Below are 72,089 nucleotides of genomic sequence, written 5' to 3' on the forward strand. Positions count from 1 at the left end.
TAGTCATGTTCTCTTTCATTTTTAATGCAAGATAACTTTGTCGTGTTTTGTGCTATAAAATTAATGCTTTAGTAAAAGGGAAATGCTATATCTAGAGCTGATTTTTAGTTTTCAGAGCAAACAAAGTATGAAAAGACGAAACTGACCTTGTGCATACACAATAACAGCAAAAAAACGAGGGGTAATTTCATCTTTCCAGCCTTTTCAGCTTTGGAAATTAAAAAATAGCTCTGGAATAACATTACTAAACATACAAGATATTAAGTGAAATTGGATTAACATTAAATAAGAAAACCACACAAAGTAAAATAATTCCGATTAAGAAAATTTATGTCGATTATATAATTAATTATTTTACATTCCAATTAATAAATTAAAAGAAATTATATCTTTTTTAACACCGACAGAAGAATAACATAATCATATAAAATTAAATACACGTAACTTAAATTTTTTACTAATTCTTGTTTTATATAATATGATATTATATTAATAATTATAATTTATATTACCAACTATATTATATGTTCATTTATTATAAGTTAATAATTCTAGGCACAAATAATATTTTATACTCTTTATGATAATGAAATAATTATGTTATATAAATAAAAAAAATTTATTTTAAGTTACTTAATAATTATTATTTATATTTAAGGTATGTTGCTAGGGTTTTTTTTTACATAGCGTTAGAGTTTGATTGTTGTCATCCCAACATGGGCCGATTTTTGATTTTTTGTACATGTGTTTGTACTCGGTTGAATTATTTTATCAAGTAATGGTTGTCGTCCCTCTGAAGGCTAAGAGTACATGAAATTTTACACAATGGTCTTCGCCCCTCACAAGGGCTAACATTATGGGAGTTAGATTTATTTTTGGATCCTCCGGTCTTCGTCTGCATTTAGGGGTGGCAAAATCCGACACGACCCGAAGCACGACACGAAACCAACTCGAAAAAATACGAATTACGGTTGGAATTTTTGACTTTGGGGTCTGGTAAAAATGTACCCGAAAAAATCGGGTCATTTTCGGGTTGACCCAAAATACCCAAACCCGACCTTCTTATTTTATTATCATATACATATACACACACATATATATATATATCATATATATATATATATCATTATATACATATATATATATATATCATATTGTTGTGCCATAAAATCTCCCTGGGCCTATTTTACAGCCCATCGTATTATTTGGGCTTCACCTAGGCTTATTGGAATCATTTGGTTATGAATAATGGGCTTCACCATGGCTGGGTGGATCATTGAAGGTGTACAAGAAGGTGTATGGACTTACACTGGAAACATAGTGAAGGCTGCCATCAGAATGGGGTTGCACCTGAAGGCGCTTTAGGGGTTACCGCTGCTAGGGGTTACCGCTGAGTGCATCTTGGCTTGCAGTTATGGGGCTGCAGCTAGGGGATGCCGCTGGCAGGGCTTCCGCCGCTTGGGCAGAATGGCAGGCAGACTCCAAGCAGGACTCTTCTTCCTTGTTTCTAGGAGGGCGAATTGGAGACATATTGGGAGTGTATCAGCTATTATTTATCTACGAATTAAGGGATAAATACGTGCATTATGGAGATAATTATAATTGGGGAAGATAATTCACATATATTCGGATAATTATGCAAGATGAAGGCTTCAAGTGACCTACTTGGAGTGGGATACCTCTGGATAACTACTGAAAGAAGGCTGTTTTATCCTAAACTAGAGGGGATAAGAGCTTATCTCTTCAGAGTCCTAAATCAAGAACTACATGGGCTTGATCCCTATAAATATAGGGTATGTAGGCACCTTGCAAAGGGACGAGAATCATATTCACGAGTTCTACACTCTAAAGAGAGGCACGTGTAACTTTTGTGATAGATATTTCCGGGCGATTGCAGGACGGAATTCCATAATTCCGGCCTCGTTGTTTGGTTCTTTGCAAGCTCAGCCCTTAAACACACTTGTTTCTCATTTGTTTTGTTAGTTTACGTTAACGGTAGCCCCTAAGAGCTAGCCGAGATTTTCGTAGTTGTAACAGATATCCCTATAATTGTGCTATACGGTTCTGGGGGTGTTGTATCAATTCCTCTCACAACACTTTTTGGCGCTAGAAGGAGGGGATTACTGATCTTAGAGAGGAGAGATGTCAGAAATTCCCGAAAATACTGAAAACCCCAAGACGCCGGAAGGCGCTACGCAAGATGAAAGTGATCTTCCAAGCGGAGAACTGACCCGCGAGGAGATGAAGGCAAAGATGAAGAGAATGAGTAGGAGGATTGCCTCCTTGAAAAGGAAGTCAGCAAGGTCAAAAAGGGCTAGCAAGGTGACTCCCACCAAGCTAGATTTCGGTGCAGAAGACGGCAGGAAAGAAGGTGGCAACCCTGAGAAGGAAGCAAATCCCGAAATGGATGATAGAGAGCACTCACAGGCTGCTAGTGTGTTCGACCGCCTTGGGAGGAAACTGACCGAGCAAGACTTGCGGCACAGGCTTGGCAACAAGGCCCCTAACGGGGATGGACCTGAAGGCTCGCAACATAGGGCTCCTCCCAGTCAACGACCGGAGAAGCCCGTGTCTGAAGCTCGGTCAAAGGACAAAAACCAAAGGCCATCAAAGGTTATCTCCATTCATGACGATGAGGAAAGCTCAGGGTCGCACAATGATAATGAAGTAAGCAAAAAGAAAGATCAGCCCCTGGATGATGACTATGAGGTTGCGCTTGATGGTGGGGATGATAAATGCAAGATGGAAGAACTGCTGGAAGCCCTAAAGAAGGTAAAAGCCGATAAGAAGTCGAAAGCCGAGCTTACCGTAAAGTCACCCTTTACTAAGAAGGTTAGGGAGTCACCCCTACCTCGTATCTACCGGGGGGTTGGCGACCTGCGATTTAACGGAACCACGGACCCCGTGGAGTATCTTAGCCGGTTCGACACTGAGATGGAGGTCTACCAGATTCCAGACCTCACAAAATGTCGCTTGTTGGCTGCAACCCTCAGAGATGACGCTCATCACTGGTTCAAGAGGCTTCCCGCTGATTCCATCAGCTCTTGGAGAAAAATGTGCGAACAGTTTGTGGGACAATTCAGGGCTTCTGTCACTTACGCCCCGCCTGCAAACACTCTGGCCAATATTAAGCAAAAGGAGCATGAGACATTGAGAGAGTATTTCAAGCGCTTCAACGCAGAAGTACCCCGGGTTAGACCCACTTCAAAGGAAACCCTGAAGAACTTCTTGATAGCGGGGGTAAGGCCCGGAACAGATTTTTGGAAGGAGTTGCAAGGGCGAGAGCCTGAAACCCTAGCGGACTTCTTTGCTAGAGCTGAACCCCATAAGGTGATCGAGGAATCCTTAGCTAAGTTGAAAAAGGAGTCAAAATCTGAAAGCCGGAGCAGCTGGAAAAACAAGAGGGATAGATCTTACAGCCCCGATAGGAGGAACACCTACAAGAGGAATCCCTACGTAAGGCCTGCTGGTGAAAAATCCTCGAGCCGAGATGGCAAGACCTCGCCCATTACCGTGAACACAACCAGCTTGCAGGGCTTCGACAAGTCAAGGTTGACAATGAGAAAGGCAAGAGAAGCGAGGTACCACGAATACACGCCACTAACGGCTTCTATAGATCACATTTTTGAGGTCGGAGACAAGGCGAGACTCTTCCGGAAGCCCTTTCGAAGTGGACCCCCTGGAAAGAAAGATCAGGGAAAATATTGTGCTTTCCACGATTTGAACGGACATGACACGGCGGAATGTGTTCATCTTAAAGACCACATAGAGGATCTTATCAGAACAGGATACCTGACGGAGTTTGTAGCCCAAGAGGCTAAGAAATATAAGGAAAAGAGAGCTGAAAGGACAAATAACCAAGAAGCCAACCGTAACACCCGGGCTGGCAGTGTACGAATGATCATCGGAGGACCCTTCGTGGGAGGCCAGGGACGCAGTGCTATGAAGAGATATGTACGGGAAGCCCGAGGGCCGCCCTTAACCAATGTGTGCCATCTGTCTGAAAGGCCTCCCAAAATGTTTAAAGGGGAGACTATGGACATTACCTTCACTGAGGGGGATGCACGCGCGGTACACCATCCTCATAGCGATGCCCTGGTGGTAACAGCCGTGATCGGAAATGTCAATGTACACAGGCTTCTCGTCGATAACGGAAGCTCTGTCAATATCTTGGCCTACAGTGCGTACCAAAGAATGAAAATGGCGGATAAAGATATGATGGCTTGCTATAATGAGTTGTATGGTTTCACAGGGAATGCTGTCCAGATCGTTGGAAGGGTAAGACTCCCGATCACCCTTGGAGTGGAACCCCGGGCTGTCACTCAGGTTGCAGAGTTCATGGTAGTGAACGAAGACATCTCCTATAACGGGATCCTGGGCAGGCCAATCTTAAGGGACATGCGGATTGTAACCTCAATATACCACCTATCCATGAAGTTCCCAACCCCCAATGGGGTAGGATGTGTACGAGGATGTCAAGCTGACTCCCGGGAATGTTATAGCAGGGCTCTGAGTAAAAGTCGCGCAGTAAAGCCTGCAAAGAAGCCCAACAAATGGACGAAGATATCCCGGAGAGCTGTTACAAGCAGGTGGATATTGAAGGAAACCTGAAACCAAGGCTCAGGGAAGAGTTTTAATAAAGTTTGTGAAAGCACCTGCAACATGGTGATCATCGTACAACATCCGGGGAAGATCCTTATCTAGAAGCCTCGCATGCCGTGCATGAAGGGCTTGCACCCACGGATGAACTCCCAGCAAAGAAAATTGATACAGCTGAAACCCTGGTTGAAGGGATTGTGGAAGATGTACTGACAGTGACTTCGAAGGAGATGGTCAAAAACAGCCCCAGAATAAAAGCAAGAAAATGAGTGCGAGGCACTTTGTGACTTCAATAGTGCTATGGTAACCTATCAACTCGGAAACCGAACACGGCTTCCCGTTCATGAAATCCTGGGTACGCAACCCCAAGAGGGTGGCAACAAGAGGTTACCGTTGAGATCGACCTCGACCCAAGATGCCGGAAACCCAGGTGAAGACGGGAGCAGCTGGGGATACCCTGTCCATCTTGGTGGATGAGTCCGACCCCACTAAAGAACTAAAAATTGGGGAACAATTGGGGCCGGACCTAAGGGAAACCCTGACCGCATTCTTAAAGAATAATCTGGACGTCTTCGCTTGGAACCATTGGATATGATCGGGATTCACCCAGAAGTCAGTGCCACCACCTCAATATTGACCCAGACAGGAAGGGAGTCAGACAGAAGAGAAGACCAATTAGCGGGGAAAGGGCTGCGCTCTTCAAGAAGAGGTAGACCGACTATTGAAGGCAGGCCTAGTGAAAGACTTTTACCCCACATGGGGCTAAAACCCAGTTTGGTGAAAAAACCTAACGGAAAATGGAGGACTTGCATAGACTTTACCGATCTGAACAAGGCTTGCCCTAAGGACAGCTTCCCGCTCCCTCGTATTGACCAGTTGGTGGATTCCACTGCGGGGCATGCACTGTTAAGCTTCATGGACGCCTACTCGGGCTACAATCAGATCCCCATGTTCGAGCCAGATCAGGAACACACCTCCTTCATCACTGACAGGGGGCTTTACTGCTATATAGGCATGCCTTTGGGTTACTAAATGCCGGGGCTACATATCGAGGCTGGTCAATAAGATGTTAAAGATCAAATTGGAGAACTAGGAAGTGTATTGAAAAGGAAGCGGACGCTTGTGAGGAGCAACATTGGACCAAAAAGTCAAAATGTCTCTTTTCCTCCACTTAGAAAATTTTCTATTGTACCTTTTCACAATGGGACGAGTAATCGTCCCCAACCTCTTGCGGAGCCAACTTTTGACCACGTCAAAGTTCGTCCCCCAAGGAGATGAGAGAGGCGGGGAGACACAAGGGGTGCATCTTCCACTTATTGGATCTTGAATTGAACTAGACTATTTTCTAAGTCCTTCTACAATACAAACACACATGGGAGGCATCTTCACTTGGAGCGCAAAACTTGACTTACTTTGACCAGTTCAAAGTTTCGCCTCCAAGCCATTTCCTTCGTGGTCACATTGCCAAACCTGCAAAATACTCTTAAGATCCTCCCACTGGGATTCCCTGAAGCGCAACTCATGGAGCCGCCCAGGGTTTGGGACCCTCATACGCGGCAATGTTTGACTCCTTGATGACACAAAACCATCTCTTCTAAAAAGCATGGCGCAAAACTTTGACCCAAAGTCAAGTGGCGTCTACTCACGGTGAAGATGGTAAGCGCTAACTTTAGACTCCTGAAAAAAATTGTCTAACTCACATAAGAAGAAAGGAAAAGGTGTGGCTCCAAGTTTGACTGGGCGCAGGGTTTTGACTTATTGAGGCGCACACATTGCTACTTGGAGTTAGTTTTATTTTTGGATATTTTAATCGTCCAGGACGACTAAAATCCGTTCCAGGACAACTCGTTAACCATGGTTAGTTTTATGAAAAGCCTATAATATGTTGCTTGTGGTTTCTACAATTACACATCATCCTCGGGGATGGATGGCCACGTTGCTATGCACAAACAACTCTATCAAAATATATCCACCACACTCTAGCCTAGTTTTTGTACCATAAATACATTTGTAGTGGAATAGGGCTTGTAATATTTAGATGAGGTGGTCCTTGTAGCCCCCTTTTCGCCGTTGGTTTGATTTTTTGTAAGCACCTTCGAGGTGGTCATTATCAATATACAGACTACCTTGGAAAATATGGTGTGTTGGTTTAATATTTCATATCCTCAGAGGAAAACGACCCCAAATCTATATCCGGAAAAACGAACACCCCATACAGGACTGCAAATTTATTTATCAGCAAAGATTCGACAGAATTTTAAAACACATTGTAGTGAGTATCGTATTCAACCCCCCTTCTACGGGGGTGACCTAAAACACCAATAACAACATTTTCTTATTTGGCTCCGTTACTTGCAAAGCTCTAAATGACAAAAAACCAGAACCTTATCGAGGGAAAGTTGCCCGGGATGAAAGACTTGGAGTTATAAAAAAACAAAAAGCGTTTCAGTTGTTGCGACACTCGGCCTTGCGACACAATATGAATGTTGTGAAGATTGCTATTGTTGCCGTACCGAGACCAAGCCCAAGGGTCAACCTGTGGTGGGAATACTAAGGCTTGCAGAACCCGCCCTGACGTTATGTTATGGAGTTGGTTGCCGCTATGTGAATATCCCTACAGAAAAACTGCAGACATTTAAGATTATCCTACTTCGTTATGTCTATAAATATGTTCATATCCGTTACATCTTAATGGACAACATATTGATTAAGAGACGCATAAGTTCATTTTGATCATAGGAAAACATGTACTTGCCCCACAAGTTGATTGTGGTTCGTACCAAGGGAGAAGAAAAATGGTGGGTGCGATGCTGCCGTTAGTACCTTTAAATTCCAAATTTACGGGGGGCTACTCGCCAGAAAGGTCAATACGCAACATATCGCGTGAGTGGGAGTGGCCGTGTGCGGGGTTTTTAATATGCAGTGGAACGTTGTTCCATTGTTCGGCTGCCAATTAACAATTCAAGGAGGAAAAAGGGAAATTGCTGAGATTGTGAATTGCATCATCCCAAATCTATACGGATGACGCTAAGATGTTTTCGCGGGACGGTGGACATGCTCGAAAGGAACACCCCAAATACCTTCAAATGTTTTACCGTCCAGGATTATTCATTCAGGACAGGCGTCATGTCAGATTGCCGAAATAGGGTGGTTTTTTTCATAATCGTTTTGCTTTTTGTTATTGTTTGTATTTTAGACCAATGTTGGCTTCTGCTTTTTTTTTTTGTCGCAATAGACTTTCTCGTTCTAAAGAGTTGTTATCTATACACTAAACGCCTGCCAGGAGTTCCTTCGTTTCACAGAAAAATTTTTACCATCTACACCCCCGGGCCTACACGAGGATGACAGGGAAAACTTATTAATAAAGATTAAAATGTTTCGATATGAAACCCACCCATAAGAGGTCTTGTTTGCTTCGTCCTTTATTCTTGTTTCGGATACCCTTGAAAAAAATATAATATAACTACAAGACATAAGAGCAAGTTTATATACACAAGAAACGTACACAAAAAACATCAATTTAAAAAAAACAACAGAAGAGAAAACAGAAGAGAAAAGCCAAAACAAAATTAGAATAAAAATAGAAAATTAATAATATAAAAAGAGGATAAAGAGTGTAAGAATAAACGAGCGTACCTCCCAAAACAACAACCTTTAAGGGAAAGTATGTAGCAAAAAAAACCTAGAAGTAAGGCAAAACATTTTAAAAAATCTAACCATAGAGATATATCTTACCAATACCAAAATATTTAATAAAGTTAATCTTCACTTCAACAATTAATTGCTGTTAATGGGACTATAATCATAATAAAAAATATAAGTAACGAAAATACATTTTTGAACTTGAATGAAAACATAGCTAAAAGTAAAAGGACCAAAATTCTTGTGAAAAATAAAATTATGTCATACTTTTAGCCAATTTCCTTTATGCGCACAAAAAAATTGGTATACACCAAGGCAACAAAAATAGTATACTAAAAACAAACCTTCATTGAAGGCACAATAATCCAACCTTAACATATCCCCATGGAATAAGAAAAATTTCAGGTACATTATCAGCACAAAGTAATGAACCAACACACAAATTTAAATTAAAAAACAGGGCAATGCAAAAGATAAACAAAACCCTCATCCATATGTTCACACTAATATTCAAAAAAAACTGAAACTGAAATCTTACCCTTACTCTTAATCAAAAATCAAACAACACTAAATTACAAGGTTGTCACCATCCAAAAATTACAAAACTCCGTCAAAAAAAATAAAATAAAAATACAAAAACTCAAAACTAAAACCATTCACTTAATTAGCCAAACTCAGAACATTTAAAAACTTTAATACCGTGGTCCACCTCTATCCCTTCACCGGCGCTTATCATGTTTCACTAACGGATTTTTAAACAACTAACAGAGAAGAAAATGGGATAACAGGGCACACCCATATGCCCACTCATCATTTAATTAAAAGTTTGATTCTACATATCCCACTTTTTCATGCTCGGATTACTAAAACCACGAAACAAACTGGCAACAAAATATGATACAACAAGAACCCAAACAAAATAGATTTTAAGCATATTTTAAATTAAACTAATCAAAAATTGAAAATATTAACCAACAACCCCATATTCCCCCACTTATTCTAAACAGTACCTTAACAAAATCATCCCACAAACCATGTAATTTTTGTCTTTTGGTAACCAATATATCTTTTTTTACATATCTTTGCAGATCTTATCTTTCTCAAAAAATTCCTAATCCCAAATAATCAACGTTGTCGTGAGATGATGTGCGGATGATTATCGCTGCTGATGCAATCTCTTTTTTTTGTGGGTTAAATTTATCTGTGGATGGTGGAGATCAATCGAGCACCATTGTTTACACAGCAGGACTCCACCATGATTAACGAAGTTCTGAGGACAAACACAAAACCTCTTTTTCTTGAAAACGAGTGTGATTACAGGATTACCAGAACTTGTGGGTATATCGGTTGAGGCAAGAGAGTGCTAGGATTACATCTTGTTGCAAGTCTAGATTTCAAGCAACAATGTTTGCAGAGGAAAAGATCAGGAGGAAAGGGAGGGGGAGAGGTCCGAGCGTGAAGAGAAGAAGGGGGATAGAGACCTTGTAGAAGAAAATTCAATGCGAAGTGAAACTTTTTGACAAACCCTTGACCTGCGTTTCTTCTGCTTTTCTTAGTCCCTGTTCTCTTTCATTTTTAATGCAAGGTAACTTGTCGTGTTTTGTGCTATAAAATTTTAATGCTTTAGTTCGTTTAAAAAGGGGACATGCTATATCTAAGCTGCTTTTAGTTTCAGAGCAACCACGTATGAAAAGACGAAAAAACTGACCCTTGTGCATTACACAACAATAACCGCAAAAAAAACGAAACGGTGTAATTTCATCTTTCCCGCCTTTTTCAGGCTTTGGAAATAAAATAGCTATGGAATAACATTACTAAACACATACACGATATAAGTGGGAAATTGGGATAATTAAACATTCAATAAGAAAAACCACACAAAGTAAAACATAATTTACGATTAAGCAAAAATTTATGTCGATTATATAATTAAATTATTTACATTTCCAATTAATAAATTAAAAAGAAATTATATCTTTTTTTAAACACCGACGGAGAAAAGAATACCATTCCTCTATAACATTAAATACAGTAAACTTAAATTTTTTTTAATAATTCTTGTTTTATATTTACTATGATCTTATATTAATAATTATAATTTATATTACAAACATATTCTATGGTCATTTATTATAAGTTAATACTTCTAGGCAAACAAATACTAACTATTTTATACTCTTTTCTGATAATGAAAAATAATTATTTATATAAATAAAAAAAATTTATTTCTATTTAAGTAATAAATAATCTTCTTTAAATTTAGGTATTTTGGCTAGGTTTTTTTTTTTTACATTTTAGCGTTAGAGTTGATTGTTGTCATCCCAACTGGGCCGATTTTTCGATTTTTTTGTAAATGTGTTTTGTTACTGGTTGGATTGATTATTTTATTTCAAAAGTACTGGTTGTCGTCCTTGAAGGCTAAAGTACATGAAATTTCACCAATGGTTTCGCCTCCTCACAAGGGCTAACCTTTTGGGAGTTGATTTATTTTTGGATCCTCCGCAGTCTTCGTCTGCATTAGGGGTGGAAACATTCTCGACACGACCCGAAGCACGCACGAAACCACACTCGAAAACTAGAATTACGGTGGAATTTTGACTTTGGGGTATTGGTAAAATGGTAACCGAAAAAATCGCGGTCAGTTTGGGTTGTGACCCAAAAATTACCCAAACCCGACCTTTTTATTTTATTCAACTCACACAATATCTATATACACACTTTACCTATATATATACTATCATATATATATATATAAATTATATAATATATTTATATATCCTATTGTTGTGCCATAAAATCTCCCTGGGCTATTTTACAGCCCATCGTATTATTTGGGCTTCACCTAGGCTTATTGGAATCATTTGGTTATGAATAATGGGCTTCACCATGGCTGGGTGGATCATTGAAGGTGTACAAGAAGGTGTATGGACTTACACTGGAAACATAGTGAAGGCTGCCATCAGAATGGGGTTGCACCTGAAGGCGCTTTAGGGGTTACCGCTGCTAGGGTTACCGCTGAGTGCATCTTGGCTTGCAGTTATGGGGCTGCAGCTAGGGGATGCCGCTGCAGGGCTTCCGCCGCTTGGGCAGAATGGCAGGCAGACTCCAAGCAGGACTCTTCTTCCTGTTTCTAGGAGGGCGAATTGGAGACATATTGGGAGTGTATCAGCTATTATTTATCTACGAATTAAGGATAAATACGTGCATTATGGAGATAATTATAATTGGGAAGATAATTCACATATATTCGGATAATTATGCAAGATGAAGGCTTCAAGTGACCTACTTGGAGTGGGATACCTCTGGATAACTACTGAAAGAAGGCTGTTTATCCTAAACTAGAGGGGATAAGAGCTTATCTCTTCAGAGTCCTAAATCAAGAACTACATGGGCTTGATCCCTATAAATATAGGGTATGTAGGCACCTTGCAAAGGGACGAGAATCATATTCACGAGTTCTACACTCTAAAGAGAGGCACGTGTAACTTTTGTGATAGATATTTCCGGGCGATTGCAGGACGGAATTCCATAATTCCGGCCTCGTTGTTTGGTTCTTTGCAAGCTCAGCCCTTAAACACACTTGTTTCTCATTTGTTTTGTTAGTTTACGTAACGGTAGCCCCTAAGAGCTAGCCGAGATTTTCGTAGTGTAACAGATATCCCTATAATTGTGCTATACGGTTCTGGGGGTGTTGTATCAATTCCTCTCACAACACTTTTTGGCGCTAGAAGGAGGGGATTACTGATCTTAGAGAGGAGAGATGTCAGAAATTCCCGAAAATACTGAAAACCCCAAGACGCCGGAAGGCGCTACGCAAGATGAAAGTGATCTTCCAAGCGGAGAACTGACCCGCGAGGAGATGAAGGCAAAGATGAAGAGAATGAGTAGGAGGATTGCCTCCTTGAAAAGGAAGTCAGCAAGGTCAAAAAGGGCTAGCAAGGTGACTCCCACCAAGCTAGATTTCGGTGCAGAAGACGGCAGGAAAGAAGGTGGCAACCCTGAGAAGGAAGCAAATCCCGAAATGGATGATAGAGAGCACTCACAGGCTGCTAGTGTGTTCGACCGCCTTGGGAGGAAACTGACCGAGCAAGACTTGCGGCACAGGCTTGGCAACAAGGCCCCTAACGGGGATGGACCTGAAGGCTCGCAACATAGGGCTCCTCCCAGTCAACGACCGGAGAAGCCCGTGTCTGAAGCTCGGTCAAAGGACAAAAACCAAAGGCCATCAAAGGTTATCTCCATTCATGACGATGAGGAAAGCTCAGGGTCGCACAATGATAATGAAGTAAGCAAAAAGAAAGATCAGCCCCTGGATGATGACTATGAGGTTGCGCTTGATGGTGGGGATGATAAATGCAAGATGGAAGAACTGCTGGAAGCCCTAAAGAAGGTAAAAGCCGATAAGAAGTCGAAAGCCGAGCTTACCGTAAAGTCACCCTTTACTAAGAAGGTTAGGGAGTCACCCCTACCTCGTATCTACCGGGGGGTTGGCGACCTGCGATTTAACGGAACCACGGACCCCGTGGAGTATCTTAGCCGGTTCGACACTGAGATGGAGGTCTACCAGATTCCAGACCTCACAAAATGTCGCTTGTTGGCTGCAACCCTCAGAGATGACGCTCATCACTGGTTCAAGAGGCTTCCCGCTGATTCCATCAGCTCTTGGAGAAAAATGTGCGAACAGTTTGTGGGACAATTCAGGGCTTCTGTCACTTACGCCCCGCCTGCAAACACTCTGGCCAATATTAAGCAAAAGGAGCATGAGACATTGAGAGAGTATTTCAAGCGCTTCAACGCAGAAGTACCCCGGGTTAGACCCACTTCAAAGGAAACCCTGAAGAACTTCTTGATAGCGGGGGTAAGGCCCGGAACAGATTTTTGGAAGGAGTTGCAAGGGCGAGAGCCTGAAACCCTAGCGGACTTCTTTGCTAGAGCTGAACCCCATAAGGTGATCGAGGAATCCTTAGCTAAGTTGAAAAAGGAGTCAAAATCTGAAAGCCGGAGCAGCTGGAAAAACAAGAGGGATAGATCTTACAGCCCCGATAGGAGGAACACCTACAAGAGGAATCCCTACGTAAGGCCTGCTGGTGAAAAATCCTCGAGCCGAGATGGCAAGACCTCGCCCATTACCGTGAACACAACCAGCTTGCAGGGCTTCGACAAGTCAAGGTTGACAATGAGAAAGGCAAGAGAAGCGAGGTACCACGAATACACGCCACTAACGGCTTCTATAGATCACATTTTTGAGGTCGGAGACAAGGCGAGACTCTTCCGGAAGCCCTTTCGAAGTGGACCCCCTGGAAAGAAAGATCAGGGAAAATATTGTGCTTTCCACGATTTGAACGGACATGACACGGCGGAATGTGTTCATCTTAAAGACCACATAGAGGATCTTATCAGAACAGGATACCTGACGGAGTTTGTAGCCCAAGAGGCTAAGAAATATAAGGAAAAGAGAGCTGAAAGGACAAATAACCAAGAAGCCAACCGTAACACCCGGGCTGGCAGTGTACGAATGATCATCGGAGGACCCTTCGTGGGAGGCCAGGGACGCAGTGCTATGAAGAGATATGTACGGGAAGCCCGAGGGCCGCCCTTAACCAATGTGTGCCATCTGTCTGAAAGGCCTCCCAAAATGTTTAAAGGGGAGACTATGGACATTACCTTCACTGAGGGGGATGCACGCGCGGTACACCATCCTCATAGCGATGCCCTGGTGGTAACAGCCGTGATCGGAAATGTCAATGTACACAGGCTTCTCGTCGATAACGGAAGCTCTGTCAATATCTTGGCCTACAGTGCGTACCAAAGAATGAAAATGGCGGATAAAGATATGATGGCTTGCTATAATGAGTTGTATGGTTTCACAGGGAATGCTGTCCAGATCGTTGGAAGGGTAAGACTCCCGATCACCCTTGGAGTGGAACCCCGGGCTGTCACTCAGGTTGCAGAGTTCATGGTAGTGAACGAAGACATCTCCTATAACGGGATCCTGGGCAGGCCAATCTTAAGGGACATGCGGATTGTAACCTCAATATACCACCTATCCATGAAGTTCCCAACCCCCAATGGGGTAGGATGTGTACGAGGATGTCAAGCTGACTCCCGGGAATGTTATAGCAGGGCTCTGAGGTCCGCAGTAAAAGCCTGCAAAGAAGCCCAACAAATGGACGAAGATATCCCGGAGAGCTGTTACAAGCAGGTGGATATTGAAGAGAAACCTGAAACCAAGGCTCAGGGAAGAGTTTTAATAAAGTTTGTGAAAGCAACCTGCAACATGGTGATCATCGTACAACATCCGGGGGAAGATCCTTATCTAGAAGCCTCGCATGCCGTGCATGAAGGGCTTGCACCCACGGATGAACTCCCAGCAAAGAAAATTGATACAGCTGAAACCCTGGTTGAAGGGATTGTGGAAGATGTTACTGACAGTGACTTCGAAGGAGATGGTCAAAAACAGCCCCAGAATAAAAAGCAAGAAAATGAGTGCGAGGCACTTTGTGACTTCAATAGTGCTATGGTAACCTATCAACTCGGAAACCGAACACGGCTTCCCGTTCATGAAATCCTGGGTACGCAACCCCAAGAGGGTGGCAACAAAGAGGTTACCGTTGAGATCGACCTCGACCCAAGGATGCCGGAAACCCAGGTGAAGACTGGAGCAGCTGGGGATACCCTGTCCATCTTGGTGGATGAGTCCGACCCCACTAAAGAACTAAAAATTGGGGAACAATTGGGGCCGGACCTAAGGGAAACCCTGACCGCATTCTTAAAGAATAATCTGGACGTCTTCGCTTGGAACCATTCGGATATGATCGGGATTCACCCAGAAGTCATGTGCCACCACCTCAATATTGACCCAGACAGGAAGGGAGTCAGACAGAAGAGAAGACCAATTAGCGGGGAAAGGGCTGCCGCTCTTCAAGAAGAGGTAGACCGACTATTGAAGGCAGGCCTAGTGAAAGAAGCTTTTTACCCCACATGGCTAGCAAACCCAGTGTTGGTGAAAAAACCTAACGGAAAATGGAGGACTTGCATAGACTTTACCGATCTGAACAAGGCTTGCCCTAAGGACAGCTTCCCGCTCCCTCGTATTGACCAGTTGGTGGATTCCACTGCGGGGCATGCACTGTTAAGCTTCATGGACGCCTACTCGGGCTACAATCAGATCCCCATGTTCGAGCCAGATCAGGAACACACCTCCTTCATCACTGACAGGGGGCTTTACTGCTATATAGGCATGCCGTTTGGGTTACTAAATGCCGGGGCTACATATCAGAGGCTGGTCAATAAGATGTTTAAAGATCAAATTGGGAGAACTATGGAAGTGTATGTAGATGACATGTTGGTAAAATCAAAGGAAGCTTACGATCATGTTACACACTTGTCAGAGATGTTCGACATACTGAGGGATTACAGGATGAAGTTGAATCCCCAAAAATGTGTATTTGGGGTTGAATCCGGCAAGTTCTTGGGCTTCATTGTCAATCACAGGGGAATCGAAGCTAACCCTGCGAAGATCAAGGCCTTAATTGAAATGAGGTCGCCTAGGAACGTAAAGGAGGTGCAATGCCTTACAGGCCGGGTCGCCGCCCTAAACCGGTTCATCTCAAAATCCTCGGACAAATGTAGAAAATTTTTTGCAGCCATAAAAAAGGGGCAAAAATTTGAATGGACGACAGAGTGTGAGGCTGCTTTCCTAAAGCTGAAGGAGCAACTTGGAAGCCCGCCACTGTTGGCCAAGCCAACGGAGGGTGAAGCCTTGATCCTTTACCTAGGGGTTTCCGAGTTTTCAATTAGCGCTGTCCTGATCAAGGAGGAAGAGCAAGCCCAACAGCCAGTATACTATGTGAGCAAGAGATTACTTGATGCTGAAACCCGCTATTCAAACATGGAGAAGTTAGCCTATGCACTAATTTTGGCTTCCCGCAAATTAAGGCCTTACTTTCAGGCTCACAAGATTGAAGTACGAACATCCTTCCCTCTCAGACAGGTCTTGCACAAGCCGGAAGCCTCGGGAAGAATCATGAAATGGGCAGTCGAGTTGGGCCAATTTGACATAGAGTACAAGCCTAGAACCGCAATAAAGGGGCAAGCGCTAGCTGACTTCATCTTAGAGTTTCCACCTACTTTTGAGGTCGAAGGGACGGAATGCATACCTGAACCCCAGTCTTCAGTAGCCATACCTGAGAATTGTTCCCCTTGGTGGAACCTGTACGTCGACGGGGCTGTAAATGGAAATGGGGCCGGGGCTGGCATTGTCTTAGTCAGTCCGGAAGGCCATAAGCTGCAAAGCTCCATTCATTTCGACTTCAATGCCACTAACAACGACGCGGAGTATGAAGCCCTAATAGCTGGCCTGAAGCTGGCCTTGGAAATGAGAGTGGAAAACATGAATGTTTACAGTGATTCTATGCTGGTAGTCTGGCACATCCGAGGAGGCTTCCAGGCTAGGGGTCCCCGCACTGATCTCTATATGCGGTATGCCCAGGAACTAATTGGGAAATTCAGAGAAATCAAGCTAGAGCAAATACCAAGGTCTGAAAATGCAGATGCCGATGCCTTAGCCAAATTAGGCTCTCAGAGGGATGCACACATGCTCGGGGTGATCCCCCTCGAAATCCAGTATCAGCCTAGCATCCCCAAAATTGAAGTCATGGATGTTGAAGCTGATGAGACTAACCTCTGGACAACCCCAATCCACGAATACATAGCCAACGGAACCCTGCCTACAGATAAGGATGAGGCCAGGAAATTGAGGTACAAGGCTGCCCAGTATGTAATTTATGATGGAATCCTTTACAAAAGGGATTCAACCGGCCCCTCCTCAGGTGCGTCGCTGGGATAAGATGTGAATACATTATGCGCGAGGTGCATGAAGGAATCTGTGGGAATCACTCGGGGGGTACCTCCCTCGCCCACAAAATCCTCCGTCAAGGCTACTACTGGCCTACCCTCCACAAGGATGCTCATGCCTTCGCCAGGGCCTGTGACAGTTGCCAAAGGTTCTCTAATACAAACAAGAGCCCCGCGGTACCCCTGAAGACCCTGACAAGCCCCTGGCCGTTTGCCGTTTGGGGGATAGATCTGATTGGTGAATTACCAAAAGGGAAAGGAGGGGTGAAATATGCAGTCGTGGCCGTAGATTACTTTACTAAATGGGCTGAAGCTGAACCCCTAGCTTCCATCACTGCAAGGAAGTTGGTAGACTTCGTTTGTCGCGCGATCGTTTGTCGATACGGGGTTCCCTACAAGCTCATATCAGACAATGGGAAACAGTTTGACAGCAATGAAATGATGAATTTCTGTGAAAACCTTGGCATAAAGAAAGGCTTCTCCGCGGTGTGCCACCCTCAGAGCAACGGTCAAACGGAGGCCGTAAACAAAATTATTAAGCACACCTTGAAAGCCAAACTAGAAGAGAAAAAGGGATGCTGGCCGGAGGAACTTCCCATGGTGTTGTGGTCTTACAACACCACTCCAAGGTCTACCACCGGCGAAACCCCGTTCACCCTAACATACGGGTGTGAAGCCATGGTTCCCGTAGAAGTTGGAGCAGGATCTTTTCGAAGGGATAACTACGACCCTGAGAATAATGAAGTCAACCACAGGCTCTACTTAGATCTGATTGAAGAAGTACGAGATACGGCTCAGTTGAAACTTGCTGCATATCAACAGAGGACCCGTAAATATTTTGATAAGAAAGTAAGGGCTAGACCCCTCAAAACGGGAGACCTAGTTCTCAGAAAAATGATGCCTAACATGAGGGTTCCCGCTCATGGGGCCTTCGGTGCAAAGTGGGAAGGCCCATATATCATCAAAACAGTGCTTTGGGAAGGTACCTATCACCTCACAGACATGGATGGAAGACTCATACCACGGGCATGGAATGCCCAACACTTAAAGAGGTATTACCAGTAGCTTCACCCGGGTAGTATTTCTGTAGGCTTCGGCTTAAGGGTCAGGAAATAAAGGCGATTTATTAGTTGTAATCGCTATGCTTTTAGGGAAATTATCAGGCTACTATTTGCTTTATTTGCTAGGATGCTCGGGGGGTAGTGTCGTTACACCCCCCAATATTATGCTATGTCAATTTTTACCATGTGATTCAATAAAATTTCGCAGCTTTCCGTTATGAAAATGTTGTGTATGCTTGCTTACCATGATTGTTAATTGAATACTTCATGTATGCTTTAAAAATTATTTAGGGCTTCAATTGCATCTAGTTCTCCACCATAATTAAAATTATGCTAAAGAACTCGGGGGGTAGTAGGCGTATCATTAACATTATTCATTCGGCTTGAAGTTATAGTAAATTTGGAAATCGAAAATGCTAAATACACTAAAACTCGTAAACACAACTTGATAACTTGGCTACACCGGTGGGAAGGAAAGCTTTCAAGGTTTCAAGCCTATCAAGGCTTTCAAGGCTAAAGCTTTTCAAGCTTTCAAGGTTTCAAGCCTATCAAGGCTTTCAAGGCTAAAGCTTTTCAAGCTTTCAAGGTTTCAAGCCTATCAAGGCTTTCAAGGCTAAAGCTTTTCAAGCTTTCAAGGTTTCAAGCCTATCAAGGCTTTCAAGGCTAAAGCTTTTCAAGCTTTCAAGGTTTCAAGCCTATCAAGGCTTTCAAGGCTAAAGCTTTTCAAGCTTTCAAGGTTTCAAGCCTATCAAGGCTTTCAAGGCTAAAGCTTTTCAAGCTTTCAAGGTTTCAAGCCTATCAAGGCTTTCAAGGCTAAAGCTTTTCAAGCTTTCAAGGTTTCAAGCCTATCAAGGCTTTCAAGGCTAAAGCTTTTCAAGCTTTCAAGGTTTCAAGCCTATCAAGGCTTTCAAGGCTAAAGCTTTTCAAGCTTTCAAGGTTTCAAGCCTATCAAGGCTTTCAAGGCTAAAGCTTTTCAAGCTTTCAAGGTTTCAAGCCTATCAAGGCTTTCAAGGCTAAAGCTTTTCAAGCTTTCAAGGTTTCAAGCCTATCAAGGCTTTCAAGGCAAAAGCTTTTCAAGCTTTCAAGGTTTCAAGCCTATCAAGGCTTTCAACGCTAAAGCTTTTCAGGCTTTCAAGTTTAAAGCCTATCCAGGCTCATAAGGCTCGCTTGGTGACGTTATTACAAGGCTAACTTGGTGGAATTACTTCAGAACTTATTTGGAGGAATTATTACAAGGCCTACGTTATAAGACTACCTCGAAACCTACACTTGGAGACTACTTTAAAGGCTTACACCTAGGGGTCATTTTGGAGCTTAAGCCCAAGGGTGTTCCTGGATTCTCACACATGTGAGATCGGATTCAACTATGCTTGAACGGAGTATTACAAGGAAAAATCAAGTGCTTTTGTGTACGCTATTGGTGAATCAATACATACATTAACATACATTCGCAAAGAAGGAAACAACCTTGAAGAACAAGGCCCCAAGGGTCGCAACCCCCAGAAGGTGGACAATGTGTACACTCTCAGTACAAGGGTATCCCCTACATTCATTCTTTCTACCTGCATGGGAAAGTTAGGCGACCAACACAGTAATATTAAAGGATATACAGCAATAGTGGAAGAAGTACAAGCAATGCGCGCAAGTGAAGAAGCAAAAGCAGTTACATGGAAAATTAATACGTACTGCAAAGGAAATTCCTCCCCACACCAACAGGGGGAGGCCCTTGCAGTATTAAAAAATATCTTGCGAGACTTTCGGAGGAGTCCGCACCCTCATCAAAATAACAATTCATGACGACAAGCGCCAAGCAAAAATATTCGTAGTTAAAAAAAAAAGGGTTGATTAAAACAGGGGGAGAGGAGGTCAAAGAGCAGCAGGGGAGGAGGAGTCCTTCTCATCAATGGCCGGGGGGTCCTGAGAGGTTACCGCCGGGGTTACGGCTGGAACCCCTTCCGGGGGCGTCACCACAAGACCCGCAGAAACCAGCTCCGCGGGCTTTGGCTGATCTTCGGCCATAACCCCTTTGTCGCCACCGTCGCTGGAGAGACCCTGAGAGGCAGCCAAGGCCTTATCTATGCCGGCCTCGGCTTCAGCCTTTGCTTCCTCCAGGGCCACCGCAGCGTCAGGCCCCAACTTTGCCCAGTCATTCTCAGGAAAGAACCTGTAGGCCGACTTAACACAGTCCTTGATGCCTGCGGCAACCCCCGCCTCGAATATCGTGGCCTCCCTCTCCTTCCTCCCAGCCTTCATGGTGGCAGCCGCATCCTGAAGGCCTTTCACCTGCAGCTCCAGCTCCTTGACTTGCCTCCGCAGGCCGTCGACCTCCTCCTCAAGGCCCTTCCTCACCATGTCCTCCTTCTCCTTCAGCCGCCGAGCTTCGCCCTCCGCCTCCTTGAACTTGAGATTGGCCTTCCGGAAGGTGTCCCTCTCCTTGACAGCGGAAGCCAGATCGGCCCTGGCTTGCTTCAGGTCCGCCCTCATAGTCTCATTCACCCGGGCGGTATCGGCGACGTGCTCCCCCATCTTTAGGTCGAGGAACAGGCTCTTGGCGTTGGCCACCATCTTGTCTCGGGTGGCCTCGGCAATGGAAAGCCTATCCCACTCCCGGATAGTGGCCTCAGACACCTGGTCGGAGAGCATCCTCTGGAAGAGCTGAGTCTTCTGAGTGGAGGAAGGAGCAGGGGAATTGCGTGCCAGGGCCAGCTTGGGCTTCTTGCTGGAGCGGCCTTCAGCTGAAGACCCCGCCTCGACAGCTTTAGAGGGGTCCCGCTTGCGACCCCCGGAGGAGGCCTTCTTTTGCTCCAGAGAGGGGGAAGGGAGCTGAGAGAGTGGCTTTACAGGGAGAGGGGCCTGAGAATCGGAGGCCTCCCCGAACAAATCCTCGTACTTGGTGGAGCGCTTGATGAATTTGGGAATGTTGGAAGCCATATCTGCAGAAAGAAACAAAGAGAAATAATTATATAATATTCAAACATATACGGAAATATGGGGAGATGCAAGCATAGCAGATGGCATAAAAATCATAAAGCATGCAGGAAGGGAATTTATGAAGCAAATATCATGTGAGGTGCAAGCTAAGAGGAAACCTGGGCTTCCCGTTGCCTCCACATCTGCACCCCCCTCGTCAACGGGGGATGCATCTACCACCGTAGTGGAAAAACCGAGCCTCTCCAGATTTTCTGGAGTAAGCAGGCTGGAACCATCACCTAGCCCGGTGGATAGCCCCAGCACATGCTTGGCCCTCTCAAGGGACTCTCCCGCCAGAGGAGTCTGCACTGGCATGTCTACAACAAATACAAGCGTAAGGAAACTAAACGGGAACCCTAATGGGCAAAACTGGACAATGGATTAAGGAAAAGCCGGCTTACTGGGGGAGAGATTGAAGTCCTTCCTGTAGACTGGGCAGTCATAACAGTAAAGGAAGAGCTTCTGCCAGTCCGACATCGACTGGCGGTTGCCCTTGATGCCCTTCTTATGATGGGTGTTCCAGGCAGTGAGGTAGAAGAAACCGGGGGTCCTGCCGGTAAGTTTCAGCTGGAAGAACCAGCCCAACTCCAGGGCAGACATCCTCACCCCATGGTGGATGTCATAGAGGATGTAGAGGCAGACCGCCATGCGGTAGGAGTTGGGGGTGAGCTGCATAGGGGAGACCTCATAGAAGTCCAAGACCTCCAGGATGAAAGGATGGAGGGGAAGAGACAAACCCAGCCTGAAGAACTGGGCGGAAAGCACGGCTTTGGGGTAGCCAGTACCTGGCTTGAGGGTGTCGAAGCGGTGACACCTCTCTCCTGGCTTCGGGATCCCCAAGGTGCAGCCAGGGTTGCAGGACTCCAATAGGGACTGCAGCCGAACAGGAGTCATGATGGAGTCCATATGCTCGCAGGCCAGGACTACAGCTGGAGGCTCGATCACCTCCACGGAAGCCTCAGCCTCCCGCTCAGCCTCCTCGGGGCTCCCCTCGAGGGCTCCAGCAGCAGGGTCCAGCGGGAGGCCCGAGGTCCCATCCGCCTTACTGGACTCAGAGGTGGTCCAGTTGAGCTCCTTCACCACCAAATTGCGCCTGGAGCGGGTCCTGGAGCTAACCCCTAAACTGGGTCGGGCAGGTTGAAGGTCCTGGCTAAAAGAGGATCCCGTGTCAACTGCAACAACGGGAGCCTTGCTGGTGGCAGACTGAGAAGAGTGTGAGGACATGGATCCTTGAGACATCTACAATAGGAAAGGATGGGTTAACGAAAGGACACAGCAAGATGAGGAGCGGTCGAAAGAAAGAAAAACAGAAGGGAAGAAGGAGAAAGGGTTTGCGGAAGACTGGGCTGCAAGGGGGGAGCCCTACGAGTGTAAAGGAGGAATGAAGAGGCTTCAGTTGGAGCCCTGAAGTGTAAGAGGACTACATCCCTCACAGGAAGTAGCACAGCCCACAGAGGACGGTTCGTCTTCTCCGGGAAGCCTGACAAGGGACCCAGAGCGGGAAGCCTGATCTTAACCCTAACCCCAACCGCAACAGTCAACATCCAATAATTACCCTAGGCTACAATCTAAGCAAGTACAACGCAGCAAATCACACAATAAAGCATCCAAGGCAGATAAAGACACACAGAGGGGTTTCGATCGCAAAAGAGGGGTTTCTTCTGGAGGCTGATTGGGAACCTAGGGTTTATGGCCTAAAATCGTAATTGGGGCTACGAATCGACAAGGTGTCACAGCAACGCCGAGAGTGGCAGTCAGGTCACGGGATACACATACCATAATCAGGGCCAAATCAAAGCGTGTGGTGTGTGTGCATTCAGAAAACGAGTGTACATGTTTAACTATAACTGGCATGCAGGGCAAATTAGCAGTTCAATCGGGCATAATAACATCAAGCAAGGCAAATGTGGGTGTGTGCACGCATACCAAGGTGAGCAATTGAAAAGCAGAGAAGAGATAAATAGGCATGGATCACACAAGCATTTAGCCACAAACATGGATGAATGTAATGAAAAGGAAAGCCGGAGGTCAAGGAACATACCTTTGGTCGGAAGTAGAAGAAAAGCCGAAGAGAACGCCGGAAAAACGAAGTAGCTCTGCGCCTGGGATGCTTCGAGTGGGAGAAGTGGGAGAGTGAAGACGTGAGAGTTAAAAGTAAAAAGTGAAACAAGGCTTCGGAGGCATGAATTTATAGTAGTGGTAAGTGGGAGACACACGCGCCAGGTGGCACGATTGGATTGGAAAGGCGTGAAGATAGCCTTGATGATGCACGGCTTCCCGAGGAGAGGCTAGGCAGGTGAAGAGGGAGAGTTTAGCTGGAACTCTACAACTAGCCGCATTATTAGGAGTTCAGTTGGGTTTTAAATTAATTTGAATTCAAATTAAACCCCTAAATAATTGGGATCAGCCTTATCATAAACTGACATGGCATACGCGGGAAGCTAGAAAGGTGGAATAAAAATTATGGAAGCTCGGATATATTTGTGGAAAATAGTTTTCATTATCTTGGAAATAAATATTCAAGGCTTGTGGCGGTTGTACTGAATTAATATAATTGGTTTTATAATTGTGTGTGGGAATTACGTCTGAATTATTTCTTGTTTCTTGCACCGGGCTACGCCCACGTAAGCTTAGGAATAATTTACGATTAATTTCTGACATAATTTAAGGGCTTGCAGCTGGATGATTGAGGGTTACCGTTCTTAGGTTCCTCTCGTATTTAATACTTCAAGGAACCGGGGGGTAGTTGTTGTGCCATAAAATCTCCCTGGGCCTATTTTACAGCCCATCGTATTATTTGGGCTTCACCTAGGCTTATTGGAATCATTTGGTTATGAATAATGGGCTTCACCATGGCTGGGTGGATCATTGAAGGTGTACAAGAAGGTGTATGGACTTACACTGGAAACATAGTGAAGGCTGCCATCAGAATGGGGTTGCACCTGAAGGCGCTTTAGGGGTTACCGCTGCTAGGGGTTACCGCTGAGTGCATCTTGGCTTGCAGTTATGGGGCTGCAGCTAGGGGATGCCGCTGGCAGGGCTTCCGCCGCTTGGGCAGAATGGCAGGCAGACTCCAAGCAGGACTCTTCTTCCTTGTTTCTAGGAGGGCGAATTGGAGACATATTGGGAGTGTATCAGCTATTATTTATCTACGAATTAAGGGATAAATACGTGCATTATGGAGATAATTATAATTGGGGAAGATAATTCACATATATTCGGATAATTATGCAAGATGAAGGCTTCAAGTGACCTACTTGGAGTGGGATACCTCTGGATAACTACTGAAAGAAGGCTGTTTTATCCTAAACTAGAGGGGATAAGAGCTTATCTCTTCAGAGTCCTAAATCAAGAACTACATGGGCTTGATCCCTATAAATATAGGGTATGTAGGCACCTTGCAAAGGGACGAGAATCATATTCACGAGTTCTACACTCTAAAGAGAGGCACGTGTAACTTTTGTGATAGATATTTCCGGGCGATTGCAGGACGGAATTCCATAATTCCGGCCTCGTTGTTTGGTTCTTTGCAAGCTCAGCCCTTAAACACACTTGTTTCTCATTTGTTTTGTTAGTTTACGTTAACGGTAGCCCCTAAGAGCTAGCCGAGATTTTCGTAGTTGTAACAGATATCCCTATAATTGTGCTATACGGTTCTGGGGGTGTTGTATCAATTCCTCTCACAACACATATATATATATATATATATGTATATAATGTATATTATAAATTATAGGTTATGTATATGTCATATGACCTACGCCAGGCTGCCCGCGGCCAACAGTTACGGCCCATAAGGCCCAGTCCACAGATTCAAACAATCAAACCCTAATAAACAGAAAAAACACCTCCACCTCTTTCATTCTCATTTTCCACTCTCATTTTCCATTCGAGTGTACTCTGTAGTCTTCATTATTTCGCATCCACGAATCGAATCCAGTATCAAATTTGTAAGCCAAACGCATCACATCTTCAAATCGAATCAAATCCAAGCCAAGCATGTCAAATCTTGAAAGGTATAATATACAGATCTCTCTTCAAAACTTCATTTTTATTTATCATTGTTTTAACTTTTTGCATTATTTTTTTTAGCAACTCTTGATTTAAAAGATGAAGAATTATGTGAAGATATCTTGAATTTGGACCTTAATAAGGATGAGAGTGGAATTGGAAGCTAGCAAATGGAGCACACGAGCAATCAGCAGTCACCTGGGGAGTTGGCACCATTTTGTATTTTATTTTATATCTGAAATATTGTAATCGAAGACTATTAATTTTCTAATTGTCTACTGTCTTAGCAAGACTAGCATAACATTTTATATTTGACTATTTGTAATGTTGCAAATTAAAGACTTTTAGTTTTATTTTTGTTGCTTTTTTTAAAATTTCGGGTCAGGTAAAAAATGACCTGCTTGAATACGGGTTAAACATGTCAGTTTCGGTTAATTCAAGTTCGTGTCACACTTTCTCAACCCGTTTTAGGATCGGGTTGGGATAAAAAAAACTAGGTACCTCTAGCCCGACACGAACCCGAAAATGCCACCGCCATCCGTATTAGACCATTTTATACACTTTCATTCTTGGAATCCTATCGCTGGGGCGATAAACATACAATCTTTTCAAAAATCACAAAGCTGTGTTCGTCCATATTATTTTTAGAGTATCCTGAACTGTCCAAAAAAATTCCGGGTCTCTATTTTGATAAAAAAAAAAAAGTTCAGAGTGTGCAGAAACATGAAGGAGCCGAATTCGGCCCCCCGCAAACATGACTTGAGCCCAGCCCAGCGAATTCCATCTTACCACTCTAATTGCCTTGCCTTTGAGCCAGTCCCTTCTGTATAAAAGTAAAACCCTCACCAACACACACAGAAACCCTCCAATTTCGCCGGTATCATTTTGGCGCGAAAGCAAAACCAGAGAATGTCAGCAGGAGGAGAAGACGAGAGAGAAGAGTACCAAGTAGAAGAAGAGTTCAGCGTGTGGAAGAAGAACACCCCATTTCTCTACGATTTGATTCTCTCTCACTCTCTGGAATGGCCTTCTCTCACTGTCCACTGGCTCCCTTCCACCCCTTCCACTTACGCCGACGACACCTACGCCATCCACAAGATGATTCTCGGCACCCACACTTCCGAAGATTTCCCCAATTTCCTCCTCGTTGCTGATGCCCATTTGCCGCTCCATCCTGCTTCCGTCCCCAACACGAATATCGAAGACCCCATTCTTCCCAAGGTCCACCCTTTTCCGCTACTAATTTAGTTACAGCTTTACAACTATACTGCTTTCCTTTGATTAATTGATTGCGTATATGGGTTTTACGGGTTGTGCTATTGTTTTGAAGAAACTTTGCAAGATGATTTCAAGTGTATTCCATTTGCATATTAGATGATAAGAGGAAAGATAGGTGTTTACTCAAAATTGTGGAGCTTTACGACATTACTGCTAACCTTGATTAATTGATTGTGTATATCGGTTTTATGGATTTTGCTATTGTTTGGAGATATTTGACAAAATGTTTTCAAGTGTATTACATTTGCATATTAGATAATAAGAGGAAAGATAGGTGTTTACTCAAAATAGTGGAGGCACGGAGCCTTAGGTAGGCTACATGGATATGTTCATTTGCAAGTGTGTTAGTAGAGGATCTTAATACATCTATTGTCTTTGTTATTTGTTCTTTACCTAAACCACCCCCTTTTTCGGATTGAAAAGCTGACCTGGGCTTCTTCCCTTATAGCTATTGCTTTAGGATTAGGCATAAATATAAGTCAGTTTTTTGGGTTTAGTATCTACTGATTTATCTCATTTACCCTTCTCCTCTCCTTCACCTCTATGTTTCAGTAATTAGTGAAAGATTTTTAAAGGTAGAAGTCATCCTATTACTTCTTTATTATCCTCTCTGGTATGAAAATCTTCATATTTATTATTTTTACTATTTTTCTGTCGTTAAAAATTTCATTTCTATTCACTTGCCTTTAGTAGCAATTTCTAAAGAGCAGACAATTGGATCTTTTGAAGTTATTTTACAAATTGGTGATTCTCTTCTAATGTATTTCTATTTGGGTTCTCACTGTACTGTATGATAATGGCATCAGTATGGTTGTACTATATAGCAGATTAAAAATGGAAACCATAAGGATGTTTATATGTAGACACCAATATGGTGATTCTTTAGGCAAACATATAAATTAGTCGGAATAGGATGTACTTAACTGTTGCAAGCAGTGTCAACTAACAAAAGGGAAAGAAATATATACAAAAGAGCTTTAAATTTAAAGAAAAATCTTCAAAGCAGATCTGTGCCATGGACAAGGAGCAAGACTTAATGCTAATTGCAAGTTTTTCTTAAATATTAATTTCTTAAATTGTAAAGAATCTAATCTCATATTTCGTTTGCATAATATTATTTTAAAATATATAATTAAATCATACTTTATTTAATTAGGAAACTCTATTTGATCATAAAAAAAATTAATATTTTTTAACTATAAAATAGGATTATTATATATGTGTTGTTCGTTAATATTAAAAGTTATATTATGCAAGTACAAAAATGCCTCTCGGACTTAAGATTAGCGGCTCTTTTTAACGGAATCGAGATCGCAAATATAGACTGCAATAAACTTACCAACCGCCACGTTTCAAAGTATGGATAGTCCTATGAGTCAAAATTGAGGATCAGAAACATTTAATTCTTCCGACTAATATAAACGCGTGAACCAAACGGACACCTAAATACATAGAATTCGGCCCCTCGCAAACATGAGTTGAGCCCAGCCCAGCGAATTCCATCTAACCACTATGATGCCTTGCCTTTGAGCTAGTCCCTTTTATATAAAATTAAAACCCTGGCCAACACACACACAGAGAGAAACCCTCCATCTTCGCCGGTATCATTTTTGCGCGAAAAGCTTGAGAATGTCAGGAGGAGAAGAGGATAGAGAAGAGTACCAATCAGAAGAAGAGTTCAGCGTGTGGAAGAAGAACGCCCCATTTCTCTACGATTTGATTCTCTCCCACTCTCTGGAATCACCTTCTCTCACTGTCCATTGGCTCCCTTGTGCCCCTTGCACTTACGCAGACGACACCTACGCCATCCACAAGATGATTCTCGGCACCCACACTTCTGAAGATTTCCCCAATTTTCTCCTCGTTGCTGATGCCCATTTGCCTCTTCATCCTGCTTCCGTCCCCAACACCAATCTCGAAGACCCCATTCTTCCCAAGGTCCACCCTTTTTCGCTACTAATTGAATCACACCTTTACAACTATACTGCTTTCCTTTGATTAATTGATTGTGTGTATCTGTTTTATGGGTTTTGCTATTGTTTGGAACATATTTTACAAAATGTTTTCAACTGTATTAAATTTGCATATTAGGTCATAAGAGGAAAGATAGGTGTTTACTCAAAATACCGGAGCCTTAGGCTACATGGATATGTTAATTTGTAAATGTGTTAGTAGAGGAGCTTAATTCATCTATTGTCTTTGTTATTTGTTCTTTACCTTAACCACCCCCTTTTTTGGATTGAAGAGTGGAGCACTAGGAGTCTTTCTTTTGAGGGAGATGTTTAGCTTTCCTTTACAATGTAAATGCTTTTGGTATATTAGGGCCCCGGGCCCCTAGTGCTCTCACCACCGCTTGCTCGTGGTCTTTTTAATGATGGACTAGATTTTTGTTGAATCTATTAACTTGTATATTTTTAGGTGGAGATAAAGCAGAAAATACATGTTGATGGAGAGGTGAACAGAGCACGTTGCATGCTGCAAAAACCATTCGTTGTTGCGGCAAAGACTAGTAATGCTGATGTGTACGTATTTGACTGCACTAAACAACCGATGGATCATCAAGGAGGGTCTTGTGATCCAGATTTGAGGTTGAGGGGTCATGATAAAGAAGGGTATGGATTGTCATGGAGCCCATTTAAAGAGGGGTACCTCTTGAGTGGTTCAAATGACTGCAAAGTTTGTATGTGGGATATTTCAGCAATGCCGCAAGAGAAAGTGCTAGATGCATGCAATGTTTATAAGGTACGTGTGGTACTTGTTGTCTCTCTTGGACTTTTGATGATGTGAAGTCTTTTTTCAATGTAAAATTTAACCCTCACCTAGTTATTTACATCAAATTATCACTTAGGAGCATGGAAGTTTGGTTAATGATGTTTCATGGCACTCGGAGAATGAAAATTTGTTTGGCTCTGTTGGAGATGACTGTCGGCTAATGATTTGGGATCTACGAGCTACCAAGCCCCAACAGTCTGTAGCTGTTCATGAAAAGGAGGTTTGACACATTTCAATAGTTTTTCATCTGTGTAACAGTCTCGCTGTTTAGAATTCATGTTGAGCAAGAACTGAATTTGCGCTCAGCAACACACCTGTTGTGCTTGACTGAAGTCAGGATATGAACTTAACTGGAAAACCTGGCAGCTCTGTAAGAATATAATCTATCATATCCACAATCTGCTGGTGAATATTTACTTGGATATAATTGGTGTTTAATTTGTAATATAGTTATTACAAACTTACTGTAACTGGTCATGTATATAGACAATGATTTCTTTCAAATTTAAGTGCTAGTAGTCACGTTCTTATACATTTTCCGAAGTTATGAAAATAATGTTTGAGTTGCAGTTTTTGTCATTAATAGTGTGTCATTCTTCTTTTTTTTTTTAGCCAGTGCCATGACAGATGACCTTTGTTATTATGATTGGATATTGTTAGTGATCTATAAAACTTTCCATTACCATCTACAAGAAGCATGTCTATATTTTTAATGGTATTTCTTTTCGGTTTCAGGTTAACTATTTATCATTCAATCCTCACAATGATTATGTATTGGCTACAGCGTCTTCAGATGCAACTGTTGGTTTGTTTGACTTGCGAAAATTGTCAATACCTTTGCATATTCTCAGTAGTCATGCGTATGTTCTCTTTCTCTCTTCATATATATATATATATATATATATATATATATATATATATATATATATATATATATATATATATATATATATATATATATATATATAAAAGCAAATGCTCAGGTAAAAACCAGGCTTAGCCCTGAAACATATAAATGTATGAATGTATGTATGTATGTATGTGTAATTTTACACACATTACTTGAGCTTGATACTTGATATTATTGCCTTGCATTTTGATTTTATAAGTTGATGGACTTGTGCCATTTTTTAGCTTGACATAATCAACTAGAATTGGTTTTCCTAATCTACTTTGAGGTTTTTAGATGTGTTAAATGTATCTCCGGCCGCCATCCTCTTTCAATTGAATAATAAATAGTACTGGCCCTCAAATTTTAAAGAGGATATAGGCCTGTAGGGATGATGTGAAACATATGTGCAATTTTTTTACCGTTCTCTTGACTGAGCTGAGGGAACATAGAGGCCTCGAATAATGGATAATGTATCCATGTAATTTTGTAGCAAAACTTGTTAGAAATCATGTAAAAAAGAAATGACACCGTTCTTATAGTAGCCAAACTAATTCTCTGATAATTTAATATTTTATAATGTAGTAGTCATGATATAAGAAATTTTCGAATTTGATTTTCTATACTTCCCAGAAGTAGGAAGATATGCATAGTACATGAGCGACAATCATCTTTATGTTCCTAAAGCATATTAGTAATTTTAATCAAAAAGAAAGGAGAGGTAAATTTTGACCTCTCTTTGTCAGCACCAATGAATGCGCCCTCACTCCCGCATCATAATCTTTTAATGTGAGATATATATTGCTGTTGATTGTTTGTTAATATTGAAGTTGCATTGATGTAGGATGATATGCCTTCTTTTTTACAGGGAGCAAGTATTCCAGGTAGAATGGGATCCGAATCACGAAACTGTGTTGGCATCTTCTTCAGCTGATAGGAGGTTGATGGTCTGGGATCTAAGCAGGTACTCTAAACTTGAGAAATAGATGTTTGTTTATCTTTCATCATCATCTATAGTCTATGCTATGCCCCTGAACTGATTCTATTACATTTTAGCTCCTTTTCTAGTCATTAATCTTTTCTACAATTACCAATGAGGAATGAGGCCAGTCCTCTTGATTGCTTTCTGAGCTGTAGCAATTGTACATCTCCAGTAATTTCGAATGATAATTAACAGATTTAGAGAGCTAGTTTCGGATGCCAAGAACGCATTTTAGCTTACAAGACTTTGAACGCCTCGATGTGGCTTTTGTTTATGCACAATATAGAAAAGCTGTGAATAACAGAAGCGCTTCTGTTTCCTTGTTTCCATTTGTTTGTTGTGAATAAAAAAAATGACCATAACAAAAAGAATTTATTTTCACTTATTGTCTTTTAAGTTCTAACAGTGTCCGTTCAACTGACTGGTGCTTGGACACGTTCTTATCATTTATATGGCATTTGCTGAGGTTTTGTTTATTCTCAACATGAAATGTCTTATCAGCAATAGGACAATCTTTTCCATCCTAGAAAGGCATTTGTATCTAAAATGCAATTAAAGATTCATGATTACGACTACAGTTTCCCTCCCTAATCAATCTGACCATTATGGAATTATTTATTTGTACGTGTATGACTACTGTTTTTTTCCCTTTAATCTACCCTACCTTTTCGGAATTGTGTCCTTGTACATCCTTGGAGACCCAACTTAGAACATGAATACATTTTTCTGTATTCTTGCAGGATAGGAGATGAACAGCTGGAGGGAGAAGCGGAAGATGGTCCTCCTGAGCTTCTCTTCTCTCATGGTGGCCACAAAGCAAATTTATCAGATTTCTCGTGGAACAAGAACGAACCATGGGTTATATCAAGTGTAGCCGAGGACAATACTCTTCAAATCTGGCAGATGGCTGAGAGCATCTATCGTGAGGATGATGACATTTGAAGTGTTCATCACTCATTAATGTAAAAAGACCTTTGTCTTGAAACAACCTATCCCTATTAGAGCAATCATGTATGTACTGCACAGATAGAGTATAGAAGTACTTTGTCTGACTTGATGGTTCTCTTGTTTGGGCTTCCTAACTAAAACTCATAATAAAGGTCATTGCATCTGTTTTCAACTTAAAAAGTCTTGCATTCTTCTGTATCGTGCTGTAAGTGCTTCCTAGTATCAGTTTTTAAAGTAGATGAATCTAGTGCTTTCATCACCTTGAATTGAGAGCTATTACTGGCTGCGGATTAGTGGAGGGGGCAATAGCGTGTGCCTGATACTGGAAACGCATGTAGTCACTACCAGATGGTAGATTAAGATGGAATGAAATAATGCAGTTTAAATATTATGACAAGTTACATTTGTGAGCAGTTTTTGTTACATGAAAAATGTGTTTTGATTTCTGTAAACATATAATTTGAGTACAAAGTATTTGTGTTGCTCAACACAGTCTTCAGGTTGTAGAGTACATGTATGCAGATTGTTTGCTTATGCTCAAGAATCATATTCACTCCAACCCCCAGACAGTATAATTTGGGTATAATTATTTTTATTTGGGTATAATTATTTTTTATTTCAAAAGAAAGGAAAAAAGGAGATATAGTTTAGCAAGAGTGCATATACAACTACATAAATTTTGGACAGATATCTATTCTAAGTTTAGTATATAAACTTGTACCGGAGGAATTGTATACTTGTTTGCTTGAGAAATTATAGTTGAGCTTGTTATTGTATGAATTTGAAAGCTGGTGCAACAGCCGATCTTCGTAAATATTTCAATTCTCGCTCTGTTCAGCTATGTCGTGCGGGTAAAAAATAATTGACATCAAAAAATTATATTGAAATTAAAATTAGATTAAAATCTCAAATTGGTTGAAGATACTTTTGAAATAACTAATTTTATTTTCATAATTTTGTATAATAACTAATTTATTTTTATTATTACATATTACCAACCTATCCTTACTAGCAACAATATCATCACTAGAATTATCCCGGTTTAAATTTCTACCCAAAAGGGCCAAAGCTTCTTGACGAAAAACTCAAATTGTACTCTATCCTCTGCTCCCTTTTCTTTATAAATAGATGGTCACATAAAAATAAAGTCGTAGAAAATAAAAAAAATTATGAATATTTGATATTTAATGTATAAATGAGTATAATGGAAGAAAGTAATGGATGCAGATAACTTTGAAATAGAAATAAGTTAAAAATATATATTTAAAAAAAGTGTAAAAAAATAGTTAACACTAAATAACCACGTTATTATTTAGGACAGTTACATTTAGAGATAAGCCGGTAAATGAAATGCTAAGCTATCTCTCGAGCTTATTCTGTCATAAATGAATTTTATTTTAAATTTTACTTCATATCTTTATTTTTGTCCTGATCATTCTTTCAAATTTTACATCAAACCCATTTTATTTCAATACATCAGAAGAAAATCTATAAAAATAGAGATAAAAATAGAGATATTGATATAAATTATAAATTGTGAGAGTTATTATAAATGCAATTTCTTTAAATTAATAGTGTTGTTTCAAATTTGGGGCTCAAAAGCGATTTCCTTTAGAGTAAATTATAAAATCGTGGTTGAATTTTACCCACTTTTATATTTTAGTGGTCAAAATTTCAAATTTTCAATAGAGTGGCCAAACATTACTTTTATATTTCAAAAGGTGGCTGAACTTTACCCACTAACTTTTTTTCTTCAAAAAATGGCTCTTAGCCACCTTTTCAAAGAGCTAAACCAATATTTTGCCATCATATTATATATTTAAAATTTCGGCCATCAAAATGCAAAAGGGTGTAAAGTTCAACCATCACTTTGCAATTTACTCTTTCCTTTATATATAAAAATAAAGTAATAAAAAATAAAGTAATAAATGGCCAGAGCAAGATAACTGCATTTTTGATGTAAAAGATAAATGAATTGGACATAGATAGAAGATGCCCTAAACTGAGTACAATAAACATAGGGGGTGTTTGGGGAGGGCTTAAAAGTCCGGCTTCTGAATTATAAGTTAGAAACATTTATTTGTACCGTTTGTGTAAGAAGTCAAGAAGTACTTATAAAAAGTTAGAAATGCTAGCTTTTGTTTCAGGACTTCTGCTTATTTGCCAAACACTTTAACCACTTAAAAGTCTTAATTTACTTCTAATTTCTTCACTACTTCTTTACTTTAAGCAAAAAACACTTATTTTAACCTTACCCAAACGCCCACATGATACCAATACCAAATTGTTACACAGTTTAAAATACGAACCAAAGATGTCTAGTACCAATTATAATAGCTTATGATCTAGATTGACAAATAAATGTGTTGCATGGAATTTGTTTTACACAACATTCAAAAACAATACTAGGCAACAATAAATTCACAAACCTCCAATTAGCATTCAGAGTACTAGAGAATTTAGCTACATTAAACTTTGACACAAGAAAATACAAGGCGCTAAAGCCCAAAAGAAAATAAGAAATGAAAAAACAGATGAGCTAGGGGCATTATATAACATCTATAGGGACTAGGGAGGATAATGAAGGCGAAGTTCAGTGAAAGACTTGTATTCATTCACAATATCAAGATAACAGATCGTCAAAAGCTCTTCAAATAGCCCTTGCTGCACGAGCACCACCTAATAGAATACAGAAAATGGAGATAAGAATCATCCAGAGTTGATTTCCCAAGCCACAATTAATGTAAAACAGCATTGCTTGGTGAAAAGAGGATAACATGTCATTAAAAGATTTTCAAACCAATTGCAGGTGTACAGTTTTCTCCCCCCCTTTTCTCTTGGGTACTATAAAATTTTGATAATTTTACACCATTCGAACAGAGCCACGTACATAATTTGGTTGCAAAGTTTTCATATAAGCAACACATACCCTAGATATATCTCAGGTAACTCAGGCAGTGATTAAAATGACAGTCTTCTGATATACATTATAATATGAAATCATTTTATTCAGAATATGAGGATAGTTACTTGAGATTTATCTCACACGTTCCTTATACTCTTAGGTATATGACAGGTTCAAATAGTCCCCGTGGCCTATGTTCATTTGTTATAAATACTCTAAATCCAATATATAAAATCATTGCTGAATGGCATTTGACTAGTCGCGACTAATCAACTACGCGACCAGTCGAGGAAAGAAGTTTTGACTGAAGAGCTCGACTTCGGCTTGCTGATTGTCGACTAATCCGACTAACTGGCTTGGACTTGGGTGACTAGTCACTCGACTTGCCGACTAGTCGGGTCGACTTATCGACTAGTCAGTAGACTAGTGCAAACCCAGTGGAAAACCAAGCCAAATTAAATAAAATGAAAAAAATAGCTTATTCTCTTTAAGCCTAATCAGTTGCAACAACACCCACTTTGTTAAATTGAAATTGATATATATATTTTAATATGTATGTGTGAGTAGGCTTGATTAAATATGATATAAATATGCATATATATGTGCATAGTGAGTATATAATGTGTATGTATGGATACATGTAGATATGAAGGCAATCGATTATTTTAATTAATATATCTATTTTCTGATTAATATATTAGGGAATGTTGAACTTCTGTTGAGAGAAACCAGATATATGAGTTATATCTAATTTTTTAATATATGATTTGCCCAGCCGGACCTTCATTGACTCGACTTAACACAATGAAAACCATGTAATATTATACAATCTGAAAAACCTGACGAACCAGAAATTACACATGACAATAATGACATATACGACACATGAAAAAATTCTAGAATAAATAATCATCACACTTAAAAGTTTCTGAGATAGAGATATTAAAGATCAGGACAAGGAAGAAAGTAGTACATTAAACTTTCAATAACCGTTCTATTCCAAAAACTTTAAATTCATAAGAGGACTTGCCACATAATATCCATTAAAACGGCTAATGATTCAGATACCTTTATTCATTAGTCATGCAATTATAGTGACAACAAGAGACTGAATAACACGTGATCATAAACATAGCACTTCATCAATATGGAAAATTTTATAAAACAAATTTTAAGTTGATTACTCATATAAGTCTGCTTCCAGCATATGGTAACTTACAGCTAAACAAAATATTCTATAAATACACGTAAGATAGTAAAAAAGTCTGAAATGTTCTAAATTTCATGAATATTTAACACAAACATAAACATATAATGCTTTCTTAGATCTGAAATTTAAAGTTCCATGATGGGAGAAACTAGAGTCCACAGCTGTGATGTGAAACTATTAAATTAAATTTCTTACACAGTTTGCTGCAGATAAAGATGCACAACAGATGAATTCGTTCTAACAGTATTAATAGTGGTGAATCATGAACACTTCTATAGAGTACACTTTGTGCTAAATAGTGAAAGATTTTTCCGGTGCATTTACTTTAAATAAACCTACAAGTAATAACTTGAGTTTTGGTTTATAAGGTGTCATATAGTCTAAGACATCATAAAAAAGAATGCGTGCTCTTGTATAAGTGGTGTTCCAATTTTAACATATGAAACACCTTATATGAATGGGTTAGTAAGGAAAACCAAAGGAATCACCTTTTCTTTTATTTGTAGCGGACATGTTGATAGGAGGCGCACTGCTCCCAAGTTCACAGCCAGGAAGCCCGTTTGATGCAAAGTTTTGAGTTCCCAAACATTGCATGTTTTCAAAATCACAACCAGTAAGGCCTTGACCATTAAGTACTGCATTTTCAGCATTTCTACCTTCATCCCCTGGATGGAGGCAATAGACCTGATCATCACACTGTAAGTTACACGGATTCATCACATATGCACTGGGCACATTAGGAGTTATAGGGGTCTGATAGATGTCCCCAGTCTTAGCAGACTTTTGGTAAGGAAAGGACCCAATCTCCCCTTCAATTCTTCCTCTAATATCAACAAGCAAACATTTAAGCCTGGCAACTTCTGCCTCCAACACAGCCTGACCCTGCAACCTCTTTGCCAGCTGTTGGTTTATGGCCCTCAGTCTAACCACTTCATCCTCCAAAGAAGCAGCTCTTGCCTTCTTCTTCTCGCGATACTTGCGAACTGCTTCACGATTTCCCAATGGCCGTTTCTTCGACTTCTTATCCGCAGACTCAGCAGTATCGTCACTAGGAGCCACATCTTCACTCGAGGCAGGCAGAATTTTAGTATGCACATGGTAACAAGTGTGTGTATGAGTCGAATCAGGTCCAGGCGGGTTACAGGTGTGAGCATGAGTGCAAGCATGTGTATCCTTCAGAAAGTCATCTAAGAAACTATCCATCGAGCAATCATTAGGCAAATCACCAACATTACCCAGATTTGAACCACCAGGCAATTCATGGTTGGTAAAATCAAGGTCTCCAGCCTCCATAACCATACTTATTCAAGAACTTTCAACAAAATAACCAATCGAAGCAAAACATCGAGAAGCTTGGAACTTTTCCAAAACCCACATCAACAACCTCAATTATACACCATAAAGTTACTTCCTTTACTGAAATCTGAAAGAACCCGAGAAAACAAAATTCAGAACAAAAATTGAGCATGACCCTATTCCAAAAGTATGCTATTAAAAAGAATAATCACAATTTCAACAAAAAATCAATACAAGGTACTCTGACAAGTAAACCAAGACAAAAACAAGAAAGAAACCCGATTAAGCAAGAACCCACAAAATGCTATACATGATCAAGAAAGAATAGCAGAATTTAATTAAATTTTAAGCAAAAAAATTACCAAAAAAACCCCATAAGAATAAACAAGTACACACAGGAGATGTAAGTAATGTAGATCGGAAATTGAAAACCCTAGAGAGAAAAAAAAAAGGTAAAAATGTTGTTATGTAGATATCTGTGTGTATGTATATCTGGGAAAATAGATGGTGGAAACTAGAACCTGTGGAATAATTGGCTTTAGAATCTTAGCGTAAATCAATTCCATGTCTGATGTCTTTTCGACAAGTCAATAGTCCGTAGTTTAGGGGTAAATATGTAAATCAAGCTATAGAGCAATCTTTTTTCATTGTGTTTTTGGTCGGAGTAAAATTAATATTAAAATGAAAGAGAGCACGATTGGATAGCCCAAGTGGCGGGCATATCCTCTGTTATCTCGGTACACCCGGGTTCGACTCTGGCTCACCCCGAGAATTATTAGAACAGATGCTAATTTGTAAGGCATATAAGCCTGCATTGTCAAAAAAAATATTAAAATGAAAGAGGTCTATTCGATTAGGATTTTAAAGCATTTTTTTGCATTCATGAAATCCGAGAGTATTCGATCGGGATTGTTTGAAATCCATTAAAATCTTGAGGTATTCAATTGGGATTTTAAATTATGCTACAAAATCTGGTGGTATTCAATTGGGATATTAAATTATGCTTTAAAATCTGATGGTATTCAATTGGGATTGTTTAAAATCCATTAAAATCTGATGGTATTCAAATGCTGATGGATTTTTTTTCATTTCATAAAATGATGGATTTTGTGACATTCTTCAGTGTATTTTAAGTTTTTTGAAATCCCACCAAATTCAATGGGATTTTGAAGCATTGTACCTAAATCCTATCAACTCTGCGACATTTCATCAAGAATCCGCACAAAATCATAATCTCATACAATCCATTAAAATCCATAGACTAAAAACAATGCATTAAAATCCCAATCGAATACACCCCCGTAAAATGAGTAAAAATAAAATGAAATAATAAAGCATAGAAGTAAGGACTTGATAAAAGTTAATCTGATTTTGATAGAAATTAGGTATGATAAAGAATGGAGTATTCCTTTACAGAAAGGAGAGTTAAACACTAAATATTTAATTAAGGATGATGAAATGTTGGAAAAATGGCAGACTCGATAGAGACTTTTCCTCAATCATCTCGGGGCATAGGCAGAACATATAAAATCATGTGGATTATTCACGGTGGATATTCAAGACACATGACACGTGATAACTTCATGTTCTCGGACGTGGTTATGAAAACCAGTCCCATTATAAAACTTGGATATGACAACAAAGGATTTTATAGGATAATGATAATTTGAAGATTGGTAGTGTCACAGTGGAAAACATGTCTCTTTCATTAAAGCGTAATCTATTTAGTATCAATCAATTTTGTGACAAAGGATATGTCGTATTGCCAAAGATAAACGGAAATGAAGTTTGAGCGGCGATGATTTTGACATTGCCGATAAGTGTCAACGTGACTAGTGTTGTGGTGGTAGGATTCGAAGATCCAGCCCCATAGGTGGAGAGCAGAATCGATTCTGTGAAGATTGTAGCGATGAAACAGGCAAATTCTGGGTTGTGGTTTTTTCTCCGTCCGAAGGAGCATGAATTTCTAATAGTAGTCTTGATGATTTTTTCATGGTTGTTGTCTTATTCCCCACATATGACACTAAATGTTGTGGATCAAAAATCTAGTGATGGAATTAAAAATCAAGGGATGTGAGTTTCATGCTTAATGATTGCTCTCGTGATTGAGACGTCTATGTATCTTCGGTTGGGTGAAGAATTAAGTCAAAAATGTAGGTCTAGTTTTTAAGGGAAGAGTCCTTTATATAGAGATTTCAGTGTTAAAAATTGATTAGAAATAGGATCCATGTGTTAGAGATCTAGTAAAAGTAGGTATTTGTGTTTAAGATAGGATAAAACTGATACTTGATCATTATTCTGAGCTGTTGAAGCTAATCTAGGACTCTAGATAGCCATCTCTAAGAATTAGAGTCCATGCAGAACTCTTGTATTTTTGGACTCATCAAGCAAATTCCTAGTCAGACTAGGATTCGAGGTTCGAGTCTTGACGGGGCTAGGGGCTCGTGCTTGAGATTGAACAATCTGTGTTTCTAGATGGTTACTAGCTACCAATTTTAGATAATGTATCATGAACTCGGGTCTTTTACTTAGACTTATATCATATTTGAGCTTTCTATAATCCAATGATTATTAGGATTAATTTCAGACCAATATCAATATTGTCAATTATAATCTACATAAAATTATTATGAATGTATAAACATCTTTCAAATACTTTAATCTACGTAGTTTATCATTATTTTCGCTCATGTTCACTGATGAATGTTGTTTTCAATTATATTCTCTTTTTCTTTTTCTTTTTTGTTTTCTTTTTGGATTCTAGAATTAGTAATTGAAAATATTTATGTCTGAATAAAATGTTCAAACCAACCAATAAAATTGAAAACTCATGTAGAAATATCACAAGGGGTTATAGGTCAGAACATAGTATTCTTGCGGAGTTAAAGTGCGAGTTAACACAATGAATTAATTAAATGTTTAACAAAAATATTTATCTACAGCCATATTTAATTTTATAATATTAAATTGGTCATATTCAAGTTCTTCAAAAACAAATATCAATCTACATATTTTAATCGAGTTATTAGGAATCGTACACGTGCTAGGTTTTAGCTCTAGTTTCGTCTAAATCCTCAACGTTCTGACAAAAATGAGGGATTACAATTTACGAATGAGGAATTACAATTTACGAGCACATGAATTCACCGCAGAGAGTTTTAATTAACGAGCACAAGTCTTTTATCTCACGTGGGAGGTAAAAAAACTGACCAATAAAAAAGAATGGACATACAAAGAGACACGAAAAAGGGACAGAGGATCCAGACTCGCAAAAGAGCTACCTCTTGCACCAAGGTAAAACATAATTTTCCATAACAACTAGGAATGCTCATCACTTTTTATTCAGAAAAAAATTATTAAATATTTATGCTGACTCAAAATTTCACTTTTTATTAAATATCCAGGCAAAAAGATTTGAGCCATCTTTGTGTGTGAAATAATACTGATGACAATTATCAAGTTCACCGACCACCTCAAGATATTTGGGTGCAAATGCAATGCTTTCCCTCAGCTGTACAAGAGCTCAAAGCTTACATAGCTTAATGACTAGTTGCATGTTCCTTTCAAGTAATCATTTAAGGAATGCATGGTGTTTTGTTCTGGATCTTCGAGATCAAGAATTGCAAGACTAAAATGAGAGTCTGCAACTGATTCTGGATAAACTTCGTCATCATTGCTTGATTGGTTACCGGATTCATTTGGATCTTCACTCTCGTCCTCCGCATCTTTCTCCCCTCTTAGTATCTTGAGTATCTGCAAGTCAGGTACATGTCAGCTTAAGGTCAGGTGACTCAGTTACATGAGTTTATGATGACATCAATTCAAAAATCTGTTTTTTCACCTGATTCATTTTAGGTCTAAGCCGAGCTGATCTTGTAAGACAAAGAATTGCAGCAAGTAACATCATCTCAACTTGATCCTTATTGAAGTTTTTGCCCAAATGTGGATCCAGAATACTGATTACATCTCCACTCTCTAATATTGGTTTTGCCTGAATATGATGAACACAGATATATTATATAAAACTACAACTTACTAAAAGAGTCCTTCAGTCCCATTTTGTTTGAGCTTGTTTGACTAGCGCGGTTTTTAAGAAATGAATGCTTGACTCATTTTCAACCACATTTAGAGAGTTAGTGGATACGAAATTGGTATAGTTTATGAATGTGTGGTTGTAATAATCTTAAATACAGATTGAAGGTTCATTCTTTTTTGAATATCCAAAAAAAAAAATTGTTCTAATAAAACGGGATGGAGGGAGTATAACTTACTAAAAGAGTATTCTAGAATTTCAAATTAATACTAACCCACATCACCAAGCTGTCTGGACTCTTAGGTGATTCGAAACCTATTGCTCTTTTTCCTGATATCAGTTCAAGGAGAACCACACCAAAAGAGAACACATCAAGTTTGTCACTGACTTTGCCATACATGAAATACTCTGGAGCAAGATAACCGAAAGTTCCTAATACATCAGTGTGAGTTAGGAAAGAGGAGTTTGTCGGCCCCCATACTGCCAGCCCAAAGTCAGATAACTGCATCAAATACATAAGTTATGTACCAATTATAACAAGTCCCTTTGTGGTATCAAATTGAATCTAGTGAATACCAGTGGTTTGTGATCTTCGGTGAGAAGAATGTTTGAAGACTTGACATCTCTATGAATGACAGGCAGCGGACATTCGTTGTGTATATAGTTCAGAGCTTCTGCTATCCCAACAGCTATATTGTACCTCACTTCGCATGATAACACCGACTCATTTAGGTTACTTCTGTGAAGATTGTCCTCTAAATTCCCTCGAGCCATGTAATCATAAACGGAGATTAGATTATTTTCTTCAACACAGACTCCAAGCAGAGGTGTGATGTTTTTGTGGCTTAAGGAGGTCATAATGTCCACTTCTTGGCAGAAGTCCTTCCATGCTTCTCTAGATGACTTCAAAAGCTTTACTGCCACCGTCTTGCCTTCTGGTAAAATCCCTCTGTATACAGAATTGCTCCCGCCTTTACCTATTATACGATCTGTAACAAAAGCTCACCTTAAGATAAACTTATAATCGAGGAGGTTGTGAACAATATATAATGAACCATATATTTTGGAAATGACCTGATGAATATTGAGAAGTAGAAGTTTCTAGAACTTCATAGCTGAGCCATTTGCAGCCAGATGAATTTGTTTTAAGAATCTCTATAGCTTCGGGCAGTTCATAAATACCCTTAGAAGTAACATCAGTTTGGTCTTTATTTGCCGAGTTATTGCTCTGTTTTCCAAGAAAAATTTCTGAACTTGTTGAATCCAAACTTGAGCTGGATCCTGGAGTTCCCGGTGATGACCTGCTTGGTAAGTTCATGACCCACTGCACCACTGACATTTCTCTGGTTTCATGTATTGGGGGACTTACTTTGCTAACTGCTCTAAGTAGAGGCCAACCAGGCAACTGCTGGAGAGAGTCTGATGAAACAGAAACCGAACTCGTTGATTTCTCATGCATGTCAAACGAGCACAGTTGCTCATCTTTTGTCCAACCACTCTTTATCGTATCAGGTGTCTCCGATTCATCAAATCCAAATCCTGAATCCTTACAAGACGGGGTTCCACTGGAACCGAAACTTGGCCTAGGATCCCCAAAACCAGTTCTTTTGCTAGTCGAGAACCTTCTAAAGATAATTTTCCCATTGTGGATTGCCACCACTTCAGTAGTCAGGGGCAGTTTCCTAGCACAGTACTTAGCAAAACAAGTCCTGCTCCTGCAAAGAACAAACTACAGATAACTTCTATGCTCAAAATTGTAAGCCAAACACCCTACTAGCTTTTCTTACCCAATAGCATGAGGCTTACTGATCCCCACAATTAAAGTCATGGCAGCTAGTTTTTTCGCTTCCCTGACCAGACCTTTTCTGATTGAACTTCCTTTCAAGACTACTCCGGTGAGATCAATCTGAAACAACAAACACCAGAAATATAATAAGCTTGCAGAAAAGGTATACATATATCGCGCCCGTTTGTTTAAGAGAAGCAGAATCTGCTTCTAGCTTCTACTTTTCGTTTATACAAACCTTCTTTTTCTCACACAGTCCTCCATAATCATTCAAATACACATCCAAACACTTTTTCTTCTCTAAATCTGAAACCATAACCCTTAATCAGAATCTAGACTTTTAGCCGAAAACTAAATTCAGATGACTAAAACATAGATATATTTATAAAATAGTGTTGGTACCGGAATCTTTACAAACATGAAGTGCAGTGACACAATCCCCTTCACCTGCAACTTTCAGAATAGCCCAATCCAGCAACTCCTTGGCATGTTCATCCAATCCAACTCCCACCAAAACATTCTTTCTGCCACCATCTTCAAATTTCATTCCCTTAATCTTTTATGATCAAGAACTGTTATGATGATATGATCACACTTGCAACAGAAACATGTGTACATAAATAAATATAGCTTATGAAAGAATCGTTTAAACATAAAATTCTACTGAAATTCTGATATCCCGGAAAGAGCTATAGACCAGGGATGGTGTGCATAAATACAAATTGAATATTCAAGTGGGGGAAAAGAATGATCAGTAACGGACAAGAAACCCACCTAAATATTTGAATAGATAGGCATTCAAAGCCATCACTTTAGATATTATAGTTTAAATATTTAAAGTAATAGAGAGACATATATTAAACAGAAGTCGCAGCTCTATATGAAAACCTGCTCCCAACTAACAAATAATACCACCAAATTCTGTAGTTGAATAGTGAGTATCAGGGTGGGTGATCTTATTAGCATAATGGGATCTATTAGTTGAGATAATCTTGATTTAATTGTTTAATGCTCATGCAGTCTTGCATTACTTAGGCGGGAATGTATGCGCGAACAAATTAGTGTTACTTAAGCAACCAACCTGCATTTCCAGATCACGAATCTGTTTGTTTAGACTGTCTTCTTCTTTTTCTTTTAAAAAGTTGGTTTAGACTTTCTGTTTACTATTTTAAACGCGTAAATGTTTGTTTGTGTAATGACATATAAACATACTGTTCGCACAAAATCACGCAAGCGTATGTGGTCACAAGTAGTATAGAATCAAATTCAGTTCGTTCCCACAGAGACTGGTGTATTCAGAAATATACACTTATGCACCAATGTATGATTATTATCCAATGCTCAGACAATGTACGAGTTGGTTGGTTTTTATCTAAATTAACTAATAGAATCGAATTACTGAACTACGAATATTAAACTAAGTGATTAAACTGGATTACTTATGAGAATAAAACATGGTATATACTTCATTCAGAGTTATGCCTTATCGATATGTGATGGTTGATAACTAATCAGATAACACGAAACTGATACACGCTAACTGTCGTTATACGTGCACCATACTGCTACACATCCACAATTAAGATAGAAGGTAAATAGACACCAATTATGCTTAGACCCTATATGTCTATAGAATTTGAAAACTTAACGGTTGAAGAACAAGTTATCTATCAAGATTACATAGGGCGATGCAAGATGGTTAAAATTACACCACTAATCATGTATCGAATACATAATCCTATGTTCGCATGACAAGTTCTAAATCAATATACCCACTGTCGCTTCAGTAAAGATTAACAAACAATCTAAGATGTTAGCTACGCATCCAAGACGAATAAGCACAACCAATACGAAGAAATCAACATTCATCACACAAATAATTAAGGCAAATTAACTACTGAAATCCATATATAAATCCGCTAGAATCCCACGATAATGATTAGTTCATAATCAAACTTCTCATCATCATGGGAATAAGAGTAAACATGGTACTGAATAGGAAAAACAAAATCAAAGTACTAGAATAAGTGTTAAGAAACAAATCCGAAACGAGCATCCAAAGTTACGCCTACTTCGAAGAATTACAAAAGTAAAAGCTATGAAATTCGATCTCGATCTTCTCCCACTACAAGAAATCATATATTTACCTACCAATAATTTATCTACCAATATATATGGGTAGGTAAAAATTACTTTTAACTACGGATGTTTGTTTGTAAAAACAAATAGTAGATAAAGACTTAATCAATTTACACGCTTGAGTCAACAACTTTTATACAAGTGACGTGGCGGTGCTTATCACGTGTCCTCTACTAATCTGTCCATCTCTTTTATTTTTAAAATTTTATGTTCATTTTTTTATATTTCATTTTATATTATATTGCATTCGTAATTTAAAGTGTGGATGAAAAATATAAAATCTTATTAATTTGAATATATAGTAAGTTAATAAAAGTATAAATAATTCATGATTAATAATAATATATCATTATTATTATTAAAATATCTTATTTTTATTATAAACAAATTTCGTATTACCATTTATATCAATATTTAATTTATTTATAAAAAAGAGAATAATCCCCACAAAGTATAATATAAAATATATTATTCACTCATTTGATTCGTGGTAATATATATTAAAATAACTATTTCTTAAGAGATAAACAACTGTATTTAATACAAGATCTAAAATATTTCATAACTTTAATATTTAATATATTAAAACTAAATTAAAAATAAATTAATTTAATTTAGGAAGGCACCTAAGATAACCGTCCATGCACGTCTTTAGTGGGCACGATATCCGATACACGATAAATGTTGTTTTTCTTAACAAACTGAAGTCTAGCTAGACTTATACTGCCAATTAGATATCCTTTTTGCGTAACTTTATGAATTTGAAACCTCTGTTCTAGTATTCTTATCTCTTTCTTTTTCTTTAAGCTTATACAGATATGATTTCATTAAGAGCAAGAAATTGTTATGATAAGTCAACCATCTTCTCAATCATCAGCAGACCAATTTTAAGTAAGTATTTCATTCATTTGTATTTTTCTATAACATGCATGTCTATTATGTTTGCTAATTTAAGTGTTGACATTATAATTTGGATTTGTGGTACAGAAGATTGAACGAATGCCTCAAGTTAGTTTTTCAATATGGCAATGCCACATTCTGGGATTTATGTCTTCATCTTGTTACTCCGGAAGTCAGGAAGAAAAAGAAGAAGCCTTAACTTCTCATTGCAGAGAGTTCGTTAATTAACTCACAAGTAATATTTCATTCAGAATATGTTATTGTATTAATTTGTCTTGTTATATTTATCTATCAATGATCATGATATGCATTATTAGTGAACTTCAAATTTATATTTTACAGGACACACCCATGATGGAAGCATTAGATAAGGATGGTGACGAGAACTACCAGTTATGGCTTGAATCTGTGATGTGAAAGAAATTTGCAGCATGACTCGAATCCGGTGATGTGAAATAAAACTACAGCATGGAGATAAAGTTTATAAATGTCTAATGAGATATGAAGATTGTTTTGTGTATACTTAGAGGTAGCTTTAAAGTGCTTCTGATGATGTAAAGTACGATTTGTATATTTATTTTCATATTTATTATTAATTGTAATTTTGCAAGCATTGTTTGTAGTATGTGTATGTTATAAATCTTAATAAAAGTGAATTATATTTTATAATTAAAAATTTATTCATTTTAAATTTTACAGAATTTAGATATAATTTGTGTCATATTAAAAATCATCAACGAACCAATATTAGAATGCCAAATGGACTTTTGGATAAACCATATTAACGAATATCTCGATGCCACGTGGATCACGTGTGAGGTGCCATGTGGATCAACGGAGTGGTGCCATGTATGCTACTGACATGTCAATTGTTGACTCATCATAATGGGTCCCATATTTTATTCGCCTACCAATACACATATTTGTAGGTAAACACTCTTTCCCCACTAACTTTTACCTACCACTTGTTACCAATATTTTATTTGTAGATAAAACTTTTTATCTACTAATAAAATATCTTTACCTACCTTTACAATGTGTAAGTAAAAGTAAAATTTCTTGTAGTGTCCGTAGCCGTCACGTGCTCCTTAGAATGTTTCTAGGTTATGTTTTTAGTCCCCCAAGCCTTTCTTTAACTTCCCCAGCGATCGGGCCTTCAAACGGATCAGAAACAGGCAAAACGGGCCTAAATTCGCGCCCAGATTGTGGTGCGGGTGCGCCAATTCAGCAGTCCGCTTCTTTGTCCATAACTTTTGACTCGCGCATCCGATTGCTTCGCCGTTTTTTTTCAATGAAAACTATGAATCTCCTCTTCGTCCTCCTCCCAAGAAACCTACACAACACTAAAACATATCAAAAATATCAAAAACTTGAGGCCAGACCATTGATTTAAGCCGAAACGAAGGCTTCCAAGTGGATATAAAATCCACTTATCACATACTCTCAAAAATTAATAATCAACCAAATTTTAAGTTTTAGTTCAAAGATATGATATATTTTAATTACAATAAACAGATTTTCACAACATTTTATAAATAGAAAAGGTCACCCAAACATTGACTACCCACCAAAATTTTAATATTTTAATTTTAGTCGTATACTATAAATATGTAGGTAAATGATGAAGATAATATTTAAACAAAAATTAAATATATTTTAACAGAAATTGTCCTTTTTATATGTAATTTCGAATTTATATAAAATAGTTTAATTTGACATTTTTCTAAAATATTTTTGTATATAAAAATTTATAACTAATATTTTTATTATAGAAAACCTCAAATAGATATATACTCTCTCTGTCCCAATAAATTATATACGTTAATTTTTGACATGCTTTTTAAGACTCTTTTAACGTAAATTTTTTTAAATTTTATTTTTTCTGAATAAAAATGAGATGTTTAAACTTCTATTTTAAAAATTCAAAACAATATTTTACTATATTTTACACGAACCTTCTTGAACGTATACTTCTCATTCCAACAGAAGATGTACATTTTAAGAATCTTCAATTGCATACGAAAAATGAGGACTCCGGTTACTGACTTAGTGTGTTAAAGAAACTTGCAGTATATCTTTTTGTACAAAGAAACATGAAAGCCGCTTGATTTTGCAATACACGGTGAAAATATACGTTTTATTTTAATTAATTCAATCAATCTCGAACATGTTTAATTTATTAAGCTGTTATGACGGGTATATATTAATCTTAACCCATCAAATTATACAGGAGTAAAACAAAATATTAGACATCGAGGTTTAACTTAAAATAGGTCAAAGCCGCCTTGTGTCTAAATCACCGGTTTGGTCAATAAATGGATTTCTATCCGGTAAAAAATCTGATGGTTAACGTGTAAAATACGTCTTAAATAGATGCACAAAACAAAGAGCTGTCTAGTGTCTTCCCATGATTAGACTGTTAACTGTTGACAACAAGCAGTGTATACATTTTGCTCTCTGTTTCATATCATCATATACATATATTAAAATTAAATTGGTTATAAATGAAATTTGAAAACATGATATTATTTGCTAAAAGTTATATTTATATTTTTATAAATAGAGAACATCTTCTTTTTTTAAAAAAGTCAAGAATGGTATAACCCACTATTTCATGAGCTTAAAATGTAAATTGAGTTTAGACATCTCAAAAATTACGACTCGTTTTGAGTTTTAAAGATAGGGAGGGGTCGTGCTTGGCGAGCACTGCATAAACTCTAAAAAAATAAAGAAATCTCAAATTTGTAACTCCTTACATTTTTATGTATATATTGTAAAATTATAACATAATAAAAACATAATTATACATATTAAAAATATTGTAGATGCTTTTTCTGTAATGTATGTGTAAAAACAGATTTAGGTGAATTTATACTAGTATATTTACTTTTGTTATGTGTCTCTAATTAATTTTATTTAAAATTTATATAAAACAAAATTAATGGCCCAAATTCTGATATTTCGCACAGAAATCTAAACCCCGCTTATTTTGCTCCGGGGCTGAGACGAGCATAACACGTAGAAAATTATTAATAATTTAAATACCGGTTTTAGTTATAAATTATAAACATCAATTTTCATGTGTCCAAAGGGTACGTGTATATTGATAAAAATATTGATTTTTATTATCGAGTTGGCCAAGGGTCTCTCTCATCTCAACTTAAGTTGATGCAAAGAAAGAACAAGATGAGTTGACCAAGACTATTCAGGTCAAATATCGTCAGCCACTTGGCTTGCAAAATAGACATGTTTCCGTGCGACACTCTCAAGTTGGACGAACTTTAGCATATATGTAGATACTCCCTCCATCCCAAATCAAATTAGCTAGTTTTTTGGAAAAAAATTTTATTTCAAAATAATTGAGCTTCTCTCTTTTCGATGCATATTTATCAACCATTTTTCATCATTGTCCTCTCTTATTTATCATTCCAATGTATCACTAAGCTAATATACAATAAGAAGTCAACACAATTAATATGGGCAAAGATCAAAAAAGAAACAATCATTTAATATTTCTTAATATGTGTGAAATGAACAAAAGGCTCATCTAAATTGAGATGGAGGGAGTATTTTATTATATATATTTGGTTTATTTTCATATTTACTCGTCGGATATAAATACACGATACAGAGTTTTCATTCTCTTGAAAATGCAGAGCTGATCACGAACGTAATTCTTAATAAATAAATATATTATTTCAGGTTACAAAAAGAATGTAAAATATCTCAAAAATTGTTTTCAAAAATTTTATCAAATTTTAATTGATCATGTATGATTGATTTGACTCACACTACTAATAATAATGAAACTCGTTATATGCACATAAATCATCACACTAAAATCATCAATATGTTTATATTTTATCTGACATAGAGATAAGTACAAGATCGGTTTATCTAAATTAAGTATATAAATTACACTAATATTTTTTTTAAGAAATTTCACTAATATTAATCAGAACATGGTTTTGTAAAATGCAGTCATGACTCTGTTGAGTTGGACGGTCAAAGAAGAATATGAGCAACATTTTTATCACAATAAAGTATTATTCTCCCGGCATGTAAAGTTAAATACTAGGGAGTCCTACATGATGAAATTACTACGAAAAAGCAGAGGCCGGGATTAAATTCCGGAGGCCAAGTGTTAATGGGCCTCAGAACTGTGACCCATAATGAGGCAGATGGGTCGAAAGCGGGTCTTTTAGTCCGCTTCTTCCTAGATGTTGGCTTTCCGATGTTCACTAAGCCGGTTTCGCATGATAGTTTGTCCACTTCCATCCCACCGGCCACGATCGAAAAAGACAGAATTCTTCTGAATAAAAGGGCTTAGTTAAATTTGCATATTCAATTCATATCACATACATCTAGGCCTCGTTTGGTTTGATGTAACCCACCATTGTAACTTCAATCTCTTTAGAGCTGATCTAAGTTACAGTATTTGGTTGTACAACTTTTTATTTAAGCTATGTAACTCACAGTTCTTATGTATCCCAACTTCCATCAAACGCCGCAAGTTACATAGCTCAATGATTTTTCTTGTTAGCGTGTCATTGTTTGATATTTTTCTAAAACTTTCTTTCTTTATTGAGAAAAAGGGATATAAGATAAACCTGATATAAGCATATTTCTTAAATAAGTTGAAACGACAGGAAAACACGTAATTTTATATAAAACCCTAAACCACCCACGTTTTATGAAAAACAATACACACCCACATTTTATGAAAACAATACGTGACTTTCACATCATATCAGTATTCACATACCATGATCAACACAAGTGAGATAATCAATCAAAGAAATGGTTGTTGATTCAGGGAATCATCAATCATCCAGTGGTTCTATACCAGAAGACTTACTATACTTTTTCTTTGACAAACGGATTTGCAATTCGAAGGTATTCTACTTACAAGTCTAGAAATAGTGATGTTATTATAAGAAGAACTTTTGTATGCAATAGAGAAGGTTACAAAAAAATAGTGCAGAATAGTGAGAAAGATGTAAAGCGTCGGCGAGAAAATAGATGTGGTTGCAAAGCTCGTATGGAAATTGTTCTAAGTAAGAGTAGGTCTTGGAAGATCAAGAAATTTAGTAATTGTCATTCACATGACCTACTAAATAGCCCAAACAAGAAAAAGAAATTGCAGCCGCATAACAAGTCTCATCAAAAATCTACATGCAAAAAATTAATTGAAAGTATTCACGGTTGTGGTATTGGACCTGCCAAAATATCTCGGATTATTAATACCGCGAATGGTTGTGCTGTAGATGTCGTGACACCTCAACATTATTCAGATTATTTGAAAATTATAAGGAAGAATAACATTGGTAAAGAGTGCCTGATTGTCATACAAAAATTTTTAGAATGGGAGGCAAGAGATTATGAATTTTATTATATATTCAAGTCGATGACACACAAAATTGCGGAAGTAATTTTTGGTGTGATGCAAGAGCTAGAAGATCTTATATGACATTTTCTGATGTGATAGTATTTGATGTCACATATAAGACAATAATTTTTCGATGTTGTTTACACCTTTCAGGTGCCAATCATCACAGACAATCCATTTTATTCAGTTGTGCGCTACTTTCAGATGAACAAGAAGAAACTTTTATTTGGTTATTTGATCAGCGGTTAAAATGCATGGGAAATCAAGCTTTTGGGGCAATTATTACTGATCAGGATCCTGCTATATGTAATATCATTGCTAGGATGTTTCCACAGTCACATCATCGGTATTGTAGATGGCATCTTGGACTTCATGAGTGTGAACATATTCGCTTACTACAATGTGTTTTCCGGACATTTAGTGAAGATTATAACACTTGGTGTAAGAAGTCTAAAACTATCGAAAAATCTGAGAAAAGTTAGATCATGTTATGTGAGAAAAACAAGCCAAATAAAGAAGAATTAATCGAGTCTCAAAAGAATATGGCAAAGTCTTGGAAATAGGTTGAAAATATGTATGTAAAACGACATCACTGGGTGAAAGCATATTTGAAAGACACAACCAAAAGGAAAAATGATTGCAGAAAAAAGTTCAAATATCTAGTGTCATTTGTAGAAAACTGTGAGTAAATTTTATGTAAACCTAAACACTAAAATCAATCATGCCTTCGCTCAGCGAATTAAACCCCAACCAAAATGAACCGTTCAAGCCCTCGACCTCCAGAGTCGAGAATGTTACTTAATTGTTAGACTTCAGAAAGAGGCGAATGACTCATGCCGATCTTAGAGGAGTAGAAGATGATGCTTACCAAAAGTAGAGAAGAAATAGCTACATGAATCAGCCAATCTACAATCATGGGTGATTTCTTGTTAAATTGCACAGGCAGCCATAAGAGAACATTGAGATTTATGATAGGGGTGTATTGGATTGGAATTTTAAAATATTTTTTTTCATTCATGAAATCTGAGGGCATTTGTTTAGGATTGTTTGAAATCCATTAAATTCTTGAGGTATTCAATTGAGATTTTAAATTATGATACAAAATCTGGTAATATTCAATTAGGATTTCAAATTATACTATAAAATCCAATGGTATTCAATTGAGATTGTTTAAAATTCATTAAAATCTGATGGTATTCAAATGCTGATGGATTTTTTTGAATTTCATAAAATTATAGATTTTGTGGCATTTTTCAGCGTATTTTAAGTTTTTTGAAATCCCACCAAAATCAATAGGATTTAGAAGCATTGTGCTTAAATCCTATCAACTCTGCGACATTTTAACAACAACATACAATCCATTAAAATCCATAAACTAAAAACAATCTATTAAAATCCCAATCGAATACACCCCTCAAAGTAGTGGGATCACCCTGGCCAAGAACTTTTATCAAGCCATCAACTTTTCCAGCCGTAGGATCTGTCCGGGACTATAAATTCTGCTCCTTCCTTACCGGCACAAATTTTTTGCCCGGAGACATACCTCCTTCCCATAACTATTTTTTACTAGATGCCATACCTCCTTCCAGTAAAAATTATGTGCTGGTAAGAGGGAGCAAAGATCCAACGGCTGAAACTGAAGGCCATATAAGAGCTTACTAGCCATTGATGGCCAAGGATCAGCTCCCAAAGTAGTATGAGTATCTCAATCAATTAGGTACTTTAAAGTTCAGAGTTCTACAAGTACAAAGAAAAGCAAGCAGCAGACTATTTCACAAAAAAGGGGGAAAAAAAGAAAATTAAGAATGAAGAAGAAAAGAAGCAGACTGAGAACTTACAAAATTGAGCATCTACTACGCTTATTATGCCAACATTAGAAAGTTACCATAAAATTTTAAGTTCCACTTGAATAGGGATGTTTTAGTCTGGTGAAAACGATGTCCAGAAGTTATCATAGCAGACCCGTTTACTTTGAAGAAAATGCTATACAACTAGGAGAAAGTCCAAGTTGGAAACTACATTCCATCCACTTAGCCTTTTCTTTATAGCTGCAGTGCAATAAGCTGCACTCTTGACCATTACTTTTTATGTTCCCTCAAGATGAATTTCAAATGAGAACATAAATTGCTTACTATCACGGTTCACGACTCAGATTTCTTCATCTGAACTAACGAATTCGAGTTCAATCATCTTTTCTTTGGTCTGGTTGGTTTCCTTTGGTGAATGCTGCCTTTTCTCAGTTTTTGTTCTTTTCGCATTCAGAGGTTGACTTGTTCCTTTTACTGGCACTTCCGATCCCACAAACGATGATGATGACCTTGACATAGATAGAATTATTTCTAAATGAAAGTTGTGACGGAATACAAAAATTGGTCACTGCATACTGAGGATAACATTTTTTTCATTACCTCTTTTGTGCAGAATGTAGTGGCTTGTTTAGTGCAGGACCTCTTTTTATAGTTTTTGAATCCCCCATTGCTGTATCTTGGACATGTAAATACATCGGTAGACTACGATAGATTCTTGCATTTGAAATTAAATGAGATGAATAAATTCTGACCTGTAATTTGTGTAAGGAACCTGATTCCTTGGGAGTATTCATTTGTTGTTACTCTACCTGCATTACTGGTTTTTATCATCATAGTTCATCAGTATCCATTCACATATCCATCAGTATCTATGCATAGTTCATATATTCATTATATTGACCAAGATCAATTCTTACTACAAAACATCTTAAACTAAAAACTCTATAAACATGCAGCGCTGGTTTACAGCCTGTGAAACTTTGAGAAGATGGGAGGAAATATCTACGTGGCCAAGTCAAAAGATTTACTACTTAAATATAAAAGATTTAAAGAATAAGTAAGATTTAGAAAAGAAATTCGATGTAAAGACGTAGTTTATTATACCTGATTCACAATCAGTAAGTAAGACTAACAACTCACAAGATATACAATATTTCAAAAGCCAGGGGACTCCACAGAAACCATTTCTTCACTCTGAGTAAGGATAATGTCTCCCGTCATGTCACTCTCTCCAGACTCTAATGGCATACCCAGTATACTTAATTTTATTTACAGAAAAACAAATATGACTCACCTAATATATAGTTGGAGGCTAAATTTGATTATATCTAAACACATCACATATATAAAACTACTATGCAACCGAAGTAAATTTTAAATAGCCTACTGAAGATGAGATGGTGCAGGGATGTGCATATTATATAATCCACATACCTTAAAGCCTTTTTCAGTCCTTCTACCGACAGTACTTGATTTGGCTTTGCTAAATTTTTTTTCTGAGCATGTGGATCTACTACATATATACCTTCGGACTTGTGATGATTGTTCAAGGACATTCTTAAATTCCTGTATCAAATCAAGGTATAATTAATGTAAACAAGTTCTCGAAGTAAAAGCATAGAACATGTCCTATAGCATAAATTTTTGTTTCTTGCTCAGCAATAATAGCTTACCCTCCTTTGAGTTCTGTTCTTGAATTCGTATACTTCTCAGATGCTTTCTACAAGCAAGGTCACATGCAGAACACCATATATTTGAGATTTAATGAAAATTTAAAGAATTGTGTTAGGAAACAAAAAATAGCCTTGATAATGCATCCAAGATTAGGTCTTGATTACTCACCAATTTATGGTATTTGCAATATATTCCCTGGCGCCTGTAATTACACAAAAATATGTAAATTAGTCTATTGTGAATTTTTGGCTTCAATATAAAGAAAACTTTTTAACAAAAATTTGTAGTATCACAAAACTTGTGGTCCTGTTTATATTTTAGAAGTTTCTCAATTACCGTATGACCATCAAGTCAGTTCCATTTTAATTACTTCTAATGAAAATACAGAAGCAGTAATTCATGTTGCTGTGCCACCAAAGTAATAAATTGTTGTAACACGTACTGTTTTAATTTTTTTTTATAATTATACATGGGCTTGGTCTCTTATGGCTGAACAAACACCAGCAGGCATCAGTGATCAGCAGTCACACAGAGAGAAACATATTTGAGCTGAGTAGCCATTTTATTGTACATCAATGCAGGAGACTGATAGAAATACATTCTCTACTGTATGTCAAGAATCAAGATGCTATTTAATATTCACCTTTGTGCATAAATGTTAGTATCAAATGTTAAAAAAGAGAAAGCACCGATATATATAGGTAGCAACTATGACATTGTTCAGATATAAAGGAGCGGGAATAAGCCACTGGATAATAATGAATTGGAGTTAATCTTGATCATATGTTGACCAACTTTAAGCTGCATATGGGAACTTAAGAATGCCAAAGTTTATCATTATTACAATTTCTATATGAGAATATATTGTTATCATACATTCGCACAATAGCACATATTTCTGACAGATCAGGCTACTTTCCCGGTGGGAAAAAACAGCCTACAAATTCTAAGGAACTGCCCTATGGCAGGGCCAGTGTGGGAGCAGCAACTCATCCTAGCAACGGTTTCGTTGCTACTCTGTAAAAGCATATACTTGCTAGAAAATATATACACATAGTGGATGAAATGTTTGTGATAATTATGACCAAACTCCCATATATTCAATAGCAATTGTTCAACATATTTTAAAGCATGCATTTGAGGATAAAAAATTAAAGCAACTGCCTCATTCCAATAGCCTTGAAAGAGTAGGAAAGATTATTCATGAATCAAAAAATAATATTTACAGTAATGAATATTATTGCTTGCATAAAAATCATTAAGGTTATCAAGTAAACAATATTCTGGTGTTGCACATCTTTTCAAACTTATGTCACTAAACAATGCACTTACACAAGGACTATGATTAATTATACAGCATCTAGTGAGTATAGTATACCATACATGTCAAAAAGACAGATAAAGGATCAAGTAATTTACCTATTGATCACAGTTTTGCAATCGTTGCCTTTGCAAACTACATAATCGACAGATGTGCCCAATTTTAATATTTGACTAGCATTGTACACACTCAAAGAACAACCTACTTTCTGCAAAATAAAAATATAGAAATATTCAAAACAAAAGGAAAACCTTATGATTATTAAGATGAAAAGATATTATATCAGGCCAAAAAATTAGTTACCGAATTATCCTTGCGAGCACCGCAACTGAGAAAAGCAAAAACTGAACCAACTTCATCTTTAGAATTTTTCTGATAAGCAGTACCAAACAGGAACACAGAAGCAGTATCTTCATCTAAGCTTCCAACTTTCCAGATACAGTAGGGCTTCCCTGTGGAACTCATTCTTTGTTCCCCTTTCTCAGTTAATACTCCAACAGTTGCCCAGCATCCAGAAAGTGTATCCCCCACAAGAAGCTTCCTAAAATCAAAGAGTACAAAACCATCACAAATAAAATGAGAAGTATATCACTAAAAAAACAAAATACATTTCATTTAGCTGCAGCAAATTACTTTATTGCTGGTAATCGGATAAACCGAATATCCGAAAAGCGGTTTGCCAGTTCCACAGGAGAGACTAATTCGTTCCTGAAAAATGAAAAATGTAAAAAAGGTGAATGAAAAAGAGAAGAATATTGAAATTCGCAAGCATAACTTATTCACTTAAGGCTTGCAATCACAGTAATTGGTTTCCTGTTAGCTACATATATTTGTCTCTACAAAGGTTTATATCCCCTCCCCCGAATTTTGGTACCCTGAATAAAGGCTTGTAATTACCTAATTCGCAACCCCGAAAACTTCTCAACACTGCCATTAGTTGAGTTTTTGGATTTAATCTCCTTCTTGCTGGTTTCAGGTTCATAATCGAGACAATCTTGGACTGCATTCCTGAACACAGACATATCAACATCTCCCCCTCGCTTAGGTGATGCATCATCGGATAAATACCCTGTGCAATTTCAAAGCAACCCCAAAATCATTAATTCCCAAACTAACAAATCATTAATAAAAATCAAATCTTTCAACCCTAAAATACATAGACAAAAAAGTGCAATATACATATGGAAACAAGTAAAGATAAATCAAACAAAACCCACATTCATTCCAGTAAATCTTGACAAACCCAACAATGATTTATATTTTTAAAAAAAGAGCAGAAAATGAGAAACTGTTAGTTTAAGACGTGAAAATGTGAATATAAACAAAGATTGAGACATACCGGAGGGTGGGGCGGAAGGAGAAGCAGGTGGGGTTTCTAAAACCCTGTCTTGGAGGGAAAGAAGGAGATCTAAATCGTCTGCTTTTGTCGACATGGCCCTGTTTTTGTGTTGAGTCTCACAAGTCACAACTGTGTTTCTATTGTGTCAACAATAAGTTTTCGTTTATGCTGTATAAGGTTCTGCAATTTGGAGGGAGATCTAAATTTTGCCGCGCTCAGGTTTCACATTTGCAAATCAATTTGTTTAACTCGGGTCCGGAAGTGCTTACCTAATCGGAAATGAGACCTAATCGGTTGACCTACCAATTCAGGAATTAATCAAAAATTAATTGGAGTCAAAATCGGATTTATTTTAATATTAAAATATTAGTTAATATTTAGTTATTATTATATTAACTATTTAGTAATTAATATATTTACTATATTCATAAACTCTATAGTTTTTCATATTTAAAGTAATATAGTATTTTAATATTAATAATTTATCATATATACTTCGATTAAGAAATATACATAAGGATTAATCGGATTTCGAAAATCGAATCGGTGGCCGACCTTACAGGGGATTAATCGGGGATTAATCGAGAATTAATCAGTTAAATCGGGGATTTTTAGAACACTGTTAAATCTTGATTAATGAATGAAGTATTTGCCAAATTGATATTTTAATTAAACAATAAAAAAATTTCATTACCTTTAGATCAGTAAAATAAATTAAATATATTAAATATATTAAATATGTAAGATGACAACTCTTAAATTTTTTTTTTAGAGAACATGATAATGATACATATTCTTGTCTCATCCATTTTTTTTACACTTACATTTTAAAATGTTTCCCATAATTTTTTACATCTCAAAAAATAGTATTAAATATTTATAATATAAATACTAATTTCACCCACTGTTTTCGTCAACTTTTCAAATAAATATTAGTATTTACCCATATTCTTTCGTAACATATCATGACCAATTATAAAAAATTAACTATACAGTAATATTTTATCATATATATATATATATATATATATATATATATATATATATATATATATAAATACACAACATATAATACTTAAATATTTTCTAGAAAAGTTTCTGCAATTAAATTTCTTTCATTCATAAAAATCAAATACTTATTTGTATATAAACTTATTAATTTTAAGATTTGTACAAATATATCTTTAACTTATTATAAGAGTATGTATATTATATTTTGAAGGAAAAACTATACTTGATGTAAAATATATATTCCCCGTAGTTTTTATTATAAGGCATTTTTAGTGTTTGTATGTAACGCAGGTAAATTTTTGATATTAATATAATATAATATTATGTTTTGTGTGATATATAAATTTTTGTATACCAAGTTTCAGAAATTACGTGAAATCAATGAATTCGTATATATTCTTCGCTGTGGTATTGCGAATGACGTTAGAATATTTATGAGCATATAATTATTTGTACGCGGAAAAGATTTTGTTACGCGATTAAATAATATTTCAGTTTATTGTGATTAGATAATAATTGAAATAGTTGTGATTAGACTATAGATTATTTTCAAATATTGTGTCGTAGAATCAATTTTCTTGCATTTTCTTATGTGATTTAGAATTTTTAATTGTATTTTATGTGGCTTGTATATTAGAGCGTTAATCTTAGAAATTCTTTTAAAATATATTCTTATCCAAAATTTCTGAAAACAATTTTATAAAACTTCTAAAATCTCATAATATTTTTGGTATTAATTTTGTGATTTATGGAATTGTATTTTATTTACTAAAATCCATTCTTTTTATCCACACTTTTATAAATTATTGGATTACTAGTATACCCTTGCATGCATTTTACCTTACAATAGGGTCCAAGGCTAAGACCGTCAATTACAACCCCACTAACTTGCTAGATTACCTCTTTAACCTTGCATGCATTCTTGCCACAACTAGGAAGAGCGATACTTGTGTAAATTCTCTATTCCACTCACATTTAGAGTAAAGTCAAAACATCAAAACTATCAAGTACTCTCATTTTCCACACACCACACCCACTCAAGCACTCTCTCTCTCCTCTCCATACTCCTCTCGGCAGAACACATAAAACCTCCCCACCCATTTCATTTTCTTCTATTTCTTTTCATTTTCTTACACCTCTCAACCCATTCAAGCAAGGATCATCAACATTTAGTGGTATACTTTCATTTTGAGGTTAGTTTTGTACATGCATGTTGATGGAGCCGAAGGTTGAGGTCTTGGTTTTTATGAACTCAAGGTTCCAACCATGGTGGCTTATAAAACATGAGCAAGAGGTAGTCTAGGTGGAGCATTGTGCTTCAAAACTTTCCAAGCCATGATCTTAATCATGACATTCGGCAATGACTCCCAAGGAGCCGAATGGATTCCATTTTGTTGGTTGGTTTTTACAATAAATGAGACCTTGCATGTGGCTTTCAAAGAACTTTTGATATTTTAAAATGTATTTCACAAAGTTTCAACCATTGCATGTCATGAGTTTTACAAGAAAAAAGGTGAAACTAGTACTTGCATGTCATGTTGCTAGTGATTTTTCGAATGGATGTTTTATATGATAAATATGTGACTTAAACTTGACTTTATATATGATGCATGTCTTGGTTTTTGCTCTGAAATGCTAGCTTGATATATGCTTTGATGAGTCATGATCAATTTCAGTAGCTATCAAGTAGCTGTCATGCATTTTTAGTTAAAAATTTTGCTTGGAATCACCTAAATGAAAACTGATCGGTTATGCTCCCTGTTTTTGATTCAGAAAATGACTTTTATGGCTAGATTTATACTCATAATTCTCATACAATGGTAGTCAGTAGGGTTGTGTATGTTGTATGATAGATTTGTTGGCTTGGTTGTTGATTTTGGTGTTGATATGAGAGTTAAGGTGGAAGGAGGTACACTAAACCCTTAATAGCAGAATTTTACCTCATAGAAATAGGTCATTTTAGGTGTGCATTAGTAAGGCCGTGTTAGGCCTTAGTTTACTGGAGTTAGGAATTGGGTTATACTTGAGTTCACTAGCTTTGATTCAATGGAAAAACTTGCATTTAGTTAGGTGCACACAAACATTTCAGAGTGGAGCTCAGAACATGGAAAATTTGGGTAAACTTGACATTTGGTTGATTATAACTATGTCATAGGATAGGCCTTCATGGGGCCTTGGTCTAAATAAGTGTAATGAAGTCTTAGGAAGCTTGAAAAACCATTATAACTAATAAATGAGCAAGATAAGTGAGTTTAAAGTGAGTAAAAACAGAGCGGTGAGGAATTCAAGGGGGGCTGGGCAGTGTCAAATTTGAACTAAAGCCTAGGGAGGCCTAGGTGAGGCCTTGGCATGAAACCAAGTCTGAGATCTAGATTTAGGTCTTAACAATCCTGAGGAATTGGTCTTGAATGGAGTCCCAAGGTAGAAATTAAAACTTCTGCCGAGGCACCCAAGTGGTGCCAACATGTGAAAATAGAGAACTCCAGTATGTGCATTGATCTTTGTCAGCCTATAGGAGTGAGGCCTTTGAGTCATATCACCTTAGAGAGTTAGTTTAGAGTCTTAGTAACCTTTGAGAATTGGTCTGGAGTGAAGGCCTTAGGTAGAGATACCTTATTTCCATCAAAACACCCGAGAGTCACCATTAGAGCCATGATTATGAACCTAAGAAAGGTGCATTGCATATGTGTGTGTCCTGTGTGAGGCCTTGACATCATAATAAGTTTGGGAGTTAGTTGTAAGTCATATTAATTAGTGAGAGTCAGATTAGGCAAAGGCACCAAGTAGAAGTACATTCTTTTGCCAAGGCACACAAGTAGTGCCAAGGTATGCATTCGGGTAAGTTAAGTAGTGTGCATTGCATTGTGAGTCATGTGAAGTGAGGCATAAGTATGCCTTACTAAATTTAGGTCGAGTTGAGGTCTGTAAAGGAGGATTAGGGGTATTGGTCATGATATTTGTGTGTTATATGGTTAATTGCTTAAGTGACTAAGGTAGTAAATAGAATCCAGGTATGTACTATTAATTAAGTGAAAAATTGTCATGCCATTTCTTGCTATGTGTTATGTGGATTATTTAATGCATATATTACTAGTAATTAATTAAGGGAATTTTCGGAATATTAAAAACTAATTTCACGACATAAATAATACCTACTTAAATCAAAATCCTCAAATAATATATAAGTCAAAGCAGCGATCAAACCCAATAATCAAAAGTCATAAACTTAGAGACGCAGCTCCATAAATCCAAAACCAATATCTAACAAATTCATAAATTATTCTTAATAAACATAAAATCTTTATTAACTAATGCAAACAATCACGAAGCACAAAAATCCACAAGCCTCATTCATATTCTCAAAATCCTTCCACATAAAAGAACCTGAAATATAGAAAAATGGACGAGCTACACAGCTCAGCAAGTAACAATTTGACTGTAAATAAATCTCAAAATCAATGGGCGGTTTATAAAATAGTGTTTCCGAAAAACAATAACAATTTGTAAAATATTTGCAAAATTAAATCCAACCCAAAGTTTATGTTTTAAAAACAATTTTAGAATTTAAATAGAACAGAGCAGAATAGAATAAAACAAAACGAAAATCTTATAAATATCACAGTCTTGCTCTACAGCCACACTTACCCAATGACCGAGATCTTATCCTTATTCTTTCGCCACACTTACCCAGTGATCGAGATCTAAAGTTCAATAATCACGCGCCCATAGCAGGTATCTAAAGTTGCACACTTGTGCGCCTACTAAGGGCATCTAAGGCTAGTTCCGGAACTATAGCGTAGACTACGAACGAGTTCGAAACGTAGAGACTGTGTTCTAAAATTCACAAATACTTATATCTTATAAATTTGATATCAAAGCTCTTATATCTTATACGAATTAAAAACAGAATCGAAATATCTTTTCAAAATTTAAAAGCGAGTCAAAAGTACTTACCTTAAAGTCGACACTTAAAATCCAAGATTAATAACACGAACAAATCCTATATATTTAATTAATAAACAAAATATAATTAATAAAAATCATCAATTATAAAGCATGCAAGGGTCAGTACTGAACTAACGTCGGACAAGAATTTAAAACAAGGTATACTGACTTCCAATTTTATCAAGCAGTAGTTCTTTAATAATCAAGAGCAAGGCACATAATCAGGTCTTAACAAGATTAACACTTTTATAATTATCCAATTTCATGTGCATGCATAAGATCTGTTAGTGTCACCAGGTTATTATTTTCCACTGACTAACTTAGATAAACCAATATAGCATGGACATTTTCTTATAATAATTTTCATAATCACCGAACAAAATCTTAACTACGAAACAAAATCACATAACATATAAATCATGCCTTGCTTTCCATAAAATTAAAATCAAAATTATACAGATTAATTCTAACAAGTCAAGAAAGAAAATAATATAAAATGGGGATAATTAATTTAAACGTCTTTGAACTATAGGCTGTTTATTGTCTAGGTCCCTAACCTATTTTTCTCAATATTACGATTCTTAAACTTTCAAACTTTTCTGATTCGCATCCTTCTGTTAAAAATCAACTAACAGACGTTAGTTAATGCTTACGTGGCAGATAAAAAAATAAAATTAAAAAATTAAAATATGAGCTATAATCTTTTAAAACCAATTTTCAATTTAAGTTAAAAATAAACATCCACACTTTACAATCGCTAAGTTAGGGTTTTGATAGGGTAGCTGCGTTGAGGTCCCACAAGCAGACGGTCTTGTCGTCGGAGCAGGTGGGAGGAAGCGATTGTCGGGGGAGAAGGCGAGATCAGAGATGCCGAGGTCGTGGCCGGAGAAGTCTTGGATTAGGGCTCCGGTGTGTGGGGACCATGTCTTCACGGTTTTGTCGGCGGACGAGGTGTCGAGAAGGGCACCGTTGTCGGAGAATTTGACGGCGGAGATGGCACGCTTGTGGGTGGTGAGAGTGTAGGGTTTTATTGTGGGTTCCTATGGTATTGCCATATTTTTATGATGTGGAGGTGGAAATCTCAGCTTAGCGATCCAGGCAGCAAAACGGGAGCTTAGCGATTGTAAAGTGTAGATTACAGCTCAGATTTTATTTTATTTTTAGTTTTTTTAACTGCCACGTAAGCATTGACTAATGTTTGTTAGTTGATTTTTAATGGAAGGATGCGAATCAGAAAAGTTTGAAAGTTTAAGGATCGTAATATTGAGAAAAATAGGATAAGGACCTAGACAATAAACAGCCTATAGTTCAAGGATGTTTGAATTAATTATCCCTATAAAATACTAAATTAATACCCCACTACTGTAATTGTGCAGGTGTACGCATGAATGTTTTCGTCAATCGAATAATACTTGGCAGTGCATCAAAAATTGTATATTGTGAGCACTTGCAAGAAAATCTCATTATCAAACTTTATTTACAATTTAATTTATACATCTTAATATTCTAAATAATAAAGAAATCACACAATAATACTATACATAAATTACACTTAAAACAACCCAAAATATGCGATAACTAAAATAATAAATTTTATAAAACAAAATATTCTATAATTTTCTCGTTATAAAAATTAATAGTTTACAAAAACAACAATGTTTTAATAATCACTAAACAAGTAGTTCATGTGCGCACCGAAACATAATTTTGTAATATGCTATGAAATTCAACTCCACTATATGAAAATAATGATCATGACTAAAACTAATAGTGCTGCCAAACTCATAAGAGGACACAAAGCAATTTTGAAATAACCTCCTGTAGCAATCTAATTTAGTTTGGACAAGCGAATATAAAAGTGATACTAAACCAATTATCAATTAACATATGCTTGAACACATAAAACATACTCTATATAAGAGCAATTAGCCATGGCCGAGAATAAACATACCTTTCGATGAGTTTGCGAAGACTGTGCGGTTTATTATTCTAGGCTAAAGCGATGTTTATATAAGCAATTAAAAGAAAACAAACCCAACATTAAAATAGGAAGCTACAAAATTTGATCCTAAATTTCTCCAATTCTTAAGTCAATTTTCCAAATATAAGGTCTTCTAAAAAGATTTCAATTTCAAAAAAAAATTATCCCACACTTCTTTCCATCAATAAAGAATCTTCTCTCCAAATGAACTAACACAAAATAAATTCTAGAAGGTTCCAATTAATGCTAATATCTAAACAAATACAAACCATCTAAATCTAATATCCAATTCATAATAACAATACTAATTAAACAAAATAAATACATAAATAAATAAAATCACAAGATTTTACATTCTTCCGTCTTTAAAAGAATTTGGTCCCTAAATTCACGAAAAATAAATAAATAATAAATACGTAAATAGAAAGCATACCTTAGTTACGACTTCCCATGAGCTGAAATACATGTCCATTGTTTGTCTTCTTATTTGCTTCCTTCCTTGGCGGTGGATTGTGTGGGCACTCCAAAATTCGATATCCTCTTTCTCCGCAATGAAAGCAAGCACCCGTATTCCATCGGCAGTCCTTCTCTGGATGATTCTTACCGCACCTCGAACACTTCACTCGATCCTCTTGGCCCCCCAATCGATCATACACGTGTGGTTTCTTGTAAGGTGCTCTTTCAGATGATTGTCCCCCACTTGGAGCAAACCTCTTCCTGTTCCAGTTGTCTGTAGCTTTATCCGATTCTACCAAGCCCCTCTTAATCACCAAAGCCTTGTTGAGGACAGCCTCATATGTCTGAAGTTCAAACGATGCCACAGAGTTCCTAATGTCGCTTCGAAGTCCCTCTTCCAACCTTCTTGCTCGGCTACTCTCATCGGCAACTAGAGTCGGTGCATACTTGGCAAGCTTTGCAAACTCCGCTTCATATTCACTAACAATCTTTCTCCCTTGCTCGAGTCGAATGAAGTCCCTCTCCTTTTGCACACAAATTGTTCGAGGAAAGTACTTGTCCTCCAATGCCTTCTTGAACTTTGCCCATGTATATGGTTCGCGAATGCCTCAGTGTTTGTTGTCGCATTCTGCTCGTTCTTTCACTTTTCCATGAGCCACCAATCGTAAGCACTTCCTTGTAGTTGATATACAGCTAGAGTGACTTTTTGTTCCTCATTGCTTACTAGCAACCCGAAAGCTTTCTCCATCTCTTGTATCCACATCTCGACTACGGCTGGATCAGTTGCCCAATCAAATGTTGGCGGATTTGTTAGGTCCAATCAGACGTAGAAGGGGGGGGGGTTGAATACGTCGTACCAATTTTCTTCGATTTAATTTAATTGCGGATAATCTTTGTTTCAGTCCATGTTAAATCAATCGTAAATAAATAACTCCAGCAAGTCGGGGAATATTCTTTGTATTAGAAATAATCCTCGGGTGCTACAAATTCCAACACAAGTGTCGGCTGCAGAGACTACAAACACTCTATTACAAACTCTCGATAAATACGATCTTCTAATTTAACTCTCGAGAATGTGTATAGTGTGTGCACTTACAAAGTGTGTAGTTGTTTTCAAATGAAAACACAAAGCCCTATTTATAGACTTTCCAACAACTAACCATGGTTAACGAGTTCGTCCTGGACGACTTGAGTTCGTCCTGGACGGATTCGTTTTATAAAAATAAAACTAACTCCAAAGAAATGAAAGTTGCGCCTGGAGTATATAGTGTATATATATATATCAAAGTTGCGCTTGATATACATATACACATATATATTTGAAAGTTGCGCCTCCTTTACACTCCTTTCTTTTGCCTTAGAACAAATTCAGAAATTGTTCCTTGATCACAGTTGGGGTCGCAACCTTTGACTTAGTCAAAGGTTGCGCTCCACACATGCCATCCACTGTCTTCACTGTGAAGAAACTGAAAGAAATAAACCAAGGGAAATGGATGCGCCTCTTGACTCAATTTGGAGTCGCAACCTTTGACCAAGTCAAAGGTTGCGCTCCATTCTTCAACTGTCTTCACTGTAGGCTGTAGATTTGAGTTAGACAAAATTCCATGAGCTTTTCTCTTTGAGGGGGGTCAAAGGCGCCAACTTTGACTTAGTCAAAGATTGCGCTTTGACCTCCACTGTTCTCAGTGTATGAGTTGGTACTTAGAAAGAAATCTAAGTGCTAATTCTCCATTAATATAAATATATATACATATAATTAATTGTGTAAATAATTACTTGAATTAATTTATATTCAAGTAAATCACAATTAATGATATACATATATATTAGTATTAATTGAATTCTCCACTGATGATTTTTTAAATCAAATTAATTGACTTGATCAATTAATTCGTTGATCGAATCCACTGAATATTTTCGTACGTCCTGACGTCCTGTGCACTGGTCTGGTTCACGAATGACTCGAACTGAAATAATTCTTTGAATCCTTTGCTTGATAATATACTTGATCAGTCATTCCGGGTTAGATGTTGCTTCGATAAATTTGATTATAAATAATCAAATTACATATACTGAAATCTTCTGGTCTTTGATACTTGATCTTCAGGCAATCTTGATAGCAGAAACAATTTGAACTTTATTCTTCACTGAGGCTTGAACATGTAAATGAACTTCTTCCAGTGGACGGATGCTCGTCTCAGATATCTTGATTGTCTTTGTCTGTTCGTATCGAATCTCCAACCTGTAGATTCCTGTATTATACTTACGTATTGTTTCCTGTCTTTTGATGTGTTGAGTTATCGTAATTACATTTATGTTACATTATGCTTTACAATCTCCCCCTATTTGATTGTTAGAGTTCGACAAGCAAATCCTTTAAGAGGATAACTCAACTGACACAATGAAAAAGCATACTAATTTAAACAGGAAATAATACTAAGTACAGTCTGGATTATATCTTACAATTTCCAGAATTCAAAAGTAAATACAAGTAGCCATTTGTTCCTCTAGCCTGAACTAATCTGTCCTTGGTTTCTTGGCTCTTGCATTCAGCAGCTTCTGCTCAGCTTTCCTTTTTGCAGCTTCCTCTACTCTCTTCTGAGTAAGCTTGTTTTCAATCTCTTCAATCCTTGCTGTTATGGTACTCAGTGCCACTTGCTCCAGTGTATTCTCAGGTGGAGGTTGCTCTAGATTTTTCTTCATCTTCTCTAAAGTCTGTAGGTGAACCATCTTCTTCAACTTCTTAAAAGTGACATTCATCTCCATTCCTTCAATTTTCATAATGATCCTTGATGGATGAGCACGAACTCTAGAAGTGTTGTGGACAGTCTCTACAGCTTTTCTTATCTCCAGAAGATCAACCAAATCTTTGAGCACACTCTTGTCTTCTTTTACTACTGACCACTTAACAGCTGCAACTGCACGAGTGATTCTTTTGGAATTGAGTTTTCCAATCTCTGTGAGTGGTATAGCAGTGACTTCAGAGTCTTTCTTCTTCTTGAATAGTACAGATGTAGGATTGTAAGTTACAACAGGTGCATTTGGATTTTCAGGAATTTCAGGGTTGAGTGGAGGCAGTGGATATGGTGGTTGACGATTGATGGCTGATAAGTCTAAGTCTCTCAGAGCAGCAAAGTTCAGACGATAGGCATATAGCAGTTCAGCAGTTAGTCTTCCCTTGCTAGTCCTTGAGCACTTCTCCCTGACTTGAGCTTCCAGATATTTCAGTATACGAGGATTGTATGTTGATAGTGCTTCATCAGTGAGTCCAATACTCTGAATCATACCATCCTTGAAGTACTTAATAACTGAGGGCTTGTCATGAATTTCAACTCCAATATCAGTGATCCATTCTTCCACCATATCTCTGAATATTTCATTATGCTTTCTGCCGGTTGAGATGATCTTGTTTCTTACCACAAACAGCTCAGTTAAAGAAAGATCTCTGAGAAACTGACTTGACACATGCTTGAGTCCATGGCCTTCTCTCTGTAGCTCAAATGATATGTTCACCATCCATCCTCTCCTGGGAAGAACAGCAACAGACACAGTAGAAATGATATCATTTAACACCTCGTGATAATCATGTAAATCCTTGTAGTTGTTCCTGAAGGAGTCAAAGATATCTTTTACTTCGTCATCATCATTGTCTTGAGTGACCTCTGGGAAATCAAACACAGATCTAGCAGCATCCCATTCAGCTCCATCTTTATGTAAGTTGGCAAGTCTCCTTTCCCTTCGAATCCGTCTTTGGTTTTCTAACTTCTCCCTTGCTCTCCTTTGTTCAGCATAATCCCTAGCAACATCAGCAATGTCTTGTGGATTTGCAATTTCAAACTCTTCAGCAGGAAAGATGTCATTGTGATATGCAAGTTCATCAGCAAAGACTTCAGCATCTGGAATTTCTCCTTCTTCAAGATCTTCATTCTCAGCACCAACCATCCTAATCACCCTGTCATCCACAAACTCAGGGATGTATTCATCATGACTGTAACTGAATTGATGCCTCAGAGCAGAATCAATCAGTTCTTCAGACACCCCTGTTATCACCCTTTTCCCTTTTGCTTTTTCTGCTGCTCTCTCCCCCTCAGTTGAGTAATCCTCTCTGGAAGTTTGAGATGCCAGCAATTTAGCTTCAAGTGCAGCCAACCTTTGTTCCATAGTAGACTTAATCTCCACCAACTCCTCCCGTAGAACAAGATTTTCAGCTTCAAGATGTTGAACTTTGAATTTCAGAGCTTCAAATTCTGTCACAGATACAGTTGGAAGTGGTGTAGGTTTGGCAGTTGGGTTCTCACTAGTGCGTTCTGTAGGTGTTTCTCTCGTTTCACTCAAAGCTAGAGCACTCAGTGGGTCAGAGGGTTTCTGTATATCAAGTTCTGTTGGTGTTTCCCTCTCACTCAAAGACATTCCAGCATCTTTAGATGTACCTGCAGAAGAAATCTTCTTAGCCTCTTCTAGAGAGGTCACAGAAGGTGCAATGAAGGTTCGTGAGCCTTCGTCCTCAGTTTCCTCGTCAGATGAATCTGAGTCATAAGAAACAAGTTGCCAACTACTCGAAGGTAGTGAGTCCTTAGTTGGATCCTGAGTTGGAATCTCAGGGTGGGTAGACACAGGGCTCGAAGGATTTGATCCTTGAATTGGCGAAGCACCCTGGTTTCCCACAACTGCCTTTGACGGCGAAAGACTTTGTGACAAGTCCTCTATAACTGGCACACTTCCTGATACGAAGGGCTCAGAAACAGATTGCCGTTCACCTTCGAGAGGTGAAGAGTCCTTTGAAGGATCTGGGAATGTTCCTCCCAGGGGGGTAGACAAGGATGTAGAAAGTGGCATTTCATCCAAGTTTCCCCCAGAAGCCTGTGAAGGCACTTGACCCTTAACAGGATCAGAAACAACAGTGTCTATCCCTGACATGGACGACAAAGTGTTCGCAACCGTCAATTCTTCAACTGTGTGTGCAACCTCACTGTGCATTGGAATAGTATGTGGCTGAGGTGGTGAAGAAATAGATTTATCTGCAGTTGTCTCAGGTTCTATTCTCCTTTCCTGACTAGGAGACAGAGCTGCAGTTTCAGAAACAGACTCCTTGTGTGGTGCACTTAAGGCACTTTCTCCCTCTCTCTCAGAAATAAGACTTGGTTGGCTGAGGGGTAGAGTAGTTTCTGCTTCAATTGGTTGTGAAGTGGTGCCTTGGTTATGAACTTGGGGGATTTCAAATTCATTGGCACTTGTGAGAGGTGGTGAAAGCTGATTGGAATCCAAAAGATTCTGAACCCAATCAGGTGCATCAAAGGACAAGTTGTCAGAGTCAGAAGGAATACCTGACTGTAACAGTGGATTGTAAGTGTTAGAGAAAAGTTCATCAACATCCACCATTACATCAGCTGCATTGGTTTGAATAGGAGTATTCACTTCATCTTCAGAATCAGTGGAGTTGTCTTGCAGTGAATCCTCTCCTTCAGATTGAGCATTGTCATCTGAGGATGTCTGTGCATCTTCCACTATCACCTCTTCTTCCATTTGTGAAGTTTGAGTCTCAGGGATAACAGCTTGATGAGATGACTCAGGGACTTCAGTACTTTGAGTTGCAGGGGCCTCCTCTTCCTGAACCACTGGATCAGCAACATTTTGAATGTGGGGTGGAGGCACATTTGGATTGTTCAGGAATTCTTGCATTGCCTCCGGAAGAACCACATCTTCATTGTTGGTGTAGTTCTGATGGTTTTCCAGCATAGAAATGACCCTGGTAGTCATGAAAGAGCATATAACATTGTCTATATTGGGATAGACAGCTCTCTCAGCAGGAGTCAGCAGTTGATTCAGCACAATCTGGAAGAACCGAGGATAGAGGAGTATGTTTCTGTTTTTCCTTAGGGAGTCCTGAAAAGCTCCCATGATCATGTGTCCCAGATTTATCCTTGTATTCTGAGCTATTGCAATTCCAATCTCCTGGTTGAAGGTTGTGATGCCATGGAACCCTCCAGTCTTTGGTGCAAATACATGAGAAATGGAATTAAAGAAGAAATTCCATTCTCGAGGTAAATGCTTGACGTACATTTTGCTTGGAAGATCACCATTCTCCCTCTGGCAATGGATAGCAAAGAAGAAATTTGTTCGTTCAGCCTTGTCTGGAACATCTTCAAAATTGTCAGTTGGCAAATGGAGTGCATTGTTCAAGGTTTGTTCAGTTATCATCAGTGTTCGTCCCTGAATAACACACTTGAGTCCAAATACCTGTCCTTCATTCACAACAGAAACAGAAGACAGAAAATCTCGAAGTAGAGATTTGTTAAGATAAACTGACTCTGTCATAGCAACCCTAGCAAATGAATATTCTGACATATATCTTACCCAACGTCGATAATTCGCTTGCGTAATTAAATTATTATTTTCAACAATAGTGAAATTTGTTTTCGGAATATCAAAATTTGCAGCCATTTTTAATTAAAATTAAAAATGATTATAAATTTCGTTTCACGAATAAACACGAACAAATATTCACTTTATGTCACGAAAATAATTAATTAATAACGCTCCGAAAAAACCCTAAATTCAAGAATTTCAGATTTTGATGAAATTACAGTATGTTGTACTTCTTGAAATTCTAAGAATAATGGTATCGGTTTCGCAAATTTTCGATGCCAAAAACACGTACGAATCAGTCCTAGAATGTGAAAGGTTTCGAAAAACCTTTACGAAAAACGATCACGGATCGTAAAAAGGTTCGGATCAAATGAAAGCCCTTGACTCAGAGGTTCTAAAACTGGTCACAGATTATAAAATGGACAAGGTTTAGGCGGTGTTTTATGAGTTTAAAGAGCTTCGTGTGCGTGAGTTTGAATGGCAGTGGGAGAGAAGTGCGTCTGTGTATGTATATGTGCATAT

The 72,089-nt window shown here is 37.9% G+C and overlaps 4 protein-coding genes and 1 long non-coding RNA gene across 7 annotated transcripts; 2 read left to right on the forward strand and 3 right to left on the reverse strand.

Moving 5' to 3' along the window:
• Window positions 1–25,764: 25,764 nt before the first annotated feature.
• Window positions 25,765–32,188, forward strand: LOC108228176 (WD-40 repeat-containing protein MSI2). The gene is made up of 6 exons (XM_017403690.2): window positions 25,765–26,360; window positions 28,836–29,159; window positions 29,266–29,409; window positions 29,925–30,049; window positions 30,947–31,042; window positions 31,801–32,188. The coding sequence occupies exons 1-6, from the start codon at window positions 26,049–26,051 to the stop codon at window positions 32,000–32,002; spliced, it is 1,203 nt and encodes a 400-aa protein (XP_017259179.1). The 5' UTR covers window positions 25,765–26,048; the 3' UTR covers window positions 32,003–32,188.
• Window positions 32,189–34,400: 2,212 nt separating this feature from the next.
• On the reverse strand, window positions 34,401–37,976 carry LOC108224465 (basic leucine zipper 23). 2 transcript variants are annotated; one of them, XM_017399101.2, is made up of 3 exons: window positions 37,782–37,976; window positions 36,612–37,546; window positions 34,401–34,687 (listed from the first exon to the last, which is right to left on the reverse strand). In XM_017399101.2, exons 2-3 carry the CDS (start codon window positions 37,420–37,422, stop codon window positions 34,659–34,661), a joined length of 840 nt encoding a protein of 279 aa, XP_017254590.1. In that variant the 5' UTR covers window positions 37,423–37,546; window positions 37,782–37,976; the 3' UTR covers window positions 34,401–34,658. The 2 variants fall into 2 exon arrangements, with proteins under 2 accessions (XP_017254590.1, XP_017254591.1); XM_017399102.2 differs by having other exon boundaries at window positions 37,941–37,963.
• A 2,806-nt stretch (window positions 37,977–40,782) lies between these two features.
• LOC108225026 (protein kinase STUNTED) lies at window positions 40,783–43,936 on the reverse strand. 2 transcript variants are annotated; one of them, XM_017399826.2, is made up of 8 exons: window positions 43,641–43,936; window positions 43,477–43,544; window positions 43,240–43,358; window positions 42,527–43,167; window positions 42,029–42,441; window positions 41,727–41,954; window positions 41,261–41,410; window positions 40,783–41,172 (listed from the first exon to the last, which is right to left on the reverse strand). In XM_017399826.2, exons 1-8 carry the CDS (start codon window positions 43,783–43,785, stop codon window positions 40,966–40,968), a joined length of 1,971 nt encoding a protein of 656 aa, XP_017255315.1. In that variant the 5' UTR covers window positions 43,786–43,936; the 3' UTR covers window positions 40,783–40,965. The 2 variants fall into 2 exon arrangements, with proteins under 2 accessions (XP_017255315.1, XP_063936460.1); XM_064080390.1 differs by lacking the exon at window positions 43,477–43,544 and having other exon boundaries at window positions 43,641–43,810.
• A 2,187-nt stretch (window positions 43,937–46,123) lies between these two features.
• On the forward strand, window positions 46,124–46,942 carry LOC108227056 (uncharacterized). Its single transcript, XR_001807781.2, has 3 exons — window positions 46,124–46,268; window positions 46,365–46,512; window positions 46,620–46,942. It is a non-coding gene; the product is annotated as an uncharacterized LOC108227056 (long non-coding RNA).
• Window positions 46,943–53,371: 6,429 nt separating this feature from the next.
• On the reverse strand, window positions 53,372–58,016 carry LOC108226538 (uncharacterized). Its single transcript, XM_017401508.2, has 11 exons — window positions 57,809–58,016; window positions 57,367–57,538; window positions 57,103–57,177; window positions 56,773–57,010; window positions 56,568–56,677; window positions 55,317–55,350; window positions 55,148–55,194; window positions 54,909–55,040; window positions 54,227–54,291; window positions 54,075–54,144; window positions 53,372–53,983 (listed from the first exon to the last, which is right to left on the reverse strand). Exons 1-11 carry the CDS (start codon window positions 57,900–57,902, stop codon window positions 53,815–53,817), a joined length of 1,206 nt encoding a protein of 401 aa, XP_017256997.1. The 5' UTR covers window positions 57,903–58,016; the 3' UTR covers window positions 53,372–53,814.
• Between the last annotated feature and the right edge of the window lie 14,073 nt (window positions 58,017–72,089).

Source organism: Daucus carota, chromosome 6 (genome assembly GCF_001625215.2).
Source record: "Daucus carota subsp. sativus chromosome 6, DH1 v3.0, whole genome shotgun sequence".
NCBI lineage: Eukaryota > Viridiplantae > Streptophyta > Magnoliopsida > Apiales > Apiaceae > Daucus > Daucus carota.

Coding starts and splice junctions, on each gene's coding strand:
- LOC108228176 (XM_017403690.2), top strand. CDS start 26,049: ATGTCAGCAGGAGGAGAAGACGAGAGAGAAGAGTACCAAGTAGAAGAA. Junction 26,361..28,835: donor AAGACCCCATTCTTCCCAAG/GTCCACCCTTTT, acceptor GTATATTTTTAG/GTGGAGATAAAGCAGAAAAT. Junction 30,050..30,946: donor CATATTCTCAGTAGTCATGC/GTATGTTCTCTT, acceptor TCTTTTTTACAG/GGAGCAAGTATTCCAGGTAG.
- LOC108224465 (XM_017399101.2), bottom strand. CDS start 37,422: ATGGTTATGGAGGCTGGAGACCTTGATTTTACCAACCATGAATTGCCT. Junction 34,688..36,611: donor CGCTACAAATAAAAGAAAAG/GTGATTCCTTTG, acceptor GTATTCTATTAG/GTGGTGCTCGTGCAGCAAGG.
- LOC108225026 (XM_017399826.2), bottom strand. CDS start 43,785: ATGAAATTTGAAGATGGTGGCAGAAAGAATGTTTTGGTGGGAGTTGGA. Junction 41,411..41,726: donor CAGACAGCTTGGTGATGTGG/GTTAGTATTAAT, acceptor CATCATATTCAG/GCAAAACCAATATTAGAGAG. Junction 41,173..41,260: donor TTAGACCTAAAATGAATCAG/GTGAAAAAACAG, acceptor CCTGACTTGCAG/ATACTCAAGATACTAAGAGG.
- LOC108226538 (XM_017401508.2), bottom strand. CDS start 57,902: ATGTCGACAAAAGCAGACGATTTAGATCTCCTTCTTTCCCTCCAAGAC. Junction 56,678..56,772: donor GTGCTCGCAAGGATAATTCG/GTAACTAATTTT, acceptor TTTATTTTGCAG/AAAGTAGGTTGTTCTTTGAG. Junction 54,292..54,908: donor GGACTGAAAAAGGCTTTAAG/GTATGTGGATTA, acceptor GATAAAAACCAG/TAATGCAGGTAGAGTAACAA.